Raw genomic sequence first — 72,089 nt, 5'->3', positions numbered from 1 at the left:
AAAAACCTTAGAATTCATTGTTCAACAAACGACCCTAGTGATCATCCGATACCTATCACCCAAGGAAATTATACACCGGCAGACATGATCTGGAGCTCCTTTCAAGATTTAGAGTGGAACAATTACAACAGACTATATAACAAATACTCTAAATCCTATTGCATTCTGGACTCATGCCCCCCAGAAATCATGAAAGCGGCACCTTTAGTATTTAAACTATCGTTGATGCAATATTTGGCTCATAACCTAAAAACTGGGAAGTTCCTCTCTAATAATGGTCATATTAACCCCAATTCTAAAAAATCAAAAAGAATCTTCAGCTATAATATCCAACTACAGACCAGTAGCATCCATTCCGTTTATTGTAAAAATTATGGAGGGATTGGTACACACCCAACTGATGGATTATCTGGATCAGTTCTCTCTCCTACATGAAACTCAATCCGGTTTTAGACCATTATTCAGTACTGAGACAGTAATTGCGGCTATTTTAGACAATCTGCGCCTACTGTTTAGTAAGGGCCTTAATGCCCTGGTTATGCAATTCGATATGAGTTCTGCCTTTGATCTAGTAGACCACGGAAAACTGCTGCAATGCCTAGACGCCATTGGTTTCAGGGACGAGGTGCTGAATTGGTTCCGTGGTTTCCTTATGTCCCACACTTATCAAGTACGTTTTAATTATGAACTTTCAGATACCTGGAGCAATCCATCCGGTGTGCCACAAGGGTCTCCGCTATCTCCATTGCTCTTCAACGTCTACATGTCCTCACTAGGCACGCAGCTAACCCAGTTAGGGATAAAACTATTTAGTTATGCAGATGATTTTACGATCATCATCCCATTCGTTAATTCTATCTCTGAAACTATTCCTAAAGCTTCAGAAGCCATAAACATGATGGAGCACTGGATGACAACCTTTAGGCTCAAACTTAATTCAGAAAAGACAACTTTCTTCGTTGCTTTGCCACATCCGCTTGACATCAAATCACCACTATGTATCAATAATCTTAATTACCCTATCCAACCTACCATAAAGATACTAGGTGTAACTTTGGATCAGTGCCTAACCATGAGAGACCAGGTGGACTCCTTGATCAGAAAGGGATTTTTCACTCTCTGGAAACTGAGATCCATTAAAGCTTATTTCGATACAGCGGCATTCAGAACCCTAGTCCAATCCCTCGTACTGAGTCTACTTGACTACTGTAACATCGCCTATTTAGCAATTTCCCAAAAGAACATGCAGCGTTTACAATTGATGTAAATGTAGCGGTCAAACTGATCTTTGGGCTGAGGAAGTTTGACAACGTGACACCCTACTACCGGCAGCTGCATTGGCTGTCAATGGAGGTGCGCGTAAAGTTTAAATTTGCCTGCTTCTGCTTCAAAGCACTACATGGACTTGCCCCTAAATATATAACTGACCTTTTCGTCTTCTCAGCCAACAGACACAAGAGAAGCTCACATTCCAACTTCATTTCCCCCTCAGTGAGAGGTTGTAAACTGAAAAACACCATGAACATCTTCTCTCGCACCAAGCAGCATCATGGGGTAAAGACCTAGAACAATTGCTTTCGCCCACTACTTATGAGGAATTTAGGAAATGTATGAAAACACACCTGTTCCTAAAGTATCTAGACAACTGATCCTCTCTTCTCTCTCCCCTCTATAGTGATTAACTTGTTCTATTGATCACTCTCTCCTCAAAAATGGATTTCCTGTCCTATTAACCCTCTTTCTTCCTCCTCTCTTAAAGTCAATCAATTTGTACCTTTGCTTAATCTTTGTAAACCGCATAGAACTTCACAGTATTGCGGTATATAAGCTGTTATTATTATTATTATTACTGCACTTACCTGAGCAGCTGCTTTTCCCAGCATCTCTTTCCTCTGATCCAGGCTCACCCCTGATGTACGGCTCTTCCCCTCGTTCAATGTGGGATATAATCTTAGGGGTGAAGGTTGGAGAATCTTTTGCTGGGGTAACAAATTTGCATTAATTAAATTTTCTTAACATTTTTATACCTCATAAAAGTAACAGAACCCCTCTTTACTCATCTTTATAATCTATAGCTTTCAAATCTTTACTCATCTTTATAGTCCCACACTAAATAGTGTAATGTACATATTATCGCTCATTTCAATATATGCAAACTTCTTCATTCATTATACAAGATGCAAGGCTCCTTGTTCACACTCAGAACATCTGGAATAATGTGAAATAAACACACTGAAGAGGTGCTGAGTGAGGGTCTGCTAAGGGGATGAAAAACTCCATTGGAATATCTCGCGAGAATTCATGGGAGTCGATCAAGAAGCCGCTCAGCACCAAGCAGGCGCACAAAAGCGTGCGCCTGCTCTTTGCAGCTCAGCGGCAGAAGAAACGTTTTTACTAGAGTAAAGACAGAGCCTGACAGGGATTGGGAGGGAAGGGGAATGGGGCAGTGCTCATTGAAAAACCCAATTCTGTGGGTGAAGAGCCTGATAGGGAAGGGAGGGAGGGAAAGGGGAGGGGGCTGGGTGCAGTGCCTGACAGGGGGGGAGGGAAGGGGGTTGAATAGAGGAGGAGGGAGGGAAGGTGACTGGGTGCAGAGCCTTAAGGGGGGACGGAAGGGAGTTGGGTGCAGAGCCTGACAGGGAGAGACTGTGCAGGGGGTAGGGAGTTGAGAAGGCAGGGAGGACAGATGTTTAGGGGGTTGGGAAGACAGATATCGCACATACTGGGAGAGGGTTGAGAAGGACAAATGCAGGGGCTGTGGGGGGGTAGGAAAGGAGGAAAAGAGAGATGCTGCACAGGTGGAGTAGTGGGAAGGGAGAGAAAGAAATGCTGCCGATGGGGGAGGGAAAAGGAATGGAGAATTGTTGGACATAGGTGTGTGGCGTGAGAGGGAAAGAGATAATGCACATGAGGAAAAGAAGAAAGCGGGAGAATTATTGGACGTGATAGTGGTGGAGAGGATGGAGTGGAAAATGTTGCACTGGGAGGGAGGAGAGATTACCCAAAAAGGGAGAGATGTCAGACCAATGGAATGGGAAGGAGCGAGAGAGATGCTAGACCGCAAAGGAGAGGAGAGAGATGTTAGACCTCGGGAAGAGGGAGGGAAGGAGAGAGAGATGCCAGACCATGGGAGAGGAGAGAGATTCCAGTCTATGGGAAGGAGAGGAAAAAAATGCCAGACCATATGAGGGGGGAAGGGGGAAGACAGAGATGTCTGACTATGGGAGAGGAATGAGATGGTGCAAAGGGATGGAGGGAAAGGGGAGACAGGGAGGTGATGATGCACAGCAATGGGTGCTTCATGGAAGAGAGAAGATGAAATGCTTCTTATGAATAGATGGAAATAGGGGAGAAAAAAGAGGGAGGACATGGTACACATGAATAGATGGGAAGGGAAGGCATGGAAAAGTAGATTTTGAGAAGAAAGCAGAAAAATGGAAAAAGATGGATTTTAAAAGTTAATGCTAAAGATGGATGTATCCTTTAGAAAGATCAGGGATAATACATATCAATATGGAAGTCAGAAAGATGTTTGTATACAACAAGATGAACTGACGTCTGTTGAAAACTGTCTGGGGAGAGCGATCAATTATATATATAAGGTGCTCAGAGATATGAAACTCCAAAGGGAAGGCTAAAGAGCCACCCTGCATGATCTAACTGCTCTGAAATATTCTGTTTTAGACACAGAGGAGGCAATACAGCACATATTCTATGGAAAAAAGAACAGAAGTGGATTTACACGCTCAATACGCTACATCCGTACGGACTCAATAATGAAATTGAGTGGTTGGTGTTCCTCTGATCTACTCATCATTTTTTCTCCTGCACACTGGTTTGTACAATATCGCTTGGCAAATATATGTTGACTATGTTTCTCCCAGCTTCACATTTTACATCCTATGTCATCACGTTATGACGTGTAAGTGGAGTCTCCTCCCATGTCTTTTAAAAACCGCACCAGCAGACAGAGTTCTGTCAGTTGGAATCTTCAGAGCTTACTTCGACATCTAGCAGCGGTATATATCGATATTATGCGTTTGCCTTCTCATGGTTGGCCTTATGTATAACTATAAGACTGTGTTTATAGTGTGAACATGCAGGCTTTTAGTTCACACTTAATATGAAACATTTTTCTATTTTTAGATGTGACTGCATATCACGAAGTTAATAGAATTTCTACAATTCACTGCACTGAGTACTTCCAACATCTACAATCGGGTCTCCTGAGGCAGACTTCAAAACTGGGCCATGTTGGGACCCCTCAAAGCACATTTAAAAGCTAAGGGGTTCATAATAAAAAAAAAACCATCTAAAAAGTGTCCTAAATGGCTACTTGGACGATCAAAAAGCCTGATCGTCCAAGTACCCATAACCAAAGCTGGTTTTTAGACATATCTAAAAACAGCTTTGGCCTTTTCCCTGCCTCTAAACGCACAGAGAGAAATGAGGTGTGTTTAGAGGAGGGGAAAGGGCAGGCAGTGAGCGGGAGGTGGGCAGACCTACACCTAGGCATACAACAGGTATAACCAAAACATTTGACAGGTTGCCTAGTCGGCACTTAGACGAAGTCAAACTAGGTCTAAGTGCCGAAAAAGGGGTCTCTGAGCTGATGGCCGCTGGCGCGATCAGTTCAGTGGCCCGGCAACCTACCCACCGCACCCATCGCGGCAGGAGAGATGCCTCATCTCCCCTACCGCGATGCGATCACCCCTCTACCCCCAAGCACCGCCAGCAGAGGACCTCCTCTAGAGATGGCTAGAACTCCCCTCCACCAAGTACAGCAGTCGCTGGCAGCATCCATAAGCCACTGAGATGCCAGCATCTGTGACTCAGGGACATTACTATTGCCTGCCAAACTTGGCAAAAGGGACCCCCGTCCAACTGCAGAGGAAGTCCTCAGCTGACAGCTTGGGGGTCCTCATCAGCTGAGTATTTATATTTTATATTTAAATTAGAGGCTCTGGTAGAAACCCGTTTACAAAGCATGTATTCTTCCCAATTAATATTTCCAAATTAATAAAGTGTCTTTGCTTATTTGTAAATGGGTCTCTACCAGAGCCTTTAATTCAGTAGCATAATTAAATGAAATAACTATTTCTGAAATTTATAGGGACGGGTGGGGACGGAGGGCATTCCTCGCGGGGACAGGTGGGATTTTGGCAGGGACGGGTGAGATTTCTGTCCCCGCACAACTCTCTATCTCAGAGTTCCCGTCCATAATCACTTGACCCCTTTGCTTCCCAACTATGAAACTCCCTAAGATTTGCAGCCAGAAGCTTCCGCATATCTAATGGCCAACAGCCCAGAATAGCAATTGTCTAATAGTGTATTCCTCACTTTGTCCCCGATGTCCGGCGTTAATTGTGTAACTGGGTTCCTACTTACACTCCCCTGTAAGGGCCTAGCAGCCCACAACTAATAGGTTACTTTAAAGCAACTTCTCCTAACATTTCCTGTTATAATTTGACTCAGACCTTTTGCTTGCCTTCTGCACGACATGCTATGACTGCCTGCAGTGGCGCCACCCGGTTATAGCCCTCTATGTGTGGCAGATCCTCATGGCCTAATTTGTGTTCATCACTCAAGACACTTTTATAAGGAGAGATATATTTCTTGAACTGTGATATTATTTTAAACCTTTCTATACTATAATCACAGTGTTTTTATAATTTCTAAATTAAATATAGTGAATATCTCAGAACCAACACCCGTGACTGGTGAATTCACCAAACTGGGGTTAATTGGGGGACCATCATTGAAATTCACTGTCCCCTCACCACCCTAATTAATATACTGTAATTGAAAGTTCCAAAGATCCAAAGTTCCAAAATATGGTTACTTATCTTGTGTATCGGATGGTATGGTCTTGATGTTGTTCCCCAGAGGTGAAGTAATAAACTTATGTGACCCGGATAATCTTTGGAGGAGCTATTACAGTGGTTTTTAACACTTTAAGCACATAAGTTTATTACTTCACCTCTGGGGAACAACATCAAGACCATACCATCCGATACACAAGATAAGTAACCATATTTTGGAACTTTGGATCTTTGGAACTTTCAATTATATTAATTAGGGTGGTGAGGGGACAGTGAATTTCAATGATGGTCCCCCAATTAACCCCAGTTTGGTGAATTCACCAGTCACGGGTGTTGGTTCTGAGATATTCACTATATTTAATTTAGAAATTATAAAAACACTGTGATTATAGTATAGAAACATCACTCAAGACAAACATAAAATTGTCTTTATAACGATTGCACACTACTGCTAATAAACAGGTCAATTTATCCGTTACCCAGCGAAAGCAGAGTCTGATAATTCTCCTTCATCACCTCCCTGTAGAGCTCCTTCTGCTCTTCATCTAAATACTCCCACTCCTCCTGGGAGAAAGAGACAGCGATGTCCTCAAACGTCACCTGCATCCGAAATATAAGCCGGAAACACACTCAGCATTTTCTGCAGCACTTCCAGAAAGAGGCCTCCCAGGGCTGGTGCTCATTGGGGTGGAGGCAAATATACAGGGTGTACATAATTTAGAAAGACATAACACATAGTACCAGAACAAGGTTGTTAGGCGGGGGGGGAGGGGGGGGAAGGGGGAGATTCTTTGGGTGTATATAATTCATAGTCACCTCTAACACACAATCCCAGACAGTGAAATTTCTAAGTGTATAGAATTCACAGTCCCAGAGCAGGACTCATAGCAATAAAACCCAGTTAAAGCCAAAATCTCCCCTTGTGAGACTGCTGATCTCTCTCCTTGCCCTCAGGAGGGTCCCAAAGTGCCTTTCCTCAGCCCCAGCTCTGCTCAGGGTCCTGACTCTGCACTATCCCAGCTCAGAAGCCTGCAGCAGTGTTTGCAACAAGACCCACCTGGGCAGAAGCTGCAGCAGGCATTTTCCTCTCTGATTTTGGGACTTTGCAGGATTGAAAATGAAGCTGGGGCTCTTTCTCTGGCTGAGGGTTTGTCTCTTGCAGCCGGGACAATAGGACAGGAAGAGAGACTCGGAGCCAGAAGCTTCCACTCAATCGGAGAATTAAAGGAAGAAGAAAAGACTCGTTTCCTGTTGGGCACAGGATGATGACATCACTAAAGGGGCGGTGCTTCAAACAGAGGGTTTCCTTCTTGGCTTTACCCCCTTTCAGAGATGATTGGTCCTTTCAGAGTTGCTGGGGGGGGGGGTGGAAGAGTAGTAGAAGGCTCCGCCCACTGAGAGGGTGGGCGGGGGAGATGAGGGGGTTTGAGCTCCTTCTGGCATTCATTGGTCAGAGTGTTCCTGGGGCGGGGAGAGGAGGAGTTTGAGCTTTCTTCCAGCATCCCGAGGAAGGAGCCGGGCCTGAATGAACATCCTGCACTGGAGGCTTTTGGCTCTTAGGTAGGGGACTGACCCCTGCTGCTCCCTTCAGCTTGCCCTGCTCCATTCCCAGCCCTGGCTCCTCCCTCTAGCTCAGCTCTGTGCAAGCCCCGCCCCTTAGGAAAAAGTAGCCACGCCCTCAGCGTGAAGCTCCTCCCTCCCCTTTGTGATGTACCTTCTCTCGTCATCTGATTCTCTGGCATCAGCCCTGGGACCATTTCTCTCCTTCCTACTGCAAGGCTCAAGTTTCTGCCTGTGTATGTCAGACACTCTAGCTCAGGGGTGTCAAAGTCCCTCCTTGGGGGGTTGCAATCCAGTCGGGTTTTCAGGATTTCCCCAATGAATATGCATGAGATCTATTAGCATACAATGAAAGCAGTGCATGCAAATAGATCTCATGCATATTCATTGGGGAAATCCTGAAAACCCGACTGGATTGGGGCCCTCGAGGAGGGACTTTGACATCCCTGCTCTAGCTGTTGTCAGCTTGAGTTGAGTGAGGAATCTTTATATGCTCTGGAATTTCCCTTCTATAGTCTGGTTCTTTAGGACTTTAGCTTAGTTGATTAGGAAGGAGCTTTCTCTCTGTGCCCACATAAATAAATGCACTTTTCTCTTTCCAAGGCTGTGGGTTCTTTCTGGGTGTAAATAAAAGCACCTTTTTTCAGATTCTTTTGCGCTCCCTCTGTATCATAGAAAGTGCAGGCATGTTGTGAACCAGCAACTTTTAGATTGTCAGGGAAGCTCTTTGCTTTATTCTTTGTTGTACAATTATATATTACTCTTTTTTTCTGTAATTTTTAGTTATTCCATAGTTTGTAAGACATATATTAGATTATAAGATTTTCTATGTGTATTCTCATATATTAGATTCTTTGTATATATGTGAGAATTTTGTGCTACTGGAATAAAAAGTTATTTCAGAGAGAAGGTATTTGTGTTATCATCTGAGCTCAGATGGGGCAGATGTGTATGAGTGGTTACTTGGGCGCTGTGAATGATTTTGGGGTGAAGTTATCTTAAGGCAGTGTTTTTCAACAGGCAGTATGCGGGCCGCTTGTTGGCAGTATGTGGCCTGGCTGCCGCAGAGTATATTCCCTGCCCGCTTGTCAAAGCCGCAACCACCATCGGGGTTCCCTCCTTGCAGACCCCGCCCCACCCGCTGAAGCTGCAGCCACTGCCAGAGATCTCTGTCCGCCCTCCCTCTGCCCCCCTGTCCATCAAAGCCAATCCCTTCTTGCTTCCTGCCCCACCCGCTACCAGGGTTCCCTGCTCCTCCCTCTCTTCCAAAGCCGACCCACAGGGCTTCCCTCTGATATCAGAGGAAAGCCTTCTGGGTCAGCAGGGGGGTGTTCCCATTTATCTTCTCCCTCATTCTGCCTTCAGCGGCATTGTGGGGATGTTCAGCAGGCATTGGTTCACACACACTGCACATAGCTGACCTGGAAACCTGTGGGTTAGCCATGTGCATCATGTAAATTGCTGCCTGCTGTGCGTCCCCCGAACAAGCCTTTGAAGGCAGAAGAAGAAGTGCTGTTTGAACAAGAGGACAAAAGGAGAAAGGAGTGGGGGGAGGCAGGAGCATGTTGGAACATTGGAGGGGTATGATTCTTGGACAAAGGCGGGGAGGGGACACGAACTTGACACAGAAGGAAGGGGGGTATGAACATGGAACACAGAAGGGAGGGAGGAAGGAGGCATTAACTTGGGGCGGGAGGGAGGGAATAGAAAGGGAGAATTGGTGGGCATCAGTGTGTGAGAGGGAAAGGAAGAAAGAGGAAAATTGGGCATAAAGAGGAGAGAGGTAGAGATGCATGGGGAGAGAAGGATGAGAGGAGAAATGTTGGCTATAGTGGTGGAGAGGGTACAGAGGGACAGATTGAAGGGGAGGAATGCTGGACATAGTGATGGAGGGAGATATGTGGATTGGTGCTGGAGGAGGGTAATAGAAGGATGAATGGGGCTGGTGGGCAGTGGTGAAAAATGCTGCACATGATCCAGGGGTTGAGAGAGGGAGAAATGTTGGATGTGGCAGGAGAGGGGTTGGGAGAGATGCCTGGATTTTTCAAGACAGATGGACAGAGAGAGAGAGAGAGAGGGAGGCATATTGCCAATTGGGGTGGAGGAGAGGAAGAAAAGTTGGACTCATGGAGGGAGAGAGAAAGAGAGAGAGATATTGGTTGGGGAAGGGAATCCAGAGGAGGTCCAGAGGCAGAAAGAAAGAAATATTGGAAATGCAACCAGAGACTTCAGGCAACAAAGGTAGAAAAAATAATTTTATTTTCAATTTAGTGATCAAAATGTGAATTTATATCTGCTGCCCATATTTTGCTCTATATTTGTCTATTTTTCTATAGTTGTTACTGATTGCATATTTTAAAGTCATCTGCCTTGACCTCTTTGAATATAACCCTGAATATAAATGATAATTAACATTGTGCTTTGTGGGGTTTTTTTAATTTTGTGGTTACCATTATGTATTAATAAGATTATATTGTGTGTATATGAAAAATGGATGACAGAAATTGCGTAACAGTACTATCATTATGGGGGTGGGGTCAGAGGCGGAGCTTGGGTGGGGGTACTCGGTTGGTATTTACTAGGATTAGGGGTTACTTGGCTTGAAGAAGTTGAGAAACACTGCTCTACATAAGGCTTTTTTTGTTGTTTTCTTTCTGAATTCCTGATAATGATTATTCATTTGTTTCTGAATGGCATACCATGGTCCCTGTGGGAAGTCACCCTAATAGGGCCCTCCCTTTTTTTCAAAATATTTCTGTACAATAACTGTCAGTTCCTTAAAATAAAAGATGTCCATATTGGAGGCTGCAGAAAACTGCATTGGTACTGGGGCCTAACTCATTTATTTATTCCATTTTGTATACCGTTCTCCCAGGGAAGATAAGAACAGTTTACATTAATTTATTCAGGTACTCAAAGCATTTTCCCTGTCTGTCCCAGGGGGCTCACAAACTATCTAATGTACTTGGGGCAAAGGGGGGAGATTAAGTGACTTACCTAGGGTCACAAGGAGCAGTGTGGTTTGAACCAACAACCTCAGGGTGCCGAGGCTTTCACCACTGTGCCAGTTTATATATGGACCTATCTAAATGCGTAACCCTGGCTGCAGAAATGCTCTCTTATGGAGGAGGGAGACTGGAGTGATAGGCAGAAAAAGTGGAGATTAAGCGTCTTAGGCAAGAATTGCCAGCAAGAAGCCCACACTTTGAGCAAAAAGTCGTTGGTGATGCCCCACTTGGAGTATTCTGTTCAATTTTGGAGACAGTATCTGGCAAAGGATATAAGAAGGCTTGAAGCGGTCCAGAGAAAGGCCATCTTTGAAGTAATCCCCTTGGGAAGTTATCCACCGACGCCAGCCCCTTATCCACCTTCAAAGCAATGTTGGAACTCTTGTTTTGGAATGCGTATTACCCTTTTTTTTTTTTTTTTTTAATTCTTTATTCATTTTGAAAACTTACAGCAAACGTCCAGGAATATATCATTAGGAACAACAATAACACTTGTAATTCTCATATAATTCTAAAAACATAAAAATTATATCCCGTCCCACCCACCTTCTTTCAAATATTATAATCAATTATATCATAAATATAATATAAACATATAATTTAGTGAAATTTCCAGAAAAACTCCCCCCCACCCCCCCATGTGTACATATATTCATCCAAGGAAAATGATGTTTACTCATTACAATATCGTTCCAATATCGTATTACCCTTGATGTCCCGAATGTCATCAAAATGTCTTCCTTTCAATATTTCCTTTATCTTCAGGTAAAGATAAAAGTCATTGGGAGCCAGATCAGGTGAGTAGAAAGGGTGTTCCAATACAGTTATTTGTTTACTGGCTAAAAAAACCCTCCCAGACAGTGCCGTGTGAGCTGATGCATTGTGATGCAAGAGCCACGAGAGACACACCTTTCTCATGCCAAGATTTTCCTGTTTCTCTATCGATGTTTACTTGGTCTGCTATGCTTCTCAGTCAGTCAACGATTTGGACCCACAATTTGACAAATTTTTGCAATGTTTTTTGTCAGTTCTACTCATTAATGGCCGCCCTGACCTCTCTTCATCAGCGACGCTTTCTCTCCCCTCAGAAAAACGTTTAATCCATTTGTACACTGCCATTTTCTTCATGGCATTATCCCCATAAACTTGGACCATGTCCCTGATTTCACTTCCACTCTTGCCAAGTTTAAGAAAGAAATTTAATGTTTGGTTGTTGCTCTAATTCAAGCTCTGACATTCTCACAAAAACACGCAACAATAATGAACGCCACTCAGCAAGACACCGCCACACGTCGACATAAACACAACTGTGAGGCACTGATAGACCAAGGTTATTACATTACATTACATTAGTGACTTCTATTCCGCCTTTACCTTGCAGTTCAAGGCGGATTACATAAGAATTGTTATGATCTTAATACATAAGATTATAAAAGAATGGTAAAGCCGGTGGAGATTGGGACATTATTAAGAATATAAGAAACGTCTTCACTGGATCAGACCTTGGTCCATCTAGTCCGGCGACCCGCACACGCGGAGGCCCAGTTAGGTGCTCCCTGTTGGAGACTCGGATTTCCCGTATCCCTCGGTATGATTTGCAAGGAGGTGTGCATCCAACTTACGCTTAAAACCCAAAACAGTAGTCTCTTGTCACAACCTCCTCCGGAAGAGCATTCCAAGCGTCCACCACTCTCTGTGCAAAACAGAACTTCCTGACATTTGTCCTGAACCTGCTGCCACTCAGTTATATTGGTTTTATGTATTTTTTGAAGAGTAAGGTTTTTGTTTCTTTTTTGAAAGTTTTGTAGTCTGTGGTTGAAGTCAGCAGATTGGTGAGTTGTCGGTCCAGTTTTGCTGCTCTGGTGGCTAGAAAGTTGTCATATATTTTTTTTCGTTTGACCTTTTTGGTTGGCGGGTGCATGAATATTGTGTGGGTTCTCCTGTGTCTGATTGAGGTGGAGTGAGTTAGTCGATTGTTCTACTAGGAAGGGCTGTTTCCGTTTATAGCTTTGAATAGTAGGCAAAGGAATTTGAAGTGTATTCTGGCCTGTATTGGGAGCCAGTGTGAGTCGTGGTAGGCCTCCGTGATGTGGTCATATTTTTTCAAAGAGTAGATAAGTCTTAGGGCTGTGTTTTGTATTGTTTCTTCTTTGTTGTTGGGCAGGGGAGATATAGTATGTTGCAGTAGTCTATTAGGCCTAGGATTAGTGATTGAACCACAAGTTGGAATTGTTTTCTTTCGAAGCTGTTTGAAGTGCTGCCAACGTAAGCGCATGGTGGCAAGTTCATGAACTTGTCAGACCTCGTACATTTCCTGTATTTGGATTTTTTACCATTTCTTCAGAATCTTCTCCTTGATTTTTTTGCTGTCTTCCATTCTTGTTGGATCTGATGATCTGCTGGATATAAACTAGGGGCTCCTTTTACTAAAACTACTATAAACTAGGGGCATTTTTAGTGTGCGCTGGCTGAAAAATTATCGCCTGCTTAAAAGGAGGCGGTAGCGGCTAGGGCGTGTGGCATTTTAGCATGCGCTAAGCGCGCATTAAAATCACTCGCGTGCCTTTGTAAAAGGAGCCTTAGGTGTTTCTCATGAGGTAAAAAAAAAACCAGCAGTGGTTCCTAAAATACTCATGTAAACTGTGTATAATAACAGGAAGGATAGGTTATGTCGCACCAGGAATTTCCATGTGTGGCTTGAGAATAGGTCAGTTTCCTATTTGCAAAGCATTTTTTCAAGCATTTATCTCTAGACAGGGCCAGTTTGTGAGCTGGTCCTTGGAAATGGCTGTGTGGAGAGTTAAGGCAGTCAATTCTGTAAAGGTGCCAAAAATCTGAGTGCTCTGTTAGTAGTCTATAGGTTTTGCATGTAGGTATAATAATAATAATAATACAGTGGTACCTTGGTTTATGAGCATAATTCGTTCCAGAAGCATGCTCGTAAACCAAAGCACTCGTATATCAAAGCAAAATTTCCCATAGGCCATAATGCAAACTCAGACGATTCGTTCCACAACCAAAGTTTGCAATGGTGGCCCAGGGGTGGGTACCTGCCTGTGGGTGCTGCAGTGCTTTCATCGTGGTGGCTTCCTTCCCCCGGGGTCGCCGTGCGGCTGCCCCCCCCCCCCCCCCCGCTCGCTTCAGCCGATGCCTCTGCCGTCCACCAGCGCCTCCCGGCTTCTTATTCAAGTCGGCCGCCATCCTGCAGAAGCATGCGCAGGACCTCTCAACTCCCGAGTCAAGCCGGCACCACCCCGCCAACACGTTCACCACGTACAAGCATGCAGGACGTCCTGGGCCACCATAGCTGAGAGCTCGTTGATTGGGGTGGTGCTTGGTTTGCGAGACAAAAGTTTGCTGAGTGTTTTGCTTGTCTTGGAAAACACTCGCAAACCGCGTTACTCGCAAACCGAGGTTCCACTGTAGTTTATTTTTATATACCGTCATACCCAGGAGTTCTAGGCGGTTCACATCAATCAATCATAATACATACAGAACAAATAGATATATAAAATTGAAATCATCTAAAATTTTGTCAAAGTTAAAGCTTACAGTGGGAAGATACAAACAATTTAAAATGAGCTAAAAATTATTAAGTAAGTAATAAGATACCTTAGGATGCCAGTCTGTTGAATAATTGGTTTTTTGTCTGTTTTCTAAAATCAAGATAAGAGGAAGCTTCAAACGCAATTTTGGCAAGCCATGTATTCAGTGTGGCCGCCTGAAACGAAAAGGTTTTGTCGAGGAGCCTTTTGTAATGACAGGATTTTATTGAGGGATATGCAAACAAGTGTACTTTTCGAGAGCTCTTATTAATGTAACTCAGGGTAAAATGAGGGGTGAGATAGCCTGGTAGCAGAATACACGAGAACTTAAATAAGACTCTGGATTCCAATGGCAGCCAATTAAGCTTTTGATAGAATGGAGTAATATGCTCCCATTTTTTTTTAACCCAAAATAAGGCGAACAGCCATGTTCTGAACTAGTCTCAGGAAATGCCTATAGCCCCACTTGTGCTCCACGTCTTTGCATGCCACCCCCATCCCGTGGTTCTGTGTGTGTGACTGAGGTATTCTTGTTGGGATTAATTTTCCTATAGTGGAGGGGATATTGAGGGGAAACGGGTTTTGCTGATCCTTTGAAATTTATAAAATGGCAATTGTACAGAATATTGTTTCTCTTTATACTTTAATAAAATGATTTCAATATAAAATCATAACTATTCAAGGCTTGTGCAGTTGAGGTCAGACAGAGTGGGCGGGGACAGGGACAAAGTTGACTGGGCGGGGACATGGATAAATTCCCCCCCCACCCTCCCCCCTGGCTCATTCTCTACTCTGGAGATCACAGCAAACCTCCTTCTGTAGGTTCCAACTTACACAGAAGGGAAACTCTTCCTTAACTCATCAGACACTGAAAACCACCGTTTATCAAAGCTTCTAAGCGAGTTACAGGTAGAATGTAAAGGGAATTAAAATTAATAACACCTATAAAAATACAAACAACAAAAGTTTTTTGGGGTTTTTTTTTAGGTCAAATTTTTTTTATTAAAAAATTTCATATAAACAATTAGACAGTAGAATACATTTTTCAAAATATTTCCACATAACAATTCCCAACATAAGCAAGGGATATATAGAAGCCTAAAATAAAATAAACATCTCCCCCCCACCCTTCCCCCCTCATACAGAGAGTGTAACTTAAGACATACTCATTCATGCACACTATTCATCCCAAATTCTTCTCTCGTATAACATTAATAACATGTCATAGCTAATGAATCATCAAAGATATTAAAAAGAGCCCCAGCATACGTTAACAGAATATTAATAGAAACATAGAAACATAGAAAGATGACGGCAGATAAGGGCTACAGCCCATCAAGTCTGCCCACACTATTGACCCACCCTTTTAAGTCTACTGACCCTCTTAAGTATAATTGTAATTATATTGCCACTCTACTGACCCTCTCTTTCAAGTCTATACCCTAGTGACCCTATCCCTTGGCATGACCCTCGTAGGCTTGGCATGACCCTCGTAGGTATCAGTATTTGAACATGACTCCAAATCCTCTGCCAAAATGTCTGCACTATTGGGCAATGAAAGAGCATGTGATCCAAAGTTCCCTTTCCCCTTTTACACGACCAGCACAATGAAGAATTCTCAGAGTTAATTTTATTGATCTTAACAGGAGTCCAGATTACCGGTCGTAACATAAAATAAAGTGATTGCTTCATTGCAGCAGATTGCTAGCAGCTGATACGTTCAAGCACCATAAGATCCCATTGTTCAGTTGATAAATCTATCTTCAATTCATTGGCCCAAATATCTTTTAATCCATTTGTTCTTCTCTTTTGTTGATCTTTGTGGACTAGAACTTTGTACCAATTTGACGCTTCATGACCTAAGCCAGCAGTTCTTTCACATTGTAATAAAACACTTGGTGTAGATGGTTTCAATGAATTTTTAAAAAGGCTAATCGCATGTTGAAGCTGAGGCCACCTAAAACTATGAGTGAATTTAATTTGATGACTAGCTCTTAATTCCGCAAAAGATTTGAGCTTGCCTGATATCATGACATCTTCCACTGTATATATATTCAGCTTCATCCATTCTTTCCATAATATGGATTCACCATCAATACGAATCTTTTTGTTACTCCACAACGGCCATCGAATCGTGTTTCCATAGGGGACCACCAGTTGTTTATCCAGATCAACTAAACAAGTGCTCTTTGCGTGGAACTAATAATTGGGATTTAACTTCAATTGCTTAGGTAATTCAATTCCTATTACATCAGTTAAACGAAGTGCGAAAAACAAATCTTGTTCCAAAGAACACCATCTCGGTAAGCAAAACTTTTCAGGTGTTAGCCAATACATGCCCAATGATACTTGTAGAAATGCGGAAAATTCACTCCTCCATAATCTTTAGTTAGCTGCAAGGTCTTGAACGCTATTCCTTGGCTGCTTATTGTGCCAGATAAATTTACTGATCTCCTTATCCAATTCTTTATATAAAGATGGCGAAAAGAAGATTGGAATCATGTTCAAACAGTACATAATAGTAGGAGATATCGTCATTTTTACAGTTTCCACTCTTCCCCACCAGGAAAGCCATTTTAGTGTTAATTGCCTAATTAACTCTTAACAATAAACAATAGCTTCTTTTCATTTACCTTGATAGTCTCATACAATGAGGAGCATATTTGTATACCAAGATACTTAAAACCCCCTGGTACCCATTTGAATGGAAAATCTGCAGAAAGTTCTTTAACACTACATACATTGGCAGGCATAAGCTCTGATTTGGACCAATTTATCTTGTATCCTGAAATATCCCAAATTCGTTTATAACATTTAATAATTTGGGAATGGAATTGGATGGATTCGTAAGATATAATAATATATCATCCACATCAAGTTTATAAGTTTTGGCATTAAACGGGATACCTTCAGTCATAACATCCTGTTGGATTGCCAACAACAGTGGCTCTATTGCCAGGTCAAATAACAGTGGAGACAGAGGGCAACCTTGCCTAGTTCCTCTGTGTAAGGAAAAACGGTCTGATAGGCAATTATTAACATACAGTCTTGCCCACAGGGATACATAAAGAACTCCAACTATATTACAAAAAGACAGCATTTAAAACAAATAACGTGACTGATGTGAGATGAGTCAAATGAAAGGTAAGTAGGGAGAAAATACATTTTTCAAAAAGTACTGATTGAACATCTTATTTGCAGTATCAAAGTATCAAAGAAAAGAAGAAGGTCATTGCCTCACAACACAAGCAGTACAGAGAACGAGGCAAGGAAGGCATCCTGTCAGCCAAAAGGATTATCTTTATTCAAACTAAAGGTCCCAACAAGGATCCAAGTTTCAGCGTGTTGAAACAACGCCTTCCTACTGACTTGGAGTGAACTTAAGGTGCGCTGATTAAAAAACATAAAGAAGCACACTTTCGTAGCCTCGTGAAGCAAAATTTTTTTCAGCGTTGTTTGGAATTTTGCTTCACAAGGCTATGAAAGTGCCGAAACTTGGTTCCTTGTTAGGACTTTTAGTTTGAATAAAGATAATCCTTTTGGCTGACAGAACACCTCCCCAGTATCAAAGTATACCACCAGTTCATTCATAAAATTAGTTTGCCAATATCTCAATTTCTGCGATACTGTAGAATTTGTTCTACTGATGACGACTATCTAAAAAGAGAGCTGCTGAACTGAATAGCAACTTTACATCCAGAAGTTATCCTCGGACGGTGATAAGCAGAGCAAAAAAAAAGGAGAAGCTGGTATAATCCCCAGGACCAGTTTTTGTTCTATCGGGCGAAGGGCATCCAGGAAGATGTTTTGTTTGCTGAGATACTCCCTTGTGGCTAATGGAGTAAATGGTATTTTAAATAAACACTGGAGAATGTTGGAAGTTGACCAACGCTTCAAGAATACAAAATGTCCGATGTCATACAAAAGACACTTTAATTTTAAAAGATGTTTTGTGTTCCCCTGATGTGTGGACTATGCCAGATGTGGGAGTTGTAAAGTACAAGAAATGATGATTGAAGGAGATGTTGTGGCATCCCCTATAGGGTTACAGTATACTTGAAGAAGGGCATCACACGTGACTGCAAAAGTGATTTGCATTGGGCAGACATTGTGTCCATTGAAAATGCAACTTTTGAACATAACATTGAGCATAAAAGCAGGGGGGGGGAGCTCCTTATTAAGCATCATGTGGCATTACAGCATGGGTTTATGGATTTGAAGTCTGTGGAGAGACTTTTGGAAGAAATGACTTCAACTTGAACAGAGATGGATCTTCAAATTAGGAAATGTAAGGCCAGATGGTCCTAATTCTAGAGTAGAACGGTTTGCTTTCTATTGAAAGTTTTTTGGGTGTTGTATTGGGTACCCGCTTACGGTTTTGGACACTGGAAGAAAACCTCATGCGTCTATATAGCACTTGACACCATTAAGTGGAGAGTTGTGTGCTGGTTGGCGTATTTTTTCCCTGAAGCAACTGCTTTTTTCCAGAGAAACGAGGATCCTTAGGCCTTGTTTGATGTCTTTCAGCAGTTTGGTCATGAGAATTTTACTGAGGACGGGGGGTGGGGGTGGGGGGGGGGGCGGAGCGAAAATAAGATGGCGGCCTGTTGCCTTTCCGAGGACGCTATCATAACTTCAGGAGAATTCCGGTTGGATCTCTTTCCTGAGGACCCTCAGGATACGACCACAGGACTTTAAAAACATGCCAAGCTTGATTTCTGTTTAACTTCATCTTTACAAGAATTCTGGAACAGAAGCTGCTTTCTTATGTGGCAATTTCCCCCTGCCTCTGTTGTTCGAGATAAGGACCATACAGCACACAGCGCAGGTGTTACAACACAGCACAGACGAGACCAGTGCTTGCTGTATGGAAAGAAAATTACAATACTGGAAGACAGACGCAGGTGTAAGGCCTGCAGCGAAGATTCCTGTTTTTCCTATATTCTCTGATCAGAGGTGAAACAATGGATAGCAGGCCAGACCAGGCACGAGGCCTATGCATTGTATGCACAGAATGCAAAATTTGGACAAGTGGCAAGGTTGTCCTTCTGACAGTTGCCACCGCAGATGGAGTAACAGCCTTTTTGGGACATCAGATAATGCAGATAAAGACGGAACTACTGTTGCCCTGGTCCAAGGAACCACAAAAGGACAAGTTGACCTACATGTATGCAAAACCACAGCACCTAGAGGACAGAGAGGGGGGTTGTTCTTGGAAATGGGCGGAGATCATGCATAGATAACTTCTGAAAAAGCCCCAAGCAGAAGGATGTCCAAGGCAGATATATTTAGGTGGATTTTGGACATAACGTAAGTAGAAAATTGCTTTAAGGACATACGCAGATGTTAATAGCTTTTAAGTCAATTAGGGATATAGCCAATTATATGCAATTGTAACCACTTAATTTATTCTGTTAATGAGGTTAACAAATCAGATTAGCAACTGATTACTTGTGATAAAGCTAATAACCAATCAGAAACTTTCTAATAGATTGTAATGCATGGCTGATAATATATCAGTTCATGTAAGATGAGGAATACACACAGATAGCGCTATACACTAAGGAAAGCATCAAAACCACCAGAATCACAGATGTTAGATACACCGGGGAATCCCTCTGGGTGAACCTGGCCAGAGGGAATGAAAAATGGCTATACCTTGGGGTGATATACAGACCTCCCAGGCAACAGGAGGACAAAGACATGGAATTAATCGAGGACATAGAGAACATCACACTGCGCGGGGACACAGTAATGCTAGGAGACTTCAACATGCCAGATGCAGATTGGAACACACTCTCCGCGACTACGGGTAGCAGCAAAAGAATATTAACCTCCATAAAGGGTGCACGTCTCAAGCAATTGGTATTGGAGCCCACCAGGGACAAGGCGTTACTAGACCTAGTTCTCACCAACGGAGAAAGCGTCACGGAAGTCTCAGTAGGAGACACACTGGCCTCCAGCGACCATAATATGGTATGGCTCAACCTCAAGAAAGGTTTCCCTAAGACAAACACAGCAACAAGGGTTCTCAACTTTAGAGGCACAGACTTCAACCGCATGGGAGATTTTGTCCATTAGGAGCTACATAAACAAGCAATATCTGACAATGTGGAGGATATGTGGTCGTCTCTGAAGTCCATTCTACACGAAGCAACAGACCGATACATAAAGACAGTAAGTAAACACAGGAGAAACAAAAGACCCCAATGGTTCAGTAAAGAAATTTCAGATCTTGTTAAACAGAAAAAAGACGCATTTATCACCTACAAACATTTAGGCAGAGAGGGGGCGAAAGAGGACTATCTAGACAGATCTAAAGCTGTCAAAACAGCAGTCAGAGAAGCCAAACTCCGAATGGAGGAAGAGCTAGCACGGAAAATTAAGAAAGGGGGATAAATCTTTCTTCAGCTATATTAGTGACAGGAAAAGAAACAAAGATGGGATAGTACGCCTGAAGCAATCGGACGGTAACTTTGCGGAATCAGATTCTGAGAAGGCAGAACTACTAAACAAATACTTCTGTTCAGTGTTCACCCGCGAAGCGCCAGGAGCTGGTCCACAACTGCAGACGGGAGATAACCAGAAAGACCCATTTCAAGATTTCGAATTTACGCCCAGTAGCGTCTATGGCGAACTATCAAGACTCAAAGTAAACAAAGCCATGGGACCGGATAACCTACACCCCAGAATGCTCAGGGAGTTAAGGGAAGTCCTGGCAGAACCATTATCTGTTCTTTTCAATCTTTCCCTAAGCACAGGAAGGGTCCCCTTGGACTGGAAAACCGCCAATGTAATCCCACTCCACAAAAAGGCTGCAGGACAGAGACAGCAAACTACAGACCAGTGAGTCTCACGTCTATAGTGTGTAAACTCATGGAAACACTGATCAAACAGAATCTTGACACAATCCTAGACGAAGAAAAACTGCGTGATCCACACCAACACGGGTTCACCCAGGGTAGATCCTGCCAATCTAATCTGATTAGCTTTTTTGACTGGGTTACTAGACAACTGGACGCCGGAGAGTCACTGGACGTGGTATATTTGGACTTCAGTAAAGCATTTGATAGCGTCCCTCATCGAAGATTACTGAACAAGCTGAAATCGATGGGTTGGGGATTGGCTGAGCGGTAGACTTCAGAAGGTGGTGGTGAACGGTACCCCATCCGAAGCATCGGACGTGATCAGTGGAGTGCCGCAGGGCTCGGTCCTGGGCCCGATTCTATTTAACTTATTCATAAGAGATATGACGCAAGGACTTAGAGGAAGGGTATCACTGTTCGCCGACGACACAAAACTTTGCAACATAGTAGGCAAAAGCTTATTACCTGATAATATGACACACGACCTACTGTTGTTGGAACAATGGTCAACTACTTGGCAGCTTGGCTTCAATGCTAAAAAATGCAAGATAATGCACCTGGGTAAGAGAAACCCGTGAAGAACTTATGTACTAAATGGTGAGACCTTGGTTAGGACCACGGCGGAACGCGACCTAGGGGTGATCATTAGTGAGGACATGAAGGTTGCCAATCAAGTGGAGAAGGCTTCCTCCAGGGCAAGACAAATGATGGGGTGTATCCGCAGAGGTTTTGTCAGCAGGAGACCTGAAGTTATGATGCCGTTGTACAGAGCCATGGTGAGGCCTCACTTGGAGTACTGTGTTCAGTTTTGGAGACCACACTACCGAAAGGACGTGCTGAGGATCGAGTCGGTTCAGCGAACGGCCACCAGGATGGTCTTGGGGCTCAAGGATCTCATGTATGAAGAAAGATTTAAAAAACTGCGGCTGTACTCACTTGAGGAAAGAAGAGAACGGGGAGATATGATTGAAACATATAAGTACATCACGGGACGCATCGAGTCAGAAGAAGATATCTTCTGGCTCATGGGACCCTCGACCACCAGAGGGCATCCGCTGAAGATCAGGGGAGGGAAGTTTCATGGCGACTCCAGGAAGTACTTCTTCACCGAAAGAGTAGTGGATCATTGGAACAGACTCCCACTCCAGGTGATAAAGGCCAGCAGCGTGACGGATTTTAAGAGAAAATGGGATACTCACGTGGGATCTTTAAGGGAGTAAATTCAGGGGAGGGGATACTTGGAATGGACAGACTTGGTGGGCTATAGCCCTTTTCTGCTGCTTTTTTCTATGTTTCTATAGGATATTTTTCCGCATACCTGCAGGGTGTGCCACTTTATCTCTCTTCTGTGACACTTCTGAATGCTGGTAATCTGTAGTTCTATGCTGCTTTCTACTTTATAATAAATTTGCACTTTTATGCAACAGCATTCCTGGTGTGGCCTGAGTCAATTCATGGAAAGGGTTTAAGCAGCCTGCCTTTGAAAGTTTTCAGCTTACCCGATGGTAAAAAAAAAAAAAAAAAAAGTCTAAGTTCCGGGTGTTTCCGGATGAAACTGTTTCACTGTCAGGCCCGATGGATGCCTTTGTGGAACGCAGCTCTGTAGTACGGAGTTCGGAGGTATCCACGGCTGGAGAGCCCGCACAAACTTGAGGCGTGAGATCTCTCCTTCGAGGGCGTCACTCTTTCCTCCGAAGAGTGCATTCCGTCCAGCAGTCCCAGTGCGATGGGAGAGTCTTTCCTAGACACGCCGGCCCGGGAGTCTTACTTGCTGGTCCCATGGAGTGGGAGGACTGACTCCGGAAGGGGGCAAGAGGAGGAAATATCAACTTTCCAGCGGGCAACGAGAATACAGCAAACTCAAGGAGCTTTTTCCACAACTGAGGCGGCTCAGGGCATAGAGGGAGCTGCAGGGAGCTCTGGAGCAGAAGCCTCTCCTTTACAGAGGCCTAAGGTTTTCACGATGGAATCTATTTGGGATGGCATTTCTGCCATGCAAACTTCTCTCGGGAACCAAATTCAGCAACTTTCCACAAAATGCACTACTACACTTTCAGAAAATTTGGAACTTGAGACTAAAGTAACAAGTTTAGAGTGCAAAACCAGTGACTTTGAGGTTAAGATCAAATCTTTGAAAGTACAAGCTCTAACTTGGGCTAAGGACAATGCTAATCTGCACTTTAAGCAAGAAATGATGGAAAATTATATCAGGAGATGTAATCTCTGGATTATTAATTTTCCTAAAGTTCATCCTATACCACCCTTAGAACATAAGAACATAAGAACCGCCATCTCCGGATCAGACCTTCGGTCCATCAAGTCCGGCGATCCGCACACGCGGCGGCCCAGCCAGGTCTACACCTGGCGTAATTTTAGTCACCCATATCCCTCTACGCTTCTCGTAAGGAGATGTGCATCTAGTTTGCTTTTAAATCCTAGAACGGTGGATTCCGCAATAACCTCCTCTGGGAGAGCATTCCAGGTGTCAAACACTCTCTGCGTGAAGCAGAACTTCCTGATATTTGTCCTGGACTTGTCCCCCCCCCCCCCTTAGCTTCAGTCCATGTCCTCTAGTCCGTGTCACAATCTCAGCTCTGGAATGTTGCTACTCTTTGGGGTTCTGGAATCTTGCTATTCATAAGAATTAGCAATGTTTAAAAGATATACGAGTGAAATTCTGATACCCACCTCTCTCAAATTTTTTTTACCTTCCTACCATTGTTAAACCTCAAAATCCTAACCAGCAGAATGTGTCTGCTGAAAGTTTGGATCTGACTAATTTCCTTGAGAGGTCGGATTCTGAGGCCCAGGTTTCAGCCACATTGATTGTACAGTTTGCTATTGACTCTGATAGGGAATGGATGCTTAAGATGGTTTTTTTTTAAGTGTATCAAAGTGGAGGGTGAATCAATTTAAATCACCCGCCAAGATCTCTCACTTGCAAAGAGATTTAATAGTGAAAGACCCTCAGAAGTACCACCTCGATACTCAAAAGCTTCATTGTATCAGGTTTTACGTACTAATTTCTCACCGGGTCTTACTTGTTTAATCTTAAAAGTGTTTAACTTTCACCACTTAGGTTTATGAAAAGATGTTAAATTACTTAGCTTTATGCTGTGGTCTAGCTTTCAGGGACTATTATGCCAACATGTTTCAGCCGAAGGGTTTTCTCAAGGCTGATATCCCTTCATTTAGCTTTTCGCTGTACTAACCTACCACCAAATGTTGAGAAAACCCTTCGGGTGAAACATGTTGGCATAATGGTGCAGCTTAGGAAGGAGGGGAAGGCTTCTTGAATGGTAAGTTGAATACACTTCTCCCTCTGTATTCGCAGTTTCAGCATTCGTGGTTTCGATTATTCACGTTTTTTTTAGCTTGCTGGCTCCGCCCCCCAAATTACATCTGTCTGCATAGAAAAAATTGCTGATTCCCAGCACTTTCTTCACCATGTTTTGCCACTAAAGGAACAGACCAGGTCTCTCACCATGTTATTCGCGGTTTCACTATAATCACGATGGTTTTTAATAGAAAACAGCGAATATGAAAAAGCTATTTGCGGTTTTTCTGTATTTGCGGTTCTGTTAATCCCCTATCACAGTGAATACGGAGGGAGAAGTATACTGTCAGCAGTATACCATGTATCATCCCCTTCATGGTTTTACTATATGGTTGGTATGGTGGGGGACTCGCAACCAGCATTTAAACTGGGTGACCTGGGACTACACAGTGTGGTGGGCAAGGCTCTGGTCACTTTTTAAAAAAAATTCTTTATTTATGCATTTTAACTTTTTGACGAACACATAATCGAAAGGAAAGAAATAACACAATGCTGGTTTTAACAATCGTTCTGAAAAAGTATGTTCACAATTTTCCAAGAAATAACAACTATGCCGGCTTGTATAATTAATTAGTCCACAATAATGGGAGGGTAGAACTGAAAATTTAACAGAACTATTTCGGTTCATAGACAACGGCGCGAAAGACAAAGGCGTGCGCTGCACAAAATTACAGTTTTTAGGGGCTCCGACGGGAGGTTTTGTTGGGGAACCCCCCCCAGTTTACTTAATAGACATCGCGCCGGCGTTATGAGGGGTTTGGGGGGTTGTAACCCTCCACATTTTACTGTAAACTTAACCTTTTCCCTAAAAACAGGGAAAAAGTTAAGTTTTCAGTAAAATGTGCGGGGTTAAAACCCCCCACACCCCCCACAACACGGCGCGATGTCTATTAAGTAAAGTGGGGGGGTTACCCCCCCGCCCCACCCCCCCCGTCAGAGCCCTAAAAACAGTAATTTAGAGCGGCGTGTGCCTCCGCGCTGCGCTCAATTGTCTGGGCACGCCTTTGTCCCGGCGCGCTTTTGACCTGACACCAACTATTTCACTGGTAATTATTCAACAAAAAGAAAATAAAGATGTGGATGGATGGGTCCTGAACTTAACTTCATGGAGCTAATATACAAATAGCAGGTCTCAAGTTTGCCCTTTGGCAGAAATAAATTTTGACAACTGCTGAGGTTCAAAAAATACGTCTCTAGTCCCTTGATAGTGCATAACACATTTGCAGGGGTATCTCAAAACAAACACTGCCCCCAACCGCATAGCCTGGGGCCTCAAAATAAGAAACTGTTTTCTTCTCTCCTCCGAGTTGAACGCGACACGTCTGGATACATTCTCACTACTTTTGACATGAATGGAACATCCTTATATTGGAAAAAAAAAGCTTGGAGCATCCATTCCCTGTCTGAAGCAAAGGCAAATTGTACAAGCAATGTAGCAGTAACAGTAACTGGTAGCTCACTATCAGATCTCTTTAGGAAATTCGTTAAATCCAAACTATCAGCAGAGGGGGAGCTATTTTAGATTTGGTCCTTAGTGGAATGCAAGACATAGTACAGGAGTTATCTGTGTTGGGTCCACTGGGAAACAGTGATCAAATTTGAGCTGATACCGGGAATAACGTCGCAAAAGAAATCTACTTGTAGGGGCGTTTAATTTTCAAAAGGGTGACTATGATAAAATGAGGAAAATAGTTAAAAAGAAGCTAAAAGGATCAGTTGCAAAGGTTAGGACTGTAAACCAGGCGTGGACGTTATTTAAAAATACCATCGTGGAAACCCAGACCAGATGTATTCTACGTATCAGCAAAGGTGGAAAGAAGAGGAAACGAGAGCCAGCGTGGTTAAAAGGTGAAGTGAAAGAGGCTAGTAGAGCCCCCCCCAAAAATCCTTTAAAGAATGGAAGAAGGATCCGATTGAAGAAAATAAGAACAAACACAAGCACTGGCAAGTTAGATGCAAAGCATTGATAAAGACAGCTAAGAAAGAATATGAAGAGAAACTTGCAAAAGAGGCAAAAACTCATAGCAATTTTTTTAGGTACATCAGAAGCAGAAAACCTGCGAGGGAATCTGTGGGACTGTTAGATGATCAAGGAGTGAAAGGGCGCTCAGGGAGGATAAGACCATAGCAGAGAGACTGAATTAATTATTTGCTTCGGTCTTTACGGAAGAAGATGTAAGAGATGTACCTGAACCGGAAATGGTTTTCAAGGGTGATGATACGGAGGAACTGAAAGAAATCTCGGTGAATCTGGAAGATGTACTGAGCCAAATCGATAAGTTAAAAAGTGATAAAATCGCCAGGTATACATTCAAGGGTACTAAAAGAACTCAAACATGAAATTGCTGACCTGCTTTAGTGATCAGTAAGCTGTCGCTAAAATCATCTGTAGTACCTGAAGATTGGAGGGTGGCCAAAGTGACACCGATCTTTAAAAAGGGCTCCAGGGGAGATCCGGGAAATTACAGACTGGTAAGCCTCACTTCGGTGCTGAGCAAAATGGTAGAAACGATTATAAAAAATAAAATTGTGGAACACGTAGACAAACATGATTTAATGAGACGGAGTCAGCATGGGTTCAGCCGAGGGAGATCTTGCCTCACAAATTTGCTTGACTTCCTTGAAGGTGTGAATAAACATGTGGATAAAGGTGAGCCGGTTGATATAGTGTATCTAGGTTTTCAGAAAGCTTTTGATAAAGTTCCTCACGAGAGGTTCCTGAGAAAATTAAAGTGTCATGGCAAAGTTCAGTTGTAGATTAGGAATTGGTTATCAGATAGAAAACAGAGGGTAGGGTTAAATGGTAATTTTTCTCAATGGAGGAGAGTAAACAGTGGAGTGCCGCAGAGATCTGTACTAGGACCGGTGCTATTTAACTTATTTATAAATGATCTAGAAATTGAAACGACGAGTAAGGTGATTAAATTTGCAGATCACACTAATAATAATAATAATTTATTTCTTATATACCGCCAAAGCCATAGAAGTTCGAGGCGGTTTACAGTGAAGAAGAGCTGGACAATCAGCGAATGGGTACAATCAGAGAAAAGGTACAATCAGCAAGTACAATCAGTAAGTGGAACAATCAGCAGAATAGATACAATTAATAGAGGTAAGAAGGGGGGGCTGGAGCAATGTAAGGGTCAGGAGAAGGTGAGCGGGAAGGGAGGAGAAAGGAGGTCTAGGGGGGAAGGGTAGGGTAGGAGTCTTGGGTTACAAATCGGTTAAATAGATTAGCTTTTAATAATTTTCTGCAGTTTAGGTAGGATGAAGAGCGCGAGAAAATATTACACAGCCAGTCATTTAGATGACCTGCTTGGAAGGCAAGAGTTTTGTTCAAAGTTGTTAAAACGCATATGGATTGTGAAAAACTGCAGGCGGACCTTAGGAAATTGGAAGAATGGGCGTCCAAATGGCAGATGAAATTTAATGTGGACAAATGCAAAGTGATGCACATTGGGAAGAATAACCTGAATCACAGTTACTGGATGCTAAGGTCCACCTTGGGGGTTAGCGCCCAAGAAAAGGATCTGGGTATCATTGTAGACAATACGATGAAACCTTCCGCCCAATATGTGGCGGTGGCCAAAAAAAATCAAACAAGATGCTGGGAATTATTAAAAAAGGGATTGTTAACAAGACTAAGAATGTCATAATGCCCCTGTATCAGTCCATGGTGCGACCTCATCTGGAGTATTGCATTCAGTTCTGGTTTCCTTATCTCAAGAAAGATATAGTGGCACTAGAAAAAGTTCAAAGAACAGCGACCAAGATGGTAAAGGGGATGAACTCCTTTTGTATGAGGAAAGATGAAAACAGGGCTCTTCAGCTTGGAAAAGAGATGGCTGAGGGAAGATATGATTGAAGTCTACAAAATCCTGAGTGGAGTAGAATGGGTACAAGTGGATCGATTTTTCACTCTGTCAAAAATTACAAAGACTAGGGTACACTCGATGAAGTTACAATAGGAGGAAATTTTTTTCACGCAGTGAATAGTTAAGCTCTGGAATGCGTTGCCAGAGGATGCGGTAAAAGCGGATAGTGTAGCTGGTTTTAAGAAAGCTTTGGACAAATTCCTGGAGGAAAAGTCCATAGTCTGTTATTGAGAAAGACATGGTGAAAACCACTGCTTGCCGTGGATCGGTAGCATGAAATATTGCTACACCTTGAATTTTGGCCTGGTACTAGTGACCTGGATTGGCCACCGTGAGAACGGGCTACTGGGCTTGATGGACCATTGGTCTGACCCAGTAAGACTATTCTTATGTTCTTATCTCTATCTATAATAATAAAACGCTACGTGCGCATGCGCACTCGCGCCGCATGTTCCGTTTTCCGTGCGCTGTAGTCTCCCGCAGGCAGGAGTGCGCATACGCGCTTAGGGTTCTGTTCCGTGCTGTTCTTCGGTCTGCCCTGCTCGCCTTGCCTTAATGTATTTTCTCCAGAACGAACCGAGAAATGGAGCCGGGCCGCCCTCCGCGACAGACCAGAGGAGTCCGAGTCCTTTGAGGCCCCCCCCTTCCCTTCCCGTGGACCCGACTATGGACCTGGCGATTCAAGCAGCGTGTGCAGCAGTCTTCACACGCTGCTTCGGGCCCTTCTACTGCCCTGATTTGCTCTGCCGCGTCTCTGGAGATGTCATCAGGGACGTGCCAGAGTAAATCAGGGCAGTACCTCGTCAAGGATAAGAAAAGAGCGTTTCTCTTGTACAAACGCACGGGGGAAAAAGAAGCAAACATTGAATACAGGACAAAGTCTGCAGCGGTCAAAACAGCAGTCAGGGAGGCCAAACTTCGAATGGAAGAAACTCTAGCGAAGAACATTAAAAAAGGGGACAAATCCTTCTTCAGGTACATTAGCGACAGGAAAAAGAACGCAGACGGGATAGTACGCCTTAGAACGCCAGACAGGAATTATGTGGAAACAGATTCTGAAAAAGCCAAACTACTGAACGATTACTTCTGTTCAGTCTTTACCTGCGAGGCGCCAGGGCATGGGCCACGGCTGGAAGCAAAGGAAAGCAAGAAAGACCCATTTCTGAATTTTGAGTTCACACCAGCTGATGTTTACAGAGAACTTTCAAGACTCAAGGTGAACAAAGCCATGGGACCGGACAATTTGCACCCAAGAGTGCTCAGAGAGCTGTGCGATGTTCTGGCGGAACCGTTAGCCATGCTCTTCAATCTCTCCCTAAATACGGGGAGAGTCCCCCTGGACTGGAAAACAGCTAACGTCATTCCTCTGCACAAAAAGGGTTGCAGAGCTGAGGCTGCGAATTACAGACCGGTGAGTCTCACATCAATAGTGTGCAAACTCATGGAAACTCTACTCAAAGGTAAATTAGACACGATAATGGATGAAGGGAATCTAAGGGATCCCTGTCAACATGGATTCACCAGAGGCAGATCATGCCAATCCAATCTTATAAGCTTCTTCGATTGGGTGACAGGAAAGCTAGACTTGGGAGAGTCTCTGGACATAGTGTACTTGGATTTCAGTAAAGCTTTCGACAGTGTCCCACACCGTAGACTACTAAACAAGATGAAATCAATGGGTTTGGGTGAGAAACTAACTGCATGGGTCAGTGATTGGCTGAGTGGAAGACTTCAGAGGGTGGTGGTCAACGGCACCCTCTCTGAGACATCGGAGGTGACTAGTGGAGTGCCGCAGGGCTCAGTCCTGGGACCATCCCTTTTCAACATATTCATAGGGGACTTGACCCGGGGGCTTCAGGGTAAAGTAGCACTGTTCGCCGATGATGCCAAACTGTGTAACATAGTAAGTGAAAGCAACCTACAGGATAGTATGACACAAGATCTGATCACGTTAGAAAACTGGTCCTCGACATGGCAGCTAGGCTTCAACGCTAAAAAATGTAAGGTCATGCATCTCGGCAGAGGAAATCCATGCAGAACATACTCCTTGAATGGAGAAACGCTAGCTAGGACCTCAGAGGAACGGGACTTGGGGGTAATCATCAGTGCAGACATGAAGGCTGCCAAACAAGTAGAGAAGGCCTCATCAAAGGCAAGGCAAATGATGGGATGTATCAATAGAAGCTTCGTCAGCCGGAAACCTGAAGTCATAATGCCACTTTATAGAACCATGGTGAGACCCCATCTGGAATACTGTGTGCAATTCTGGAGGCCGCATTACTGGAAAGATGTGCTTCGAGCTGAGTCGGTCCAGAGGATGGCCACTAGGATGGTCTTGGGGCTCAGGGGTCTCTCATACGAAGAAAGACTGGGCAAACTGCAGCTCTATACCCTAGAGGAGCGCAGGGAAAGGGGTGACATGATTGAGACATTTAAGTACGTCACGGGTCGTGTCGAGGTGGAAAACGATATATTCTTTCCCAAGGGACCCTCGGTCACAAGGGGGCACCCGCTCAAACTCAGAGGAGGGAAATTTAGTGGTGACACCAGGAAGTATTTCTTCACAGAAAGGGTGGTAGATCACTGGAACAGACTTCCGGTGCAGGTGATCAAGGCCACCAGCGTGCTCGACTTTAAGAATAAATGGGACATCCACGTGGGATCCCTACGAGGGTCGAGTTAAGGAACTAGGTCATTAGCATTCAGACTTAATGGGGTGGGTCAATAGAGTGGGCAGACTTGATGGGCTATGGCCCTTTTCTGCCGTCATCATCATCATCATCTTTCTAGAAGGACCCGAAGCAGCGTGTGAAGACTGCTGCACATGCTGCTGGAATCACCAGGTTCGTAATCGGGCCCGCGGGAAGTGAAAGGGGGGGGGGCGGCAAGGACTCTCTATCCAAGTAAAGAACAAACTCCATGGAGAACGGCAGAGACCAGGCCTGTACTAACTCCCGTGGACAGGGGTAGCAGGAAGAGGTGCTGATGGACAGGGGGGGAGAAATGAAGGGAGGTCTACTGCTGGACAGAGGGAGCAGGAAGAGGTGCTGATGGACAGGGGGGGAAAAAGGAAGGGAGGCCTACTGCTGGATAGGGGGAGCAGGAAGAGGTGCTGATGGACAGGGGGGAAAAATGAAGGGAGGCCTACTGCTGGACAGGGGGAGCAGGAAGAGGTGCTGATGGACAGGGGGGAGGTAAAACAAAGGGAGAAGGGCTGCTGCTGGATAAGGGGAGCAGTGAAGGGGTGGTGGTGGACACGGGAGGTAAAAAGAAGGGAGAATGGACAGGGGGAGCACGCAAGGAGTGGTGGTAGACAGCCAAAAGAAAGAAAGACAGAAATACAGAAAGCGGCTAAGGAGACAGAGAGAGAAAGAAATAAAGACAGACACACATATATTCTAGCACCCGTTAATGTAACGGGCTATAAAGCTAGTTAGGTAAATAATACATTTTTGAGAGAGGCGGAAAGGAGGATTCGGGTGCTTTCAAAATTTCAGTTAGGTATTTCTTAATCGTATCATGCGCTGACATAAATGATAACTATGGAAAATTTATAATCCAAAGATTACATTTCCTAGACATAGTCTCCAGCATTTCTACTTTGAAATGAAGATTCCCCCTGTCCTTAACCCAAGTTAAGGCCTGAGATTCAACAACTTTTAATCTGGTCTCATGTCCGTCCATCTTATTTTCAAGACTTGATACTCTATTTTTTAAGTCCAAATTTTCTGAAACAACCATCGTGTAACGTGCTACATTTGAGTTCCTAGGAAGAGTTGTAAATTAGATACTGCTTCCCACAAAGTTTTCATATTAAAGACCCTGGGTCTTTGCATGGGTGCAAAATCTATTCCGACACCCACTGGTTGAATCAAAGTACCTGTAGCCTCAGCAGGAGTTACTTTCAACTTAAGGAAATCTTCCGGGGTCTGCTGCTTTTCACTCTCAAAGTGCTCAGATATCTGTTTCAAAGGCTTCCCTGGCCCCCCTCCAGAGTCAACTTCTGAACTCTTTTGGGAAGGCAAGAGAATGCTCCGGGCCGTTTCTTCCTCCAATTTCTCCTCCAACATCTCGGGGCAACTCGGAGGACTCTGCTTCTCCGGAGATAGGGTGGTGCCCTCGCTGGAGAGGATCGACACTTCAGCCTGCGCGCCTCCCACAGCTGAGGAATTCTCAGGACCCCGTGTTCGAGCACCGCACTCTAGAAAGAGATCCGTCGGTCCAACTGGTGCAGTAGATTCTTCCGAGAATACCCGGTGTTTGGATTTCCTTTTGGCCATCGAAAAACAGATGGTAGCTCTGGTCACTTTGGTGGGCAGACTGGATAGACTGAATCTTTTTTAAGGTGAAAACAATTTTTTAATGAACAAACAGGTGAACATAAGAACAAAAGAATTGCCGCTGCTGGGTCAGACCAGTGGTCCATCCTGCCCAGCAGTCCACTCACCCGGTGGCCCTCGGGTCAATGCTCTAAATAAGTCCAGCCTCACTTGCGTACATTGCAGTTTAGCAGGAACTTGTCCAACTTTGTCTTGAAACCCTGGAGGGTGTTTTCCTCTATAACAGATTCCGGAAGAGCGTTCCAGTTTTCTACCACTCTCTGGGTGAAGAAGAACTTCCTGATGTTTGTACGGAATCTATCCCCTTTCAACTTTAGAGAGTGCCCTTTCGTTCTCCCTACCTTGGAGAGGGTGAACAACCTGTCCTTATCTACTTTGTCTTGAATCCCTGGAGGGTGTTTTCCCCTATAACAGCCTCTGGAAGAGCGTTCCAGTTTTCCACCACTCTCTGGGTGAAGAAGAACTTCCTTATGTTTGTACGGAATCTATCCCCTTTCAACTTTAGAGAGTGCCCTCTCATTCTCTCTACCTTGGAGAGGGTGAACAGTCTGTCTTTATCTACTAAGTCTATTCCCTTCAATATTTTAGAAACATAGAACATGAAGGCAGAAAAGGGCCAAGGCCCATCCAGTCTGCCCACACTAATGGCCCACCCCCTAACTACCTCCATGAAGAGATCCCACATGCCAATCCCATCTTTTCTTAAAATCTGGCATGCTGCTGGCCTCAATTACCTATAACATAGAAACATAGAAGATGACGGCAGAAAAGGGCTACAGCCCATCAAGTCTGCCCACTCTGCTTACCCACCCCCTGTCTATGCCCTAATGACCCAATTTCTTTATCTTGACCCTCGTAGGGATCCCACATGGGTATTCCATTTATTCTTAAAGTCTGGCACGCTGTCTGCCTCGATCACCTGCACTGGAAGCTTGTTCCAATGATCAACCACTCTCTCTGTGAAGAAATACTTTCTGGTGTCGCCATGAAATTTTCCGCCCCTGAGTTTGAGCGGGTGCCCTCTTATGGCCGAGGGTCCCTTGAGAAAGAAAATATCATCTTCCACTTCGACACGTCCCGTGAGGTACTTAAATGTTTCGATCATGTCTCCCCTCTTCCTACGTTCCTCAAGAGTGTAGAGCTGCAATTTGTTCAGTCTCTCTTCGTACGAGAGACCCTTGAGCTCCGAGATCATCCTGGTGGCCGTCCGTTGAACCGATTCAATTCTGCGCACATCTTTACTGTAATGTGGCCTCCAGAATTGCACACAGTACTGTAGTGGAAGATTATTCCAGCGGTCAACCACCCTTTCGGTGAAGAAATATTTTCTGGTGTCGCCATGAAATTTCCCACCCCTGATTTTCAGTGGATGCCCTCTTGTTGCCGTGGGTCCTTTAAGAAAGAAGATATCTTCTTCCACCTCGATACGGCCCGTGATATATTTGAACGTCTCTATCATATCTCCCCTTTCTCTGCATTCCTCGAGTGAGTAAAGCTGCAACTTACCCAGCCGTTCCTCATACGGGAGATCCTTGAGTCCTGAGACCATCCTGGTGGCCATTCGCTGAACCGACTCAATTCTCTGCACATCATTTTGGTAATGTGGTCTCCAAGTCCCCTCTCATTCTCCTCTTTTCAAGGGAGAAGAGGCACAGTTTCTCCAATCTCTCATTGTATGGCAACTCCTCCAGCCCCTTAACCATTTTAGTCGCTCTTCTCTGGACCCTTTTGAGTTGTACCACTATGAACCACTGTGACAAGACTTACCCACTTGATCTATGGAGAGAGGCAGCATAGTTGACCAGTGAAGTACCAGTGAAAGTAACATAAGGTAAAGAAATTGTTCATGAATTATACACCAACATCCCCTAGTACAACACTCCATTTCCCCCCCCCTTAAAAAAATTACAGAAAAGTAACAAAACAATGATGAACTAGGACAAAGACAATGTAAGACCAATGAAAAGTCATATGAAGCAACTCTAGAATGCTCTGGCTCCAAAAGTAGTCAAAGGAAACTTACCAAAACAATACTCTTCCCCCATCCCTCTCCCCGTAATAGTATAAACAATGTTAGATATATGGAGGAAAAGCAGCCAATAAGAGAAAAAACATAGATGGCCGAGACAGTATAAAGATGCAACTATAATGAAGAAAGATCATTCAATAGGTAGCACAAATAAAGATCAAGCATCCTAAGTCAACCCAACGAGAGACCCCCAACAGGACCAAAATGAATACAAGGAAGTCAAGGCCCTGGACTCTGATGGGCCCCGAGAGACATAATACAGGGTCTCCACCCCTTTCCCCCTCCCCCCACAGAAAGACTGCGAGTCTTTTTTCTCTGTTGTCACTTCCTGTGGGTTACTGTGGAATTAAGGATTATTACACATATAGTCAGGTGCAGGAGCCACACCTATATTTCTATGCAAATCAAAAAAGAAGTGTGGAAATGGGCATTCCTTTAAATTACACGCCACCTAAATTTATGGGTAAGTGCTATTTTATGCCTAACTTTAAACACGGCTTGTAGAACAGCTCTTTCCTCAGCGTTGATTCTTGGGGGGGGCTATATGTAGCTAGCCCTGAACCAATCACTTTTTAGATCTGTAATTCATCAAGTTACTAGGACTCAAGTACGCCTGAAGAAGAAAATGGAGAATTTAGCCTTCATTGAGCGTATAGGTTTTGCTTTTCATATGAATTCTCTGGTGGCTTTTTAGACTTGAACCCCGAGTGAAGCTTTTATTACACTCAGTGCAGGTATATGGTTTGTGCCCTGTATGGATCATTTGATGGCTTTTTAGATGAGGAAGCTGAGTGAAGTTTTTATTACACTCAGTGCAGGTATATGGTTTGTGCCCTGTGTGGATCATTTGATGTCTTTTTAGATGTGGAAGCTGAGTGAAGCTTTTATTACACTCAGTGCAGGTATATGGTTTGTGCCCTGTGTGGATCATTTGATGTGCTTTTAAATTTGAAATACAAGTGAAGTTTTTATTACACTCAGTGCATGTATATGGTTTGTACCCTGTGTGGATCACTTGGTGTCTTTTTAGATGTGAAAGCAGAGTGAAGCTTTTATTACACTCAGTACATGGAAATGGTTTCAACCCTATATGGAACCTTTGGTGTCTTTTTAAACTTGAAAGATAAGTGAAGCTTTTCTTACACTCAGTACATGTAAATGGTTTCAACCCTATATGGATCCTTTGGTGTCTTTTTAGACTTGAAAGATAAGTGAAGCTTTTCTTACACTCAGTACATGTAAATGGTTTGTGCCCTGTGTAGATCATTTGGTGTGCTTTTAAATTTGAAAGCTGAGTGAAGCTTTTACTACACTCAGTACATGTATATGGTTTATGCCCTGTGTGGATCACTTGGTGACTTTTTAGACTTGAAAGCACATTGAAGCTTTTCTTACACTCAGTACATGTAAATGGTTTGTGCCCTGTGTGGATCATTTGATGTGCTTTTAAATTTGAAAGCACATTGAAGCTTTTATTACACTCAGTACATGTATATGGTTTGTGCCCTGTGTGGATCATTTGATGTGCTTTTAAATTTGAAAGCACATTGAAGCTTTTATTACACTCAGTACATGTAAATGGTTTTTGCCCTGTGTGGATCACTTTGTGTCTTTTTAGATGTGAAAGTAGAGTGAAGCTTTTATTACACTCAGTACATGTAAATGGTTTTTGCCCTGTGTGGATCACTTTGTGTCGTTTTAGATTTGAAAGCTGAGTGAAGCTTTTATTACACTCGGTACATGTATATGGTTTATGCCCTGTGTGGATCACTTGGTGACTTTTTAGACTTGAAAGCACATTGAAGCTTTTCTTACACTCAGTACATGTAAATGGTTTGTGCCCTGTGTGGATCATTTGATGTGCTTTTAAATTTGAAAGCACATTGAAGCTTTTATTACACTCAGTACATGTATATGGTTTGTGCCCTGTGTGGATCATTTGATGTGCTTTTAAATTTGAAAGCACATTGAAGCTTTTATTACACTCAGTACATATAAATGGTTTTTTGCCCTGTGTGGATCACTTTGTGTCTTTTTAGATGTGAAAGTAGAGTGAAGCTTTTATTACACTCAGTACATGTAAATGGTTTTTGCCCTGTGTGGATCACTTTGTGTCGTTTTAGACTTGAAAGCACATTGAAGCTTTTCTTACACTCAGTACATGTAAATGGTTCGTGCCCTGCGTGGATCTTTTTGTATCTTTTTAGATTTGAAAGCCGAGTGAAGTTTTTATTACACTCAGTAGAGGTAGATGGTTTCACATTTTTATGATCCCTTTTGTGCATCTGAAGTTCTTTTTTGTGCTTTTTTTCTTTCCTCTTACCATCATGGAATTTAGAAGTAATTTTATCACTGTTTTTAATGTGGAAGGGTCCCTCTGCTAGGTGTCTCTGGTCCTCAGGGATGTAACTTGGATCCCTGTCATTTTTCTCAAAATTACTGACTCCATCCTTTGAGACTTCTGTAGGGTCTCTCTGCTTCTTTGATTCTTGCTTACAATTCTTGATGTTAATCTTCTCCATTCCCTGGTAAATATTTTCATAGACATTTTCTGACTGTGTTTGGGTTTCTACCATTTCTTCAGGATATTCTCCTTGATTCTTTTCTCTCTTCCATTCGTGTTGGATCTGATGATCTGCTGGATATAAACAGAAGATATTTCTCATGAGTTAGAGAACGGCAGTGGCATCTAAGATAGAACCTGTGTACTGTATAATAAGAGGAAGGGCAGGTTATGTCACACTGGGGTTTTCCATGTGTGACTTGAGAACTGGTCAGTTTCCTATTTGCAAAGCATTTTTTCAAGCATCTGCCCGCCCGCCCGCCCGCCCACCCAAACAAACTCCTTACCCCATCTGCTGTGTGTCGGTGCCAGTTAAGGAAAGATCCCGCCTCTTGCCTGGGCTGGGCCTTAAGCATCTGTGTAGCCCTTTCAGGACCAAGGGACATATTTGTCCCATAACTTTAAAATCCTATAAATTTTGATTGGGATAGTCTACAGTTCTAAATTTGATATGTACGGATTCCATATGATACTGCCTTTATGTAAACAAACTGGTTCCGACATTCATTCATTAGCGTCGTTGCCAGATTGACGAGAAGATTCACTTGCCACACTGTCCATAAGCCAGAAGTTTGATTTTTTTAAAAAAAAATAATGATATTTCACAAAAAAAATCAATTTTTTGGCATCTGCAAGCCCTTTTTACCATAAAAATGTCGTCAAAACCACAAAAATTGGCCTACGATCCTTATGGTCCTGAAAGGGTTAATGTGTCTGTTCATAACAGTAAGAAAGCTCCTACCCAGACAAGTCCTACTCACTTGGTCTTTACTTTCTCAGTTGCTACTTCCCTACACTTCTAAGGCTCTTTGCTCAGCTAACTCAAATCTACTTGTTATACCCTCATTCCACAACATCTAAATGACTGTTTAATGTCACATATCTTCTGTGTAACTGGCCCTACTCACTGGAACGCACTTCCCTCAACTTTTTGATTCAAGAATCAAAGATTAGATTCAAACGAGGTCTCAATATCTTTTATTTGAGGACGCCTTTGATCAATAACATGTCTCTATGCTACCTACTTGGCAACTGGGCTTGGTTTATCAGTGATCTGAAATTCATTCTCTTTGTTATCCCCAGATGTACTACCTTTCATATTTTCTGAGTCATTTTAGAACATAAGAATTACCGCTGCTGGGTCAGACCAGTGGTCCATCATGCCCAGCAGTCCGCTCATGTGGCGGCCCCGAGGTCAAACACCAGTGCTCTAAATGAGTCCAGCCTCACCTGCATACGTTCCAGTTTAGCAGGAACTTGTCCAACTTTGTCTTGAATCCCTGGAGGGTGTTTTCCCCTATAACAGCCTCTGGAAGAGCGTTCCAGTTCTCTACCACTCTCTGGGTGAAGAAGAACTTCCTTACGTTTGTACGGAATCTATCCCCTTTTAACTTTAGAGAGTGCCCTCTCGTTCTCTCTACCTTGGAGAGGGTGAACATTCTGTCTTTATCTGCTAAGTCTATTCCCTTCAGTATTTTGAATGTTTCGATCATGTCCCCTCTCAGTCTCCTCTTCAGAGGCCCAGTTTCTCCAATCTCTGACCTAGGATTAGTTTACAGTTAATGTTCTTCTCTCTTTTCTCCTGGCAAACTCATCAATGATGTCGTCAAAATCCAAGGAGACTAAATTTGTTCTCAATTGCTAGTAAAGCAAATACATTTAGTTTTTCACCCTTCACTGTTGATTGAAGATAATTCTTCATACGTTTCAACAAAGAAAATGACCTCTCTCCTGAACAGTTAGAGAGTGGTATAGCCAAGTACATTCGAAGGCATATATCTACTTTAGGAAATGTGGCCCTCAGGCCTAGCTCTCTAAGCTTCTTGTACATGATCACTGCTGATGTATCTGCATTGTGAAACATTGAGCTGAACTGGTAAACACTCATCTGTAAAGTATTCCTCCAAGTCATGTTTGTAATGTAACTTTAAATAATCTGCAGCTGCACGAATTTAACAAATATTCAAAGAATTAAACTGTATAAGAAATCCAAATTTCTTCTCTAGTTCTTTGTAAGCTTTGTTTTGTCGTATGAGTTCCTGCACTAGACAGCCACAGATGACATAATGTGTTTCAATATTGAATGCTTCTCGTCCTGAGAGCTTCACCATGTCTCTCCGCTTCTGTCCAAGCTTCACTGGCTACCGATAATCGCCAGGGTCCACTTCAAATGCGCCTGTCTAGCTTCCAAAATCCTACATAGAATCCTCCCTCCATGTATCCCTCTTTCTTGGAACTCCTCAAACCCTAATACCACCAGATCCACTCACAAATTAAAACTATCCTTCCCCTCATTAAGAGGCATTTCCCATAAAGGAAAACTAGCAACCTTCCTTCCCTTCAGAATCACCGAGCTCTGGAACAACCTTTCCTCCTCTCTTCGGAACCTGAGCTCTCTCCAACTTTTCCGCAAACATCTGAAGACCTGGCTATTCTCAAAAATCTGATACTTACTCCATCTCTGGCATTCTAAGCCCTCTAAAAACTCTTCATACTTGGACCTCTAACCCTTCAATGTAGTTCCTTTCTATCCCATCTCCTGCAAACCTCTACCTTTCTTTGTAGTTCCTTTCCATCCCATCTCCTGTAAATCATGCCGAGCTCTACGAATGTGGAGATGATGCGGTATACAAACCTAAGATTTAGTTTAGTTTAGTTTCACTTCTGGATTTGCAGGCTCATCAAACATCCTTTTCCTGATTCTACGCCTTTGGCTCTCCGCCCTGTAACTTTCAGTTGTTAGTTTTTTTTGCCTCTATTTCACAGGTTACAAAGTCATTTCTCACCTGTCCAACAAAATTAATTAGTGAAAACAGAAATTGTGCACAGATCAAATTCTACCTGTTGCAAAGCTTTGTTTGTAGAGTTGATCCTTTCCAAGGCAGCATCCCGACAGTCATAATTGCAGTTTCCAGCCTGTCCATTATGACTCTTAACTGATGTGCTTCATAGCTGCTTTGGGATGCCCATTATCAATATTTTGGGCATTGCATCCCGAATGGCTTTGTAGCCATATCTTAAAGCCCTTGTCGCATCAGCTCTAGCTGACCATCTAGTTGAAGACAGGCTTTTAACTATCAGACTTTGGTTGCTGTTTTGGAGATGGGATGTGAGAATCTCCCAGCGCCGAGTTGAAGCAGAGAAGAAATTGTAGAGATTCTGCATAAAGCTGAAGAACGAAACGTCTTCCAGACAACATTCTGCAGCACATGAGCCAACCAAAATTTAGAGAACGTGCAGAGCATAGAACAAAGTCAGCCAGAGGATTTTTCACCTTTAATCTGTGCCTGAAGTGCATGTTGCTGGCGTTATCGTAGCTCTGGCCACAACAGTCTCCCAAAATCAATGTCCAGCTCTTTCGGCATCGACATGACAGTTTTTGCTAAATGTTCAGAAGTACGACTATGAAGGGATATGAATTTTAGAAATCGCTCAACAGGCTCGCCACTCTGCAGACGGACATATCGCATTATCAAAGTGAGCTGATCGGTACGAGCAATATCAGAGGTGGAATCCACTATTGTAGAAAAGTCCTTGCTGCATTTTATTTCACCGATTATGGCATTCAGAACTTTTTCAGACATTAAGGCCCTCTTTTACAAAGGCGCGCTAAGTGTTTTAACGAGGATTTAGTGCGCGCTAAATCAACACATGGTGCTAACCGCTAACATGTCCATAGGATAACATACATGCTAAAAAGCTTAGCGCACCATTGTAAGAGAGGGGGTAAGTGTATGAACTCGTCACAAATGGTCGAGGACACATACTTAGTGCTTCCCTTGCCAGCATTTCCATATTTAACTAGATGCTCTGACAAAGGTGGATCAAAGAGACTAATTAACATAAGAACATAAGAAATGCCTCTGCTGGGTCAGACCCTAGGTCCATCGTGCCCAGCAGTCCGCTCACGCGGTGGCCCAGCAGGTCCAGGACCTGTGCAGTAATCTATCTATACCCCTCTATCCTCTTTTCCAGTAGGAATTTGTCTAATCCTTTCTTGAACCCCAGTACCGTACTCTGCCCAATCACGTCCTCTGGAAGCGCATTCCAGGTGTCCACCACACGTTGGGTAAAAAAGAACTTCCTAGTATTTGTTTTGAATCTGTCTCCTATCAACTTTTCTGAGTGCCCTCTTGTTCTTTTATTATTTGAAAGTTTGAAGAATCTGTCCCTCTCTACTCTCTCTATGCCCTTCATGATCTTATAAGTCTCTATCATATCCCCTCTAAGTCTCCAGGGAAAAGAGACCCAGCTTCTCCAATCTCTCAGCATATGACAGGTTTTCCATCCCTTTTATCAGACGCGTCGCTCTCCTCTGAACCCTCTCGACTAACGCCATATCCTTCTTAAGGTACGGCGACCAATATTGGACGCAGTACTCCAAATGCGGGCGCACCATTGCCCGATACAACGGCAGGATAACCTCTTTCGTTCTGGCTGTAATACCCTTTTTGATTATACCAAGCATTCTATTCGCTCTCTTAGCGGCCGCTGCACACTGTGCCGTCGGCTTCATTGTCATGTCCACCAATACCCCCAAGTCCCTTTCCTGGGTACTCTTATTCAATAATATCCCTCCCATTGTATAGTTGTACCTCGAGTTTCTGCTCCCCACATGTAATACCTTACATTTCTCAACGTTGAACTTCATCTGCCATCTCGTCGCCCAATCTTCTAGTTTGTTCAAGTCCCTTTGCAATTCTTCACATTCCTCTGTAGTCTGAGCTCCATTAAATAGTTTAGTGTCGTCCGCAAATTTTATTATCTCGCACTTCGTCCCTGTTTCTAGATCATTTATGAAGATATTAAATAGTAGCGGCCCGAGCACCGAGCCCTGCAAAAAATTACCATTATGCGGTGAGGAGAGCAGTTCATCATCACCACGGAAAGGCAACCCCCTTGCAGCTAGAAACTGAACAGTAGCAACTACACGTCTCGAGACATTTTGCCAATATCTTCTCTCTCCTTCTAGTTGATTCAATTAGAATCTATTCGCGCACTGACACCTCTAAGTGAACACATACTAAGCATAGCATTTCGATGATCAGCTGATTTCTCACATAAACGAGTAGAGCTATTTTTCCAGTCATTGAATCCGGAAGTTTCTTAGAGAATAATTTGCAGCAACAACAATAAAGGGACCCTCTAGAAGGAGAGTATATTAGCCATTCCTGTAACAGTACTTCTCCATTTCTTTTTCTTCGATAGAAATGCTCCTTTGTTAAGCTCCTGCTTTTCTTTCCACATGTTCTCAAAGAAGCAGTGAAATCACCAATGTTTTGACTAGGTTGGTTTAGTAAAAAATAGTTTTGCAGGTTTTCATCAACAAACTATTTGGCTAGCAATGGCTTTGTCTGAACAGGGTTGCTGTATATCAATTTCCCCATGTACTTCCTGAAGTTTTAGTTTCCTCTTGAGCTGTGGAGACCTGCTCCTCTGCTTCCTCTTGAGCCGTGGAGACCTGCTCCTCTGCTTCCTCGTGAGCCGTGGAGACCTGCTCCTCTGCTTCCTCGTGAACATCAAAGGGATAAACAAGCGTCCCACAATACACTTTTCAGGTATCTTGCGGTCGGGACAAGTAAGAGTCCAATTCATAGCGGGCCTGCTGCTTCCCAGTAATGTTTTAGACTTCTTTTGAACCTTCTTGTCCTGACACACACTTTCAAAATTCCACTTATAGGAAGTAAAATCATCATGGTAAACCAATTCTACACAGTCCTTGCTAGCCAAGGATATTAGGAACAGCAAACCCAGTTCTCAGAACTATATTCTGATCATTGGAAGATCTAATGAACTTCTGGAAAGCAGTGAAACCTACCTCTTCCAATGATCCAATCACAGTCTTTGAACTCATATACATAGACTAAGCAATCACCCTTAAATGAATCAACAATCTATAAACCCAAGTCAATAGTCGTACTCTACAAACCGAGCTAACTTGTTATGCTAAACTGCTTACATGTCAAACTCATTCTGGACATCAATCAGGTCTACAACTAGAATTTTTCACATTGTTCAAATACATTGTAAAGCAGTAATAGTATCTCAAACATAAGTCTATATTAATAACCAAGTTCGCAACTCCTCTCAACTGTAACCCATATGTATATATAAACAACCAAATCTGTAACTCCTCTAGTACGTTCCACTCCATGTATGTTAAGTGGTCCACCAAAGAATCCAACGTGGAACAAAAGAATATCAGCAGACAATAAGGAGATTCAAATCAGGTTTATTCAAGGTGCTCCCAAGAACCATACCTCGGTTCTAATTTTTTTAAGCCTTTCTGTCTAGTCTGGCGGTGGTGGCAGAAACAGCAACAGCGTTCACCTCAGGCATCCCCTTTCCTCCCTTTGGTGTGGAATGTGGCTTTTCCTCCGGGGATGGGTCGCTCGAGGTTCCAGGTGTGGGAGTCCCGGGGCTGTGTCAGTCTGCGGCACCTTGCTGAGGGGGTTGGGGAGATTTTCCCCACTTTCTCTCAATTACAGGCTAGATGGGAGCTCCCTGCTACACAATTTTGAGCATATTTACAAATCAGACATTACTACTTATCTCTGGTATGCCAATGGGGGGGGAACAGTGGACCCTTGGCAGCTTAGACGCACAACTGGTACTGGTCCCCTCCCAGATGAACATGTTGGCCACATGGTATAGAAGTCTTAAGCTTGGCCCCAAGGCCTTAGATCTAGACCACATGCTTGTTAAGTGGTCCAACAACCTGGTAGTCGACTTTACCAGAGCCCAATTTCTGGAGCTCTTTGCTAATCTCTCCCTCTTCGTTGGCACCACTGACCTGCACTTAGCCTAGATCTCTAGAGCTTGGGGTAAGGCTAAGGGTCTTTGGGATGATGCCACTTAGAAACATAGAAACATAGAAAGATGACGGCAGAAAAGGGCTATAGCCCATCAAGTCTGCCCACTCTACTGACCCACCCCATTAAGTCTGAGTACTAATGACCTAGTTCCTTAACTCGACCCTCGCAAGGATCCTACTAGGGCATCCCATTTATTCTTAAAGTCAATAACGCTGGTGGCCTTGATCACCTGCTCTGGAAGCTTGTTCCAGTGATCTACAACCCTTTCTGTGAAGAAATACTTCCTTATGTCACTATCGAATTTCCCTCCTCTGAGTTTGAATGGATGTCCCCTTGTGACCGAGGGTCCCCTGAGAAAGAAGATGTCTTCTTCCACCTCGACACGTCCCGTGATGTATTTAAATGTCTCAATCATGTCCCCCCTCTCCCTGCGCTCCTCTAGAGTGTAGAGCTGCAATTTGTTTAGTCTTTCTACGTACGAGAGACACATTGCCAGAAGGCTGAGGGCACCCTGGTTCACAAGTTTTTGGAATGCCCTCATGTGGTTATTTGGCTTCAGGTCCTCCCCTTTTTGGATGACTTGTTGGGGGCGACAGGTACCATGTGATTACGGCCTGTTGTTGGGAGATCAGAGAGAATTGCTTATTGGGGGATTCACCCTCCCCCTCAGGAAGTTTTTGTACATGGCACTCCTACTGGTGAAAAACCTCTTGCTCCGGCATTGGGTAGAGCTGATGCCAGCCTCCTTTCCACACTGGCTGCAGTTGATGACGGAGATGGCTAATTTTGAAATACATGCCTACCAGTCCACTTTCTACCCTTGATAAACTCCTTTATGTTTCTCTGTGGAGGGTGTTCCCACAGACAGCTGCAGGGGATCAGTCGCGACCTTGACTGGCTGGATCTCGAAGGCACCATACTGTATGCCCACTCTCAAGCTGGTGTGTTTGGTGTGTGTATGGATGGGGTATGGGGGGTGGGGGGGGTTTCTGTGGGGATTATCTGATGTGACTAGTGTGGTACACCTGGCTGGATGGTGCCTGCTGGAATGAATGTGAGTGTGTGTGGTGGGGGATTTTCTCTCTACTATAAAATTGTTATTGCGGCTTTAGTTAGCTATCCAGGGGGGGCCTCTGCCCTATCGTTAGATGTTACACCCAGTCCTTGCTTACCGTGAGTAATTTGTTGATGGGCTTGGCCTTGCTGATTTATTTTGACTGTTCCTGGATTGTATGTACTGTTTTTGTATACTCTTGTATTACGACTTATGTTTTCTTGCTGTGATTTCAGATGCATTACCAATCAATAAAAATCATTAAAAAAAAAAAAAAAAAGAAAAGAAAAGGTGACGGCGAAAGCTAGAAGGATGCTAGGGTGCATAGGAAGAGGTATGGCCAGTAAAAAAAGGAAGTATTGATACCCCTGTATAAGACACTGGTGAGACCTCATTTAGAACATTGTGTGCAATTCTGGAGACCACACCTTCAAAAAGATATAAAAAGATGGAGTTGGTCTAGAGCAGTGGTTCCCAACACTGTTCTGGAGGACCACCAGGCCAGTAGCGGTTTTTGGAATAGCCCTCATGAATATGGATGAGAGAAATTTGCAAATAATGGAGGTGACAGGTATGCAAACTTGCCCCATGCATATTTATTAGGACTATCCCAAAAACCCGACTGGCCTGGTGGTCCTCCAGGACAAGGTTGGGAACCACTGGTCTAGAGCACTGTTCTTCAATCGCCAGTCCGCGGACTGGTGCTGGTCCGCAAAAATATCTTGCCGGTCCGCAAAGGATTCAGGCCCCCGCCGCAACGAACGGTGCCGGCGTCAGCTGACTTGCAACTTCCTGTTGCCGTTGCTGTGCCGGGACTCCTGCTGCGGATGCTTCCTGCCTTTATCTCTGCAGCTCCGGACCAGCAGCGGCCGCTCTCTGTGCTTTTAACTTCAGCACAGAGCTGCCCCTAAGCAGTAGTTTAGCCGCGGTCTCATGAGGCAGCCTCGGGGCCTTTGCTAGGCCGGCCCACATCGCATCATCGAAGCAGGCCGGCCTAGCAAAGGCCCCAAGGCTGCCTCATGAAACCGCGGCTAAACTACTGCTTAGGGGCAGCTCCGTGCCGAAGTTAAAAGCACACAGAGCTGCCGCTAGCCTAAAGAGCAAGTCATCTAATAGTGTGTCCCTCACTTTGCCTCAGGTAACCAGCATTACTTGAGTGACTGGGTTCCTGATGAAGCCTCAAGTGAAACAAATGCTCCGTTGAGCTGTGGATGTTATCGCCAATTTGTGGAACTATCAGAACTGCTTGATCCGCCAGTACTTTGAGCTACATTTTTAATTACTGCATGAATTTGCATAGTTGGACTTTATTAATCTTCTTAATTATATGAACATTGAAAGAAGAAATAAGATACTATGAAGCTACAAGGGGAAGTTTATTCCGATTTACGATGAGGTACTGATTTACATATGATGAGTTGAACATTACAACCCATATAGGTGGCACTACTGAAATCTTTTCCTTCTCAATTGATAGGAAAGGTGTTTTTGATGTTACTAGGCTTGGCTGATTTTCACTTTATAATGAAGATCCACTACTGCTAATAAACATGAAAATTTATCCCTTACCCAACGAGATCAGAGTCTCATAATTCTCCTTCATCACCTCCCTGTAAAGCTCCTTCTGCCCTTCGTCTAAATACTCCCACTCCTCCTGGGAGAAAGAGATAGCGATGTCCTCAAACGTCACCTGCATCTGAAACACAAACCAGAAACACACTCAGACAGTAATTTACAGTCCCAGAGCAGGACTATAGCAATAAAAACAAAGTTACACCCCAAATCCCCCTTTGTGAGATCCCTGATCTCTCGCCTTCCCCTCAGGAGGGTTCTAAAGTGCCTTTCCCCAGCCTAGTCCCAGGTCTGCTTAGGGCAGGGGTGTCAAAGTCCCTCCTCGAGGGCCGGAATCCAGTCGGGTTTTCAGGATTTCCCCAATGAATATGCATTGAAAGCAGTGCATGCAAATAGATCTCATGCAGATTCATTGGGGAAATCCTGAAAACCCGACTGGATTCTGGCCCTCGAGGACCGACTTTGACACCTGTGGCCAGTATCCCAGGTCAGAAAGCTGCAAGGCTTTAAACCATATGTGAATGGCCCAATGCATGAAAATATATTTATACACCAAACCATTTTTACTGAAGAAATTACACCCCAACCCATTGCGATATTATTGATGGTGGTCATTGGTGTAATAAGCCCACCCAGGACACTCCCTCTCCCCACGTTAACCTGCACGTCAAACACCAGATAATGAACATGGGCATGGTTGTATTTCAAGTCATTTTCACTGTTTATGTACTTTCAGCACTGTCATGACAAGATATTTTACTTAATATACTTGACTGGTTTAACAGGAGATATACAGTACACTGGAGAGTTTTACCGGTGATGGCAGACTGTCAGTTGTTGACTCTTGTTTCACTGATGTGATCAATCTGAATGTGACAGTGCTTCTAGATAATTTTTTTGAACATCAATATATTTGATTTTCTTGTGATTTTTTAAAATTTTGCTCTTCATTTGTAATTTAGCTTTATAACGATATCCAGATACTACTAATAAAAATGTAAAATTATCCCCTACCCACCCAACATCAGAATCTGATAATTCTCCTTCATCGCCTTCCTGCTCTTCATCTAAATACTCCTCTCCTCCTGGGAGAAAGAGACAGTGAGGTCCCCAAATGTCACCCGCATATGAAATGCAAACCAGGATCACCCTCAGCATCTTCTGCATTTCATTCATCACGAGACCTCCCAATGCTGGTGCTCATTGGGGCTGTGAACATTTTGCTGGATGCATATCATTTAGAATCACATAAAAAACAGTCCCCCATAGGGTTACATTTCAGATCACCCAGTGCCAGGACTCAGCAGAGCAGATGGATAGATTTCTCTGTGTATATCAGCAGTCTCAAACTCGCGGCCCCCGCCAGGTACTATTTTGCGGCCCACAGTCTGCACACGATGATCGAGTGTTTAGTTTCTGGCCAGCTCCCTTGCTGCAGTCGTTTTTCCGTTCATAGCCGCTCGTGCAATCTGTGCCTGCATTGGAAGCCAGTTGGAAGCATTCCCTCCGACGTCACCACGTCAGAGAGAAGGCTTCCATCACAGGTGCGGATCGGGCAAGGAGCCACTGCCCGTGGCTTTGAATGGAAAAACGACCGCAGCAAGGGAGCCAGCCAGAAACTAAACACTCGTTGGAGGGAGACACAGAAGAGAGAGAGATCTACAACTCGCTGCGCTTGCTTGCTTGCTTCGGGCCTTCCTCCGCAGACACAGAAAGTAGGTAGGATCCGGCAGTGAGGAAGGCCGGAAGCATGTAAGAGCAGTGAGTTGTGAATGCTGCTGCTATTGCAAAGGGAAGAGAAGGAAAGCAACTGGGGAAAATGCTGCTGCTGCAGCACAGGGAAGGGAAATGCTGCTGCACCCAATTGGGGAGAGAGAGGGAAGGAAGGAGAAGGAAGACAAGGGAGAGGAACGAGAGATGCCATGGGAGGGAGGGAAAGGAGATACCAGACCATGGATGGGAAGGGAGAGATTCCAGACCATGGGGGGAGGGAAGGAGACAGATGTCAGACCAGGGGAACAGAAGGAGAGAGATGTCAGACCATGGAAATGGGGAGGGAAGGAGAGAGAGATAGGAAAGGAAGGTAAGACATGGAAAAGTAGATTTTGAGAAGAAAGCAGAAAAATTGAATGTTAAGTTAATGCAAAAGACGGATGCAAGGCAGAAAGTGATGACGGATTGAAAAACAATCAATGGACATAGTTAAAAGCACAGAAAAATAAAGTCTCCAGACAACAAAGGTAGGGAAAATGATTTTCTTTTCAATATAGTGATTGAAATGTGTCAGTTTTGAGAAAGGAAAGATGTTAAACTTATAAACTATAAGTCATTTCTTAAATAAGACATTAACTTTTTTTTCTGCAGCCCTCCAAGTACCTACAAATCTAAAATGTGGCTCTGCAAAGGGTTTGAGTTTGAGACCACTGGTGTATATGATTTGCAGTCAGTCCCAGAGCAGAATTACAGAAACCAATTACATACAGAACCTGGGGCACCAAATCTCCCTTTCTGGGCCATCTGATCGCTCTCATTCCCCCCAGGAGGGTCACAAAGTTCCATTTTTCTAAGCCCTGGTCGGCTTGGAGTGTCCCAGCAGTGGTTGCAACAAGATGGTCGGAAGCTGAGAACAATTTCTTACCTGAGCAGAAGCTCCTGCAGGCATTTTTCTCTCTGCTTTTGCACTTTGCAGGATTAGAAATTAATTTGGGGCGCTTTCTCTGGCGAGGAAGTGAAAACGTGCTCTCTCGCACTGCTGGGAGAAAGGACAAAAGGGCAAAACCCCAACTTCCAGCGCCAGCTGTTGTTGCCTGATGACGTCACAAAGGAGTGGCGGCGCTTTAGACTGAGCGGCGCCTGGTGAGACCAAGGGGGTTTGATTGGCAGGAGACGGCGGGCGCGTGCCGCCACACACACAACAATGGGAGCAAGGAGACCTCCCTGGGGGTAGACGCCCCTCGGCATGTCATGTGACGCCGCCTCCTCTCAACCAAACCTTCTCGGTTGAGACGCGGTCTCTTTTTTGGCTCCACCTCTTTAAGTGCTGATTGGTCACAACGGTCCCTGGGGCTGAATACCGGTAGTAGAAGGGTCAGGGCCCCCCTATCATAGGGAGGAGTTTAGGCTCCATCTGGAACTCATTGGTCAGAATGGTCCCTGGAGCGAGGAGAGTAATAGAAAGGTCCGCCCTCTAGCCCTGATTGGAAAGGCAGGGAAGAAAAAGGGAGGGGGGGAGCTTCGGCTCATGCTGTCAACTCATTGGTCAGAAGGTCCCCTGGGGGCTGAATAGTAGAAGGATCAGGACCCCTATCAGTGAAGAGGGAAGAGTTTCAGCTCCATCTGGAACTCATTGGTCAGAATGGTCCCTGGGGCGGGGAGAGTAATAGAAAGGTTCGCCCTCTAGCCCTGATTGGATCAGGCCCCCTATCAGTGAAGAGGGAGGAGTTTCAGCTCAATCTGGAACTCATTGGTCAGAATGGTCCCTGGGGCGGGGAGAGTAATAGAAAGGTCCGCCCTCTAGCCCTGATTGGATCAGGCCCCCTATCAGTGAAAAGGGAGGGGAGAAGGAGGAGTTTCAGCTCCATCTGGAACTCATTGGTCAGAATGGTCTCTGGGGCGGGGAGAGTAGTATAAAGGTCCGCCCTCTAGTCCTGATTGGCTTATGCTGCTTCTCATTGGTCAGAAGGTTCCAGGTGCGGGAAGGGGAGGAGCTTATGCTGGAAGGGAGGAGCCATGGAAATGGATGGGCAGGTGGAGAATGGCTGCAGGTAGTAGAGTGGCCAGGAAGTGGGCAGCAGCGCCCCCTCAGCTGAACTCAAAGCTGCAAAATGTACGAATTATAAGCCCACCCTAGTCCCACCCAAAACACACCTCCAACAACCCCCCCATGAAATTTAGACAAACTACTGACAAATGGCATAGAAAACCATCTAGAAAATGGGTTTTGAAAATGCCAATTTAAGCATTTTGGCGATCAAAACGTCCAAATGCCACTTTAAGCTGTTTTTTAGCTATGTATTTTCAAAACTCTTGGAATGTAAAAAAAAAAATTAAACTGGCATAAATTGGCACTTGGATGTTTTTCTCACCAAAACATCCAAGTGCCAACTTTCAAAGCCAACTTTCTGGACATCATGCAGGTCATCTTAGCTGCTGTGTCCAGAGTTCCTGGGGGGCGTCTTGGGAGGCGTCTTATGGGTGGGCTTTAGGCAGACTCAAGTCTTGGATGTCTTTCGGCTATAATCGAAGCTTTCCCAAGACATCCTGGACAGACGTTCTGAGATAGACCTGTTCTTTCAGGGTTTCCGCGGCTGCCATTGGGCTTGTTGTGGGTTTCTGGGTCTTGTTGCATCTAGTCAGATAGACACTGACGTTTCAGCCATCATGATGTGGCTTTCTCCAGGATATGCCGTGAGGTCTGCGGTTTGTCTTTGTAAATAGTTGAGGCCGCTGACCTGATTGAGAATAGGGCAGGCCGTTGGTCAGCCATTTGAATTTTTACGGGAAAGTCAGTTGGTCACAAATTAGAATTTGAGGGAAAATCAGTTGGTCTTTTTTTTTTTTTTCCTAACCTGAAAGTGTCTCTCTGGTGAGTTTATTTATTAATTATTTATTATAGATTTTTAATTTTACATTCAATAATTCACTTGTACAGAAAGTTGGCCAGTAGAGATATAACTTATATCCAAGATGAATCACAATCAACATAAAAGCAAATTCTTGCCACTAACCCAACTCAAGTCCTCAAAATATGATCCAAGATTGCATCAAGCGAGAAAAAAGAAGGAAACCCCCCCCAATTGTTAGGACAAATTACAGATAGAACTGAGACGTAAGAACAACTTATAAAACTATCGAGCTATTGTTGACTCCTCTTTATCCTGATGAGGTTAAAAAAACTGATGAGGTTAAAAAAAAACATATTTAACTGAACGGTAGCAAGTACTACACTTGCAAGGATATCTTAAGTAAAACATCGCTCCCAGCAAAGTGACTCCAGGTTTCAAAAGTAGAAATTCTCTACGACGCTTTTGAGTCTCTCTAGAAAAATCTGGAAACATTTGTATTTTGCATCCAAAAAACCCTTTCTGTTTATTTTTAAAGAAAAGTCTCAATAACCATACTTTATCTCTCTGGTGAGTTTAAAGATGTTCTCCCCATGAAGCTGGGTTATAGGTTCTCTCAGGGTTCCGCAACTGGCATCCTGCTTGTTGCAGGTTTCCGGGTCTTGCTGCATCTAGATATCAATGTTTCAGCCTTCATGCTGTGACTTTCTTCAGAGCATGCTATGAGGTCTGCAGTTCGCCTTTGTAAATAGTTGGTCCACTGACCTGACTGAGAACAGAGCAGTTTGTTGGTCACCAATTTGAATTTTGATGGTTTCTACCTGCCAAGACGCAGCAAAACCTGCAAAACGCATGATGACAGCTGCGGAAATCCTGAGAGAACATGTAACCCAGCTCCACGGGAAGGACATCTTTAAACCCACCAGAGACTTTTCCATTCTATTGGGGGAAAAAAACCCCAATTGATTTTCCCACCAAAATTCTAATTTTCCTGCCAAAATTCCCCCTCCCATCAGCCCATCTCTGAGGGAGACCAAAGAATAATATCCAAATTCAGATTAATCCAATAAGGCCTTATGGGAGATCTTTGCAATCTGCTAACTGGCAGAATTCCAAGCAAGAATCTCCCTGAGCCCCAGGCGGTAGCCTATTTTTATTGACTTCAGGATATCGTATCATTCATTTTTAAACAAATGTAGTTAGTACAATTTCCAATCAAGTCTCAAGCTCCAAAATACCATCCAATTACAAATTGCATACTTAAGCAATGTACCTTTGTTAATTCCAATCACGATTTCTTGTCATTAGTAATTTTCCCTGATATTAGCAATTCTATGATGACTTATAAATCACATGCTATTGGTTTTGCTCCTGTCAGCATTTACATTTACGGCCTCTTTTACAAAGCCACGCGGCAACATCCCCGAAGCCCTTTAAATCTTTTATGAGCTTTGGGGCCATGAGCGCAGCGCAGCCGCTAATGCGGCTTTGTAAAAGAGACCGTTAGACATAAGAATTGTCGCTGCTGGGTCCATTGTGCCCAGCATTCTGCTCACGCACTGGCCCTTAGGTCACAGACCAGTGCCCTATTTGAGTCTAGCCTTACCTGTGTACGTTCTGGTTCAGCAGCAACTTATCTAACTTTATCTTGAATCCTTGGAGGGTGTTTTCCCCTATAACAGCCTCTGGAAGAGCGTTCCAGATTTCTACCACTGTCTGGGTGAAGAAGAACTTCCGTACGTTTGTACGGAATCTATCCCCTTTTGATTTTAGAGAGTGCCCTCTTGTTCTCTCCACCTTGGAGAGGGTGAACAATCTCTCTTTCTCTACTAAGTCAATTCCTCAGTCTCCTCTTTTCAAGGGAGAAGAGGCCCAGTTTCTCTAGCCTCTCATTGTACGGCAAGTCCTCCAGTCCCTTAACCATTTTTGTCACTCTTCTCTGGACCCTTTTGAGTAGTACTATGTCCTTTTTCATGTACAGCAACCAGTATTCCATGTGGGGGCACATCATGGCCCAGTACAGAGGCATGATAACCTTCTCAGATTTGTTTGTGATCCCCTTCTTAATCATTCCTAGCATTCTGTTCGCCCTTTTCGTTGCCACTGCGCATTGCACAGACGGCTTCATTGACTAGTCTACAAGTACTCCCAAGTCTCTTCCCCGGGGGTTTTCTCCAAGTACAGCACCGGACATCCTGTATTCGTGCATATTTTTGTTACCGACATGCATCACCTTGCACTTATCCACGTTGAACCTCATTTGCCATTTCATAGCCCATTGTAGGTCTTTGCAATCCTTCTGTGTCCTCATTACTCTGAATAACTTTGTATCGTCCACAAATTTAATCACCTCACTCGTCGTACCAATTTCCAGGTCGTTTATAAATATGTTGAAGAACACGGGCACGAGAACCGAACGAACCCTGCGACACTCCACTCGTGACGCTTATCCAGTCTAAGTATTGTCCATTTACCCCCATTCTCTGTTTCCTATCCGCCAACCAGTTTTTAATCCACGTGAGTATATCACCCTCGATTCCATGACTCGCAATTTTTTCGAAGTAGATGTTCATGTGGGACCTTGTCGAACGCCTTCTGAAAATCTAGAAATACAATGTCGACCGGGTCACCCTTGTCTATCTGCCTGTTTACTCCCTCGAAGAAGTGCTCCAGCGGCTTTAAACAAGTCTCAAACCTTCCGGCTGCGTCAGAGAAGCTTCCACCCACACATGCATGCGGCTGCATGAACACTCCGGCGGCTTTCAACAAGCTACTCAAACCTTAAAACACGCCGCGAAGGTAAGGGGGAGGGAGGGAGATGCACAGACTGCATGAGGGGTGCCGAAGGACAGTGAGGTGGCAAGAGGGAAGAGTGGATGCTACGGGTACGGGACTGTGAAGGGGACGGTGGTCCGGTGACGGGGACAGATTTTTTTTCCCCGTGTCATTCTCTAGCCTGCATGACATCTGTCTGGTGAGGGGAGCAGTATGCGTGGGAGGTGTAGGTGAAGTGGTGTTAGTGAAGAGCACCTGTAGTGGTGGGTGATGGATGCACTTAATACACTAGTGGTGGTGGAAGCTAGGCTGCATGAGGAAAAGAGTGGTCAAGGAGCGCCTTGCAGGAATTACCCCAGCATGAGCCTTTATGTCACCGCACCTGCTTCCTGGACTTCAAGGACCAGGAGAACAGATAGGTACCGCATTGACAGAGCAGACATACAGGATTTCTGTGAGCAGCTCAGGCTCACACCTGCAGAAACCACCCCAGACCAGTCCAGCGCTTCTCTCGCATTCCTGGGTACCAGGAACTTCCAGTCTGATCAAGCAACACAGGACTCACACAGCCTGCCAGGTCCAACTGCCTCACCCAGTTCCTCCAAGCTTTTATCACCCACACCCTGGACTACATCACTTTCCCCAGCACCCCCCAGGCTCTACAGAACACCACGGGTGAGTCCTACACCTTAGCCTGCTTCCCTTTGGTCAAAGGCATAATTGACCGTATACACACTGCACTCAGACTCCCCCAGGTGGATGAGGCCACCTACAGAAACAGGAGAGAATACCACTCGAATATGCAAGTTGCGTGTGATGCCCAGGGGGAAATAGTGGATGTGTGTGCCAGCTATCCAGGCTCCACACGTCTATATCTTCCAGCACTCCAGAAGCCACAGATTGTCTTGAGGAAAGATAACTGGCGGTTGGCTGCTAGGTAAGCACCATAGGGGCATACCAACCCCAGACCCCTGTCCTCTTTACCATCCCTCCACCTCGCCCCTCTTCAGGTCAACCAAAACTGACAACAGCTCCCCTGTCTCTCCCTCCCACTCTCTCTGCTTTCCTCCACAGGTAATAGAGGCTATCCCCAGCAAGCATGGCTCCTGACCAAGCAGCATAAAATGTATCCAGAAGGCATTCTGTGCATGAGCTCTGGAGATCTCAACAAACCTCCTAGAGGGTCTACCCACACAAAAAGGAAAATATTTCCTTAACTCATCAGACACTGAAAACCACATTAACTAATCTATACATTTATGAAAATCTTACCATATTTGTGCAGATGACATGCTGGGCTCTTACCTTGCTTTAGACAACTGGATGTAGTGTTCTTTCAAAGATTAAAAAAAGCATAGATTTGCAAAAAGAGGGCCTTTTTATTTTTAAATGCGAGATACAATCTTAAAAAAGAACAATATGAAATACATGTTCCAAAGCGAAGGTTAGCAGCAGAGTAGTTCTAGCTGTGATAACTTCCAGAGAACTCTCCAAGAAAGCTGTTAAATTCATAAGGGTCGATAGCTCTTACCATATGTGGCATGTTTCAGACGGTATAGTTCAGGGGTGGGCAACTCCGGTCCTCGAGGGCCGGAATCCAGTCGGTTTTCAGGATTTCCCCAATGAATATGCATGAGATCTATTTGCATGTACTGCTTTCAATGCATATTCTTTGAGGAAATCCTGAAAACCCGACTGGATTCCAGCCCTCGAGGACCAGAGTTGCCCACCCCTGGTATACTTGAACCACCTCTACAGGGAGAATAAAAGGAGATTTTGGAAAATTCTAGAATCTTAAATTGTTCTCCCATTTGATTTTCCATATGTTCAAAATTACAATTTACAAAAGCTCTTTCTTTCACCAAAGTCAGTGACGACTGTTGTAGAATTTCACAATCACTACTCTAGACCTCAGGTCACGTCTCGGCTTCACACCAATGCGATGTGCATATTCCAAGTGCACTGGACCTAAAGGCAAGATAACAGGAAACTCAGCCTCCAACCAGCGTTCAATCTCCCAGTATTTGCATTTCAGGGATGGATTCAGGGAAACCAATTAAGCGAAGGTTGCTGTTTCATGACCTGTTTTCCAGGTCCTCAATCTTTTCAGCGTGTAGTCTAAGTCAGTCCTGAAACACGGCTATATCGGTGTCATGGGTGTAAGTTGAGTCTTCAACGAGGGACACCCGCTATTCCAATTCCGTGGTTCTCGATGCCAAGTCCGACAATAACTGTTCTAGGTGCGTGATTTGGGTTGACAAATCCCAGCGCTTGAGCGACTGCCTCTTTAAGGTCTCTGTAAATTGTGAAACAGCCACTGTGGGCACCTCTGCCATCTTGGTTTTTCTGGGTTTAGCATGATCCCGATCTTTTCTGGATGCTTTTGTACTCATAGCATCCTGTGAATGCGTGATATATTTGTCCATGAGTTTATAATCGTTGTGAATTTCTGTCCGGGAAGCCCAAAATGTGAGTAAAATATCCAATGGGGAGAGCAGAGTCCTGCAGCAGGCTGAGAACGTGACCTTACCCACTCACTGAGTCACGTGATCTCAAATAATTTTATTAACGTATAAAAAGGGACAATATTCTACTCAACTGTTTATAAATCATAAAAAGAGTTTCCATTTCAGATCTGGTTTTGGTACAACTTTCCCAAAGATTCACTTGCCTGTGTTCTTACATCATCTGGAAGGATAATTGGATTGTCTTTCAACACAAGTGTAGAAGATAACCAACAATGTATAGTGGATGAACAGAAAAATAGGTTTGGAAGTATGGTTGCTCTCACCAAAGGCAAGTGAAACCCGCGCAAGACAAATATCTATTATAAAGCAAGTTCTAGCAAAACCAGACCTTTACCTATAATGGACAGTCAGGCAGCGAAAGGAAGGAGGGCTGTTCTGAGCACATATATAAAGAGGAAATGTAACCATAGTAATGAAAATGCATTCACGTGACTTATATTCAAAGCACAAAGAGGCAAGGGAACCATACTGATAATGTGGTGATGTGGTGAACGTGCGCGTGACCACCGCCATGCACCATTTTGAGGTGTGCTGAATTGTTGCGCTGAGTTGTCCCTGCGCTCAATTGTCTTGCTCGCTGTTATCCTTGTGCCCAATTGTCTTTTGCGCTGTTATCCTTGCGCCCAGTTGTCTTTTGCGCTGTTATCCTAGCGTTCAATTGTCTTGCGCTCACTTGTCTTGGCGGTTTTGTCTGTGCGCTTTTGTCTTGCGCGCATTTGACCTGCCACCGAAAAATAAGTGTCTATTAAATGTTGGAAATGCAACTTGATGCAGGCAACAATGAATGAGTCTGATGCAGTAATAGTAAGATGCCTACGCAACTGGGCACATGATGGAAGGACATTGCAAGTGGTATGAATCTGATCAGCACACAAGATTCTCATTGGCACATCAAAGGCAGATAAGACTCAAATGATGCCATTTAACAGTAGTTCATTTCAATCCAAAAGCAGCTTCTGCCGGTTTTATTAATCACTGAATTCAGTTACCAGTTGTCCAAGACGTGATAAGTTTCTACATATTGATACCAGCATTTTATAGATGCTGTTCTATCTAGTTGGAACAGCCTGTTTAATGCCTAGAGAGTGACACGGGGACACAGTCTGTGCCTGTCCCACACCCCGTGGTTAACTGCAGGTACCCGTCCCCATGTCACTCTCTAGGCATTAAACAGGCTGTTCCAACTAGATAGAACAGCATCTATAAAATGCTGGTATCAATATGTAGAAACTTATCACGCTTTGGACACAATAGTACAAATTTCAGATTGCAAATTAGAAACCTTAAGGGGGGAACCCATAAGGCTTCCATATCAACTACAGCTGGGGTGGGAGGTAGGGTTCAACTCCTTTTCTGGAAGATTTAACCACCATTTAAATTTAGGCGCAGGCATTTGCAACATATTTTTGTTGGCGCAGTTCCCAGGTGTGTTATTTTTATAAACCATGCCTAGCTTTAAGCTTATAGAATAGCTCGATTTTCAGCTCCAATTTTCTGGGTGCTATATATAGAATTTAACCCTCACTGAGTGTAAAGGGTTTGCCTCCTCTGTGGGTCCTCTGGTGAATTTTTAGATTTGAAATATGAGTGAAGCTTTTATTACATTCAGTACATATAAATGGTTTGTCTCCCTTGTGGATCCTCTGGTGAATATTTAGACTTGAAATCTGAGTAAAGCTTTTATTACACTCAGTACATATAAATGGTTTGTCTCCCGTGTGGATCCTCTGGTGAATTTTTAGGCAAGAAATCTGAATAAAGCTTTTATTACACTCGGTACATGTAAATGGTCTATCTCCCATGTGGATCCTCTGGTGAATTTTTAGATTTGAAATCTGAGTGAAGCTTTTATTACACTCAGTACATGTATATGGTCTTTTTCCTGTGTGGATTAGAGAATGACACGGTGGCAGTTTACCCGCGGCCACCGCATTTTAGTCGTGGGTCACCCGTCGAAACGGGGAACGAAAACTAGCAGTCGCTGTGGCGACGGGGACAAGGCCATTCACCGCCCGTGGGGCAGTGAATGGTCTTGTCCCCGCAGTGAGGCATGAAGGATTGCGCGGTCCCCGAGGCACACACCCGCCTGCCCAAGCGATCCTAGTGTTTAGCCAGCTCTCTCCCTTCTCCTCACCTTAGTTTGTAGGTTTTCTTTTTCGGCGACCCGCACACTATCAAAGAGCCGCGCACCCGCTGCTGCTCAGTTTCGATCTTCTGCTCCGACGCAACCGGAAACAGGAAGTTGCAGCAGAGCAGAAGATTGAACACTGAGCAGCCGCGCGTGCGCGGCTCTTTGGGAAAGCGTGCATGTCGCCTACAAACTAAGGTGAGGAGAAGGGAGAGAGCTGGCTAAACAGTAGGATCGATTGGGCAGGCGGGTGGTGGCTGCGGGGACCGTGCGATCGCTCGTGTTCCCGGCTCAAATTGGAAGGAGGGAGTGAAAGGGAAAAGGATTCTGGGCCAAGGGGATGAAGACGGAAAGAAAAACCCACAGCAGGAAAGAAAGGGAAGGACAGGCAGGTGAGCCAGATGCTAGAAGCAAGGGGGGGGGAGGGGAAGAAAGAGGGAAAAAAGCTAGATGGGGTTGAAAAGAAGAGACACACTGGTATGGAAGAGGAAGATAGGGGAAATCTGGACACAGGAAGGAACAGAAAGAGGGGAAATTATGTGCATGGGGCATAGGGACAATGACATAAAGGGGACATGCCATGGGGATGGTATATGGACACAGGGGGGGGGGGCAATGACAGATACATAGGGGAGATATTAGAAATGGAGAAAATAGGAGCACAGAAGCAAGATGGTTTGTGGGGATGGGACAGGGACCGAGCTTGCAGGCTCCAGTGGCTTGCACAAATTGCATTGTAACGTGCCATGAAAATAAGAGGGAGGAAGGTAGATAGATAGGCCACGCGAGAGGAGCTGAAAAGTAGAAAGGAACAGATGGTAAAGGAGGGAGGGAAGGGTGGTGGTGGAAAGAAATAGGACAGACATTGAAGGAGGGTGGAGAGGAACAGACCCCGAAGGGAAGGGAAATGTGGAAGACAGAGTGGGAAGAAGACAGATGCCAGACTATGGGGGAGCGGAGGGAAGAAGATGGGTGCTAGACCAATTGGAAGGGGGGGGTGAAGGGAGAGGCACAGTAACAGCAAGTGGAAGACGCAGAGAGAAGACACACAGTGGATGGAAGGAATTGAATGAGAAGATGTGGAAACCAGACAAAAAAAGGTAGAAAAAAAAATTATATTTATTTATTTATTTTTTGCTTTAGGATAAAGTAGTATATTAGTTGTGTTGATAAAAATTTATAAACAAAGCCCTGCCAGCTGAACATCTCTTTCTCTAGTTCAACAGCAGGAACTTTGATTTATAAGAAAGGAATAAGCTAAATATTACAGTACTAAGGCTTATATGGATGCAGCGGGGACGGGGACGGTGACGGGGCGGTGAATGGTATGGCAGTGACGGTGACGGGGCGGTGAAAGGGATGGCAGTGACGGTGACGGGGCGGTGATGGGGACAGATTTTTTCCCCGTGTCATTCTCTAGTGTGGATCCTCTGGTTAATTTTTAGATTTGAAATCTGAGTAAAGCTTTTATTACACTCGGTACATGTATATGGTTTGTTTCCCGTGTGGATCCTCTGGTGAATATTGTGAGCCTGCCGGTGCCGGGTTTTGCAAATGGCCACCGACCAGGGCTCAGCAAAGACCGAACTTGTCGTGCCTTCAAAGAAAGTTGAAGGTCCTGCTGGTTCTTATGAATATAAAAAAAAAACAAATGTCAGGAACAATAAAGCTTTGCAAAAGAACTTGTGTCCAACTTTATTTCTTAGGTAGCAAACGGCTACGGTTTAGGCTTTGCACACAAAACATGAACATAAAATTTGGGCTTACAAAAATACAGCCCACACCTTTCTGACAGGTAAGAGTCCAAATGGTTCTAGTGTAGTTCCACCGTCAAAAGGGCGAACTATGGCTACAAGAATTACTCAGCCTTTATACTGGTCATTCACTATGGTTTGCAAACACTCTCAGAACGTGCTGCCTAGGCCTGGTCTTTAGCAGGCCTACCCAGCCAACTTCCCAGGCAGTTGGTGGGGGAGGGGAGTAGCTGAATCCACTTTATTTAAAGCTTGCCCAAAAATTGGCCCCACCATCCCACCCTGAGGATCTTGTGTGGATTCTCCCCACGCTACTACCCCTTTCACACAGTCAATCACAAAGTCCTCTCAAAACAGAAAAAGGCAAAAGTAAAAATGCACCAAACACTTTCTTCACTGTCCCCAAAATAAGGCACAGCTGCAGCCGTGAGCCTAGCACTGCTCACACTGGTGCTTCCAGACAGTCCAAAAGAAAAACCAAAAATTCAAAGCACAAACAGTCAGGAAATTCACTTAGCTCTCGCCCATGTGGATTTCTTCAGGTTCCATGGAGGTATCCATCAGCTCTATGGCATCCTGGCTGGCTGGTTTGCCTCAGGGACAGTAGTAACATCTGCCATTTCAATGTCCTGATTTGGTGGGGTTTCAGGAGCCCAGTCCCTCGAGCCTCCTTCCTGGGCTGACCCAGGGTAGACTGATTTGTTTCTCCTTAGTGCAGCCTCTAAAGTCCTGAGCTGGCTACGCCCTAACCTGAAAGGGGGAGGGGCAATCTGGGGCTTCTGGTGGGCTTTTTGATTAGCCCTAATTGGGTCCAGCAGTTGTGCTTTAGCAGTGCCGTGAGCCTGCCTCTTAGGCTGTTCCTTCTTTAAAGGCACCTCCTGCTGCACCGGGCTATTCCCACTCTCAACTTCCCCTCCCCAGGACTTCTGCTCTTGGGCGCCCTTACCCATGACTGAGCTTTGGGATCTGCTTGTAGGAGAGCTGCTACACTGATCTGCTCTCCTAACAGACAGGGGTTTTTGTCCCTTCTCTGGCACAAACCTCACTCTGGTGTCGGGTTTGTGACAATATTTAGACTTGAAATCTGAGTAAAGTTTTTATTACACTCAGTACACGTTTGTCTCCCGTGTGGATCCTCTGGTGAATTTTTAAATTTGAATGCCGAGTGAAGTTTTTCTTGCACTCAATACAGGAAAATGCTTTGTCTCCTGTGTGAATCTTCTGGTGAGCTTCTAGATCTGAAAGCCAAGTGAAACTTTGAATACACTCACTACATGTATATGGTTTGACTGCTCTATGGGTGTGTTGGTGTGTTTTGCCTTTCCTCTTGCCATGGTGGGCCTCAGAATTCATTTTATCACTATTATTAATTCGCAAGGGTCTCTCTAATTGGTGTCTCTGGTCCTCAGGGATGTTACTGAGCTCCCTGTCTTTTCTCTCACACTCAGCGACTCCATCCGTTGAGTCTCTTACAAGTTCTCTCTGTTCTGTTGATTCCTGCTTTGTGTTAATCCTCTCAGTTCCTTGGGAAATATTCTCACAGACATTTCCTGATTGTCTTTGGACTTGTTCTATTTCTACAGGATCTTTTCCTTGTTTCTTTTCTCTCTTCCTTCCTTGTGTGATCTGATGATCTGTTGAATATAAACAGAAAGTATTAATCATGTGCCAGAAAACAGTGGTGGTTCTAAGAAGTTACCTGTGTTTAATAAGGATTGGCTATCTTACACTGGGATTTTCTATGTGTGGCTTAAGAATTTGTCTGTTTCTTATTTGCTAACCATTTGTGAAATGATGAGATGGTCCCTGGGAATGGCATGAGTAGAAGCTGACCAAATTTCAGTTTCGGTTAGTGCCAAAACTGGCCCCAAATCCTTTTTGTGCTCAATTTTGGTTTCAGCCAAAAAGCTATGGCCATGGTTTGAGTTTTGGGGCTCACTCCTGCTCATGCCCTGACAATACCACTAGATCAACAGATATTGTAATGTAGTTTTGACCGGGGGGAGGGGGAAAGAGGACTACTCTTTGCATTCTTTTCTTTTTTAGTGTGTGAGTAATGCGATTGCAATTAATGCATTTATGGTCTGATATCGTAGTATATCTGGTGAACAGAATGCTCCAAAATGTGCTTTAGACACAAACGTTTAGTAGGAATTTAAGTCTGTAAATTTGGGATGACAAGCTCCTTAGGAATTAGCCTCTCTATGAAAATAGGACATCAGCTGTGACTCCAAATGTGGCACAAAGTCAGCCACTGTAAAAGCACTGTGGCTTTTAGTTTCAGTTTTCATTAGCTGCGATCCATGTGTTCAGAGGCTACTTTGCTTGGAGATAAAATATGAACTTTCATTATTTAAATTATATACAAGTATATTCTGGCTTGGATACTATTTGGGCGATTCTAAAGAAGATGCAGTGTTGTAATCAAATTTGCAGCATACAGCAGCTTTGTTCTATAAGAAAGGAACCTAGCGTAGACCTCAAGTTGTTTTCTACTCTTTTGGCGTCCCGGCTGGCCACGATCCTTCTGGACTTGATTGGGGAGGAGAAGGTGGGTCTTGTTAAGAGGCCGCCAATTGGTTTTGAATGTCCGGAAATTGCTTTTGGACATGGCCTATTGTCAACATCATGAGGTGCCCTCCAGAGTGGTCAGCTTGGACGCCAAAAAAGCTTTTGATAAGGTGCTGTGACCCTTCTTATTTGGGGTACTTTCCCATTTAGGCGTGCAAGGTGTTTCTACAGGCCATCACAGCCCTTTACCATAACCCCATAGCTAGTGTGTTAGTTAATGGGATCCGATCCCTTCCCTTTCCTATTGCAAGAGGAACTAGATAGGGATGTCCCCTTTCCCCATTGCTTTTTCTTTTGACTTTGGAACCATTACTCTCCCTGATTAGCCTATTACCAGACATCACGGGGGTTCAGCTCCCCGAGGATTCAGTTAAGGCCCTCGCTTACGCGGACAATCTTTTGTTGGTTTTAACGGACCCTCAGGAGTCTTTACCTGCTCTTTTGGATATTATCTCTTGCTTTAGAGTCTTCTCCGGGTTTACCTTGAATTATCATAAGTCTCACGCTCTACCCATACTTCAGGGGGGTTAGGTCTTCCTGGGTAGGTCCCTTCCATTTGCAGTGGGCAGCAGACCACATTAAATATTTAGGGATCTTAATTCCCAATCACCTTTCTTGATTGTATTCTCTTAACGTACAGCCATTGTTAAAGATACAGCTGTGAAGTTAAATCTTTGGTGAGCATACCCTCTTTCCTTGCTTGGCAGAATTCATTTGTTTAATATGATTTTAGCTCTTAAATGGCTATATGTTTTCAAAAACCTTACCCCTCTTTTTGAGGGTCTGAGATGAAAGGAGATTGCGACAGCATCTCCAGGCCTATCTGTGGCGGGAAAGAGGGCACCGCTTCCTTACACTGTTATCTGTACCCCGGTATCCATGGGGGGCCTGGGCCTTTTGAATGTCAAACTTCTTACTGTTGCTTGTGCTATGAGACATGTCAGTGACTGGTTTCACTAGGCTACTGACTTTACTAATACCAGACTTGAACTGTCTCTCTTAGACTCTGTACATTTCACTTGTTATCTTCATTCCATGGGCCTGCTTCACCTGCCTGTTGCTACATTGTCTCATCTGCTTCCAATGGCTGTTGCTGCATGGAGATGGATTCTTCGACGACACCACTTTTCAGCTAAAGCTTCCCCGTACCTGGCCATCAGACACAACCCGCACTTTCTGGTGGTTACTTCTTCTCCAGATTTTCTGCACTAGGCACGGAAGGGCATCCAACATCTTTTTCATGTGCTCACGGAAGAAGGTCGGATGATGCCCTTCTCAGACTTGCAACATGAATTCACTCTCCGCAGGATATTTTTCCCTATCTGCAACTTCGCAACTATATTAAGAGTCTTTGTTGGACAGATCTGACCAAAGACGTCCAGGAGGAACTGGGATTTCTTCTCACCTTGCGGACCCAGAACAAGGTCCCTCTGACGTTCCATCATAGAGCACTTTTAGACTCCTCTCCTGCTTTGAGGTATCGTACCTATGCAGCAACACGGGAATCTGACCTCTCCATTACTTTACCAGAGGCTACCTTTAAGACATCTCTCCCACTTCAATCCATTCAAAATTCTGCTGCATGAGATAGATGACAGGAGACTGTGGGAGAGTTTTACAGGTGTGAGACCTTTTTACTGCTTTTTGCTGAAGTCACAGACTGGTTTCAATTCAGATGCTACTGTGTGGCTATGTGAGTGTGTAAAACAGATTGTTCTTCTCAAGGACACAAAACAGTGCTGAAAAGACAATAAGCTATTTAACAGTGCTGAAAGGAAATGCAAGTCAGCAGTACACTCCATCCGGGAACCTAAGACCTGCCATGCCAGGCCCCAAAAGTGGGGGCTAGCTGATGTACTGAATGTACCTGTGTGAAGAATGGACAGTTCAAGAAGCAGAAAGTTCAAGAAGACACTCCTGTCCTGGGCCCCCAGTGAAGAATGGAGGCGTGGACCGGGGTGGGTGGGCTAGATAGACAGCAGGTTTTCTCCAATAGGGTGCCATATAATCACAGCCAGGGGAGGGTCTTGCAAGACAAAGAAACTTTCTATACAAAACCCCCATGCTTTGGCGGAGTTTCTTTAGAGAAGCTGCGCCATACTTACAGAAATATGCTGGCACTCTCCTCTCTTATCTCTCCCTATGTTCCTCCCCAGGAAATCTGTTCATCAGTACCATTCTCCTCTACTGCCAACTCCAGACTACGTTCCTTCTCCCTTGCTGCCTAGAAAAGACTGCCTAAGTCAATACGTCAAGTTCTGTCCCTCCCATCCTAACCCGCTATTTTGATTATCCGTAATAAGAATAAAGTTGGGTTTGAAAGTATTTTCATTATTTATGTATTTTAAACACCATCATGAGAAGCCATTTTCCTTTAATAAATGGAACGTTTAACAAAATTAATAAAAGGGAATATTTTTTACCTGTGACTTAAGATGCCAATTTATGATGGGAGACCGTCAATTGCTGTCTATTTCATCACTGATATGATCAATTGAGTGCAACAGTACTTGTACATAACATTATTTTTGATACACAAAAGCGTAGGCAAGAATTTTTACTTTTAAAACCAGAAGTTATAGCTCTAGGGGGGGGCGACATTTTTTCTTTGTCATCCTTGTGATACATTATCGCTTTAGAATATATGTTTTCTTTGAACCTTGTCAGCTGTCAACTATCTTGTCAATATCACGCCTTGAAGAGGGGGAAGAATAATCACTCCCATTATGAGTGCTGTTTAGGATTATAGATTATCCATGTTTAGTTAATCAGTCCATTGTTTTCTTTTCATTAGAAGCCATTGGCTTCTAATTGGAATAAAACTCGCTTTTGCTACGCCTTGGATCTCTAATTTGAGGACTTGAGCTGAATTTAAGCAAAGTTTTTCTTCATCATGAATTATATCTTACTTTAATTTACCTAAGTTAACTGTTTATATTTAAATGGTCTTACTCTGAGATTACTTGTTTTATCTTTAGCTTTCTGTACAAGTGGATACTTGATATGTATTTGAAAAATGATAAATAAAATAATAAGACAAAACAAAACATTATTTTTGAGCATTAATATATTTTGCTTTTGTCATGTGATTTTTTTTCCTCTTTCTCCATTTGCATTTTGGCTAAAATATGTAAAATTGTCCCTTACCCAATGAGATCAGGGTCTGATAATTCTCCTTCATCGCCTCCCTGTACAGCTCCTGCTGCTCTTCATCTAAATAACCCCACTCCTCCTCAGAGAAAGAGACAAAGATATCCTCAAACGTCACCCGCATCTGAAACACACTCAGAATCTTCTGAGTGGCATATAGATCATTGGGAGGGGGGGAAGTTTGCTGGATGCATACAATTTAGAATCACATAACACACAGTCCCACAATGGGGTTATTTTTTTTTCAGACTACCCAGTACTGGGGCTCAGCATATCAGAACTGATGTGTGTATATAGGCCCAGAGTAGGGGCTTATTTACCGTATTCCCCTGAATATAAAACCTACCCCGAAAATAAGCCCTAGTTGCCTATGGCAGCAGTGCTCCTTCCGCATCCCTTCCATCTCTCCCACCCATCCAAACCCTGACTGCGAGACCAAAATATAGTACCTTACAACAATCCGCATCGTCGGCAGCACAGGCCTCATCGTGACTTTCTCACGCCTGGGCATTCCTCTACCACGTTGCTGATGATGTCATCATCAATGCGGCAAAGGAACGCCCGGGCATGAGAAAGCCACGATGGGGCCTGTGCTGCTGACGATGCGGTTTGTTATAAGGTACTGTATTTTGGTCTCGCGGTCAGGATTTGGATGAGTGGAAGAGATGAAAGGGTCAGCAGGGAGAGGGGTGTGTGAGGTGGGGATGGGAGGGATTAAAAAATGCTCCACATGGGGGATGGGAGGGATATAAGCTGCAAGGGTACTGCTGTACAAGGGATGGGAAGGAGGGAGGGACAGAAGCTGCAAGGGTTCTGCTGCACAAGGGGAGGGAGGGATATAGGCTGCAAGGGTTCTGCTGCACAAGGGATGGGAAGGAGGGAGGGACAGAAGCTGCAAGGGTTCTGCTGCACAAGGGGAGGGAGGGATATAGGCTGCAAGGGTTCTGCTGCACAAGGGATGGGATGGAGGGTGGGACAGAAGCTGCAAGGGTTCTGCTGTACAAGGGATGGGAAGGAGGGAGGGACAGAAGCTGCAAGGGTTCTGCTGCACAGGGATAGAAAGATACTGCACAAGGGGATGGGTGAAAGGGAAGGAAAGATGCTGCACATGTGGGGGAGGGAAAGGAAATAGGAAGAATTGGGGTGGAGATAATCATTGAACAAGAAAAAAAAAAGACCCCCTCCCCCCCAAAAAAAAAATAAAAATAAGACCTAGTGCCTTTAATGGGCCCAAAATTAATATAAAGCAGAGTCTTATTCTCGGGGAAAAATGGTAGTTGAGAAGGCAAGACTTCTCAGCCGAGATCAGCAGAGAGAGAGATGTGTGTGCATAAAATTCACAGTGTCAGAAGATGAGCAGAGCAACTAGACAGCAGTTACACAAAGTACCTGGGACGCAAAATCTCCCTTTGAGGGACCTCTGATCTCTCACAAATGTCCCAAAGTGCCAGTCTCCAGCCAGGCCTGCTGTCCCAGATCAAAAACTGCAGTACCGTTTGCAACAAGATGACAGGATGTTAGGGCGCAGAAACTCCTGCAGGCATTTATTTTCCTGAACTGGAGACTCTCTTTCTGGCCCAGGATTTGCCTCTTGCAGCGCTGGAGAGAAGGGCAGAAACTGAGATTTGGAGCTGGAGATCTTCGGTGCATCTGCAAATGAAAAGAACAAAGGAAGAACGAAACACGAAGTCTCTGGTGGGCGCAGCCTGATGATGTCACAAAGGGGAGGCGGAGCTTCATCCTAAGAGCTGAGCCTGCGGAGACTCAGCATGTTCTTCAATCTCTTTTAGTGCTGATTGGTCAGAATGTTTCCTGGGCGGGGAGAGTAGAAGGGTCCTCCCTCTAGCTCTGATTGGCGGAGGGAAGAAGGCGTGTCTATTTCTTCTGCTAGTCATTGGTCAGAATATTCAGAGGAGGCATTTGAGTTGTGCCCTGTCGGCAGGAGCCAGGGCTGTGGAGTTGGGCGGGTTCCAGAGTGGCAGCAGCCTCCCCTCAGCTGAACTGAACGTCCTGCAGCCATTCTCCCTCCTGAGGGGCAGTTTGATAGAAACAGAAACATGATGGCAGATAAAAGCCAAATGACCCATCTAGTCTGCCCATCCGCAGTAACCATTATCTCTTTCTTTCTTCAAGAGATCCCACGTTCCTATCCCAGGCCCTTTTGAATTCAGACACAGTCTCTGTCTCCACTACTTCTGGGAGACTGTTCCATGCATCTACCACCCTTTCTGTATAAAAGTATTTCCTTAGATTATTCCAGAGCCTATCACCTTTTAACTTCAACCGATGCCCTCTCATTGCAGTTTCCTTTCAAATGAAAGACTCGACTCATGTGTATTTACACCATGTAGGTATTTAAACGTCTCTATCGTATCTCCCCTCTCCCTCCTTTCCTCCAAAGTATACAGGCCGAGATCTTTAAGTCTGTCCCCATACACCTTATGATGAAGACCACATACTATTTTAGTAGCCTTCCTCTGGACCAACTCCATCCTTTCTATATCTTTATGAAGGTGTGGCCTCCAGAATTGTACACAATATTCTAAATGAGGTCTCACCAAAATCTTATACCTCCTTTTTCCTACCGGCTAAAGCTCTCCCTATGCAACCTAGCATCTTTCTAGAGTTTGCCGTCACCTTTTCAACCCAATATGATATAGGCAGATTCTATAAAATGTTGACCCACCTCTGGGTGGGTGGGAGGTCTGGGAGGGGGGGTGGAGGGTTGGGAACTAGGGCTCTTATTTGAATGGTTTGTCTTGGTTGTACCCTATTTATTGTTCTTGTATTCAATAAAAAGATGTTCAGCTGAGCACCCATTATAGAATTATGCTTAGCATTGCCTAAGCAAGCTTAGGTGGCCCTCAGAATCCTAATATTTAGGCATCCCTAATTGATGCCAGGGTTTTCTATGCCTAAAGTTAGGCACAGATATCAGAGCCTAATGGCACCCAATTCGCAAAAAGGCGCCTAACTTGAAAACATGCCATGATCCACTCCCCTAACCACACCTACTTTTACTGTAGACGCTTTGAGCAAGGTGCCTACCTTTTATAGAGCTGAATGTTTCAAGTTAGGCGCCCAACTTTCAATTAAGTCTAATTAAAGCCGATTGTGAGGTGTTGAGTGCCAAGGCGCCCATAGCGGCACCTAATATTAGGTGGACTTTATAGAATCACGGCCTTAGTGCGTCTATCTTTTTTGACCATTTTCAGAAAAAAAAAAGTCTAAATTAACACACACACACAAAAAAAAGCCATTGGTATGTAGGAGGGGCTAGCCTTTATAGTAGACTGGTCACACAGACATCCCAGCAGAGCAGTGGGGCATCCTAGGGGACACTGCAGGTACATATCTCAACATAACCCCCCCCCTACATTGTATGGTGAGCCCTCAAAAACTCACCCAAACCACCTGTACCCAACTGTAGACCACAATAGCCCTTATGCCTACAGATGTCACCTATATTTGGATTGATTTATTTAATAATTTATAGTCCACATATCCTACAATTCTATGCGGATTACAAATTATTCAGGTACTCAAGCATTGTTCCCTAACTGTCCCGGTGGGCTCCCACTCTATCTAATGTACCTGGGGCAATGGGGATTTAGTGACTTGCCCAGGGTCACATGGAGCAGTGCGGGATTCGAACCTACAACCTCAGGATGCCAAGGCTGTATCTCTAACAACCGCACCATACACTGAGACATATCAGTGAAGACACAAAATACAGTAGAATTCAGTGGAGTACAATACAGTGAGATACAATATGATGCAGTACAATGTAATATAATGTGAAATCATTGCATAAATTTACCAAATAGGTTTTTTCAATTTTCTGAACTCAAGGTAAGATTGAAATTAGGCAATTAGAGGACACAGCCAAGAGTTAATTTTCCCCACAGTACAGTAAGTGTTTGGTGGGCTCATACTTTCCAACACAAGTGTACTAGTTTGAGTGGGATATGGGCCTGGGTCTCCTTCTCTGGAGTCCACTGCACTGACCACCAGGCTACTCCCGACCTGCTTGCTGCTCTATTAGGACTGGCCATAACATCTGCAGTTGTCAGAGACAGGTATGGGAAGATTAGGTTCTTACCTTGATAATCTTCTTTCCCGTAGAAAGCACATGATTCCTGAACCTGTGGGTTCCTTTCCCAAACCCACGAGGGAATGTAAAAGGCATCATCTACTTTTTTGGCTCCACATCCCTGTTTCCTCCATTCATACCAAAGCAGTTGATAACCCCTGAAAGAGGGAGCACAGGGAGCTCCCCGCTCACTTCTGATATGCTCAGCAACAAATTATACATAATTAACAAATGCAACACAGCATTAACCAGGTGGACCGGAAAAAATCCCCACCTGAGTGCAGCCAGCACTAACACTTGTTCCACTCTGAAACCATTGACCAGAAGAATCGTATATAGGATAGAAATTCCAATTTCTTTAAGATAGCAACCTTACTCTGTTGGCTGCTGCAAGACAAGCCTCTGGAGATATCTCAAAGCCTGAGACTGAAAGCAGGTGTTAGTGCATGGAGCTTAATAACAGTAATCTTTAATTTTTTCCTTTTTTTTTTTACATATGCACTAAAGCTCAGGCATAAGCTGAAACGCCAATGGGCAAGCAGAGAAAGGGTTAAAGGGAGATGAATGGAGAAAATTCCCTGAAATTTGGTTTGCAAGACAAAGAGATACCAGGCCTTCATCTCCTTGTGCTTTGATCCTATTTACTTTCTGTGTGTTTCTCTCATCTATTAAGTACAATGAATAATTACCTCCAGGCTTTTTTAGTATAGGCCATTTCCCTTTGATCAGGCCATGTTTTCCTTTCTACCTGATATCTGTGTGTTTTTCCCTGTAAGACAATAACACCTGGGATGCCTTCTCCCACAACCTAGTTCTAGTGGATGTATCTTTTCCCATGGATAAAGTATAGCAATAAATTGGTTATGGGACCTAGGCCTCAGAATTATGGACATCCTGTTTGCTCACACCTGCAGAAAGGCTTGGTTTATTTTGGGCATGGCCCCTGCTAATTGGAGGCACCCATTGCCTCAGCCTGAGAACACAATGTGTGTGTGTGTGTGTTTATACACAAAAGATTGGAGTGGGACCTGGCATCATTGGGATTTCTTTGAGGTGGATGCCAATTGACCACTGGAGGCTGAGAGTCAGCTATAATTCCCAAAACTCTGCCTGGACCCTTGAAAGCATCTCTGAGCAGAGGAGCTCATTGAAGACTGGCAAGACTGCCTGTAGCCTCAAAAGGAGCCATGATTTGATCCTTCACTCTTTGGGTGGTGGGACGGGGTCGTGACCACTGGGGGAGTAAGGGGGGGTGTCATGCCTTAAATCCTCCAGTGGTCTTCTTGTCAGATTGGGCACCTTTGTGGAACTTAGACGCAACTCAAACAGGTCTAACTGCCGGCATCTAAGTTCCCTTAAGGAAAGCTTTTATTATGGCTGGGGTACATTCAGGTTGAAGCCCGCCCAATCCCTGCCCATAACATTCCTGCACGTCCAGAAAGTTGGTTTTGATTATCAGCACTTAGACGGCTCTGCTATTAGGATGTCCAAGTGCCAACTTAAGGTTGGTTTTTGAACATTTTAAAATTTTGATTATGAGCCCAATAGTTATCTCAGGATGCAATGGAAAACAAATGGATTGGGTCTTGGTACTGCTCAGCAGTGAACGCTGTACAGCAGACAATTGTGGGACATCCAAGTTCAATTCCTGCAGAGAAACTGCAATGATCTCATTTAGGTCCGCATGTTTAAAGAGTCTGCACACTGTGGGATCGTCACCCTGGTCCAAGGTCGCCACAGACTCTTGGCTGATAGCGCCCATGTGAGATCCCACATTCTCTAGAAAGGAAGCACTTCTAGAGAGCAGAGGTATTGAATCTGACCCCCAAACATCCTAGTCCTTTTCAGACAGGACTTCAGGCTCCTGCTGGTCCTCTGGATATGGCAGAACTTGACTGTGCAGGGATAACCCCTTCTGTTCGCTCACTGTCACCAAGACTTTTCATATTTCGTATAGGCATCATACATCAAAGTCACAAATTCAGAATCAAAAACCTGACCTGGTTCCCCTGAGGACCTCTTTCAGTGTACTTCAAGTCCCTTCCCTGTTGCCCAGGTGTATGTGCATTTTAGTTTCATTGGTGATGCTGAATTGCTAAGGGCTGTAGGACAGATTTATGACCCACCTCTCAAGCTTTTTGC

The 72,089-nt window shown here is 44.2% G+C and overlaps 2 protein-coding genes across 2 annotated transcripts; both read right to left on the bottom strand.

The window, feature by feature from the left end:
• Window positions 1-35,853: 35,853 nt before the first annotated feature.
• On the bottom strand, window positions 35,854-47,562 carry LOC117354978 (zinc finger protein 665-like; the record flags this gene model as incomplete). Its single annotated transcript, XM_033932935.1, has 4 exons — window positions 47,401-47,562; window positions 42,337-42,454; window positions 36,644-37,020; window positions 35,854-36,207 (listed from the first exon to the last, which is right to left on the bottom strand). Coding segments are annotated over exons 1-4 (1,011 nt in total), but the record flags the coding sequence as incomplete, so codon positions are not given.
• A 12,483-nt stretch (window positions 47,563-60,045) lies between these two features.
• Window positions 60,046-71,709, bottom strand: LOC117354977 (zinc finger protein 583-like). The gene is made up of 3 exons (XM_033932934.1): window positions 71,563-71,709; window positions 67,348-67,504; window positions 60,046-61,767 (listed from the first exon to the last, which is right to left on the bottom strand). The coding sequence occupies exons 1-3, from the start codon at window positions 71,707-71,709 to the stop codon at window positions 61,205-61,207; spliced, it is 867 nt and encodes a 288-aa protein (XP_033788825.1). The 3' UTR covers window positions 60,046-61,204.
• Window positions 71,710-72,089: the final 380 nt, after the last annotated feature.

This window comes from Geotrypetes seraphini, chromosome 2 (genome assembly GCF_902459505.1).
Source record: "Geotrypetes seraphini chromosome 2, aGeoSer1.1, whole genome shotgun sequence".
Classification (NCBI taxonomy): Eukaryota; Metazoa; Chordata; class Amphibia; order Gymnophiona; family Dermophiidae; genus Geotrypetes; species Geotrypetes seraphini.
Note: the sequence above shows the minus strand (reverse complement) of the source record. Positions and strands in the feature narration are given on the sequence as shown.

What these genes read in the sequence shown, in the direction of transcription:
- LOC117354977 (XM_033932934.1), bottom strand. Translation starts at nt 71,709, where the DNA reads ATGGGCGCTATCAGCCAAGAGTCTGTGGCGACCTTGGACCAGGGTGAC. An exon ending in ATGTCCCACAATTGTCTGCT is followed by an intron (nt 67,505 to 71,562) that starts GTACAGCGTTCA and finishes TTTCATTTGCAG; the next exon opens with ATGCACCGAAGATCTCCAGC. An exon ending in CTGTCATCTTGTTGCAAACG is followed by an intron (nt 61,768 to 67,347) that starts GTACTGCAGTTT and finishes TATATTCAACAG; the next exon opens with ATCATCAGATCACACAAGGA.